The sequence below is a fragment of the Lissotriton vulgaris genome, chromosome 2_1 (genome assembly GCF_964263255.1).
Source record: "Lissotriton vulgaris chromosome 2_1, aLisVul1.2, whole genome shotgun sequence".
Taxonomy (NCBI): Eukaryota; Metazoa; Chordata; class Amphibia; order Caudata; family Salamandridae; genus Lissotriton; species Lissotriton vulgaris.
Window position 1 is genome coordinate 1,636,110,250 of NC_141687.1, and position 72,089 is coordinate 1,636,182,338.

Genomic DNA, 72,089 nt, shown 5'->3' on the forward strand with positions numbered 1-72,089 from the left:
AAAATAAAAGTAATGTAATGTATTTTGTTAATAGTACTTATATTTATTTATTATTTAATGTAATTTTAATTATTTTAAAAAGTCGATATTTTTTACATCTATATTAATTACAACGATATTTTGGAGTCGATATTTATGTACTTACCTGTTTAAGTATAGGGTGGCGATATTTTTGTAAACGATATTTTTGCAACGATATTTATGTCAGCTATATTTTTGTTATCGATATTTTAACACCCTACCGCACTGACACTTCAGGTGGCAGAGATGTGGCTGAAGTGGTAGCAACAGCATGCACCTGTGCCAGGCCTTGTGGCAGCAATGCCATGAGAATGGTCCTGAGGTCATTGAGGAGCACAGCTACCTCTCGCTGGTGTGCAGCCGTGGCAGCCGCTCTTTCCGCCTGCGTCCGCTCCATGGTCTCCATTAACCTCTGCATGTGTCCCAACTCCCGTGTGACATCGCTAGAGCCACTCGCACTGGACAGTTGTTCTAGTCTCTGAGTCAGGGCTCCAGTAATGTCAGCCATGGTCCGTTGGAGAGCATGGAGAAGACTGTGGGTGTCCGTTAAGGACTGTGAGTGGTCCCTTATGGGACTTAGACACCCATGTGTGTCATCTAGTTTGGCTGCCATGCGGTCGAACCCCACCCGCAGCTGTTCAGCTAGCTGCTCCTGGCACCGAACACACGGTGTTGGAAGGCCATGTAGTCTTCGTGGGGGTCCTGGGAGGCAGCCATGGTGATGGGTGCTGCCTGATGTGTGGTCTGTGCAGGGGGTGGGGTCCCCTCGATGTAGCTGGGCTGCCCAGCTCCTGGAAGTGGGCTGCGGAGGCTCTCCACGAGCTGTTGGAGGGCGTCGGAGTCAAAGGTGTGGTGGTCCTCTTCGTCATCAGAGAAGAGAGGTTCGGGCTGCTCTGCAGGAAGTATTGGACTTCCCTCCGCAATGTGAAGGGGAGATGCAGTTTAACATTTGTTCACATGTATGTTGTCGCATTGTACATGTTTACATACAGATTGCATGACTGTGTACATTGTGGCTGTTTTGGGAAGAGCTGGCTATTTGATGCGGAACAGTAGACATTTCGACAACATCACGGATGTGTGTTGGTACTCGTACATCATCAACTCACATTTTCCTGTAATGCCAAATGTGACTGGCCAGTTTCTACACACATGCCCCACCAGTTTTGCCCTGTGTTCTGTTGTGGAGGTGTTGCCGTTTGTACCACATCGTTGTCAATGTTGATGTGCTCTGCATGTTATGTGTGTGTGCTGCTTTTTGGGTGATTCTCCCTTGCAGCTCTGATTTTGCTGCCCCTTCTCCCTTACATGTGGTGTGCCTTCGACTTCTGTGTTTGTACAGTGCTGAGATGTTACATACTTGGGTACATTGGGCTCTTGGTGGGGGTCTGGGGCATCGTTGGTCTGCAGATTTGCTCTACTTAATTGTGTATATATGCCATTGTGCCCATCTCCCCTCGTCCTCCCAGTCCCTGGTTATTACTCATCCTGGTGCTGTTGTGTCCAGTCATGTTGAGCAGTGTCCGGTCCCCCAGCTCCTGCCATCATCTCCCCACTGATGACTGTGGACACCCTTTCCTCCATATCGTCCAGCTCCTCCTGTGGCACAGGACTCCCACCTCTAGTCTGCATTGCTGCTTTCTGGTTGTTGGCGAGTTTCTGCTTGGTTTTGCGCTTGACATCATTCCAGCGCCCCTTGACCTCTTCCATTGTCCGCTTCAGCACTTCGACTGCATTCACCTTGTCCACGATGGACTGCCTTATTCCATTTTTTATTGCCAATGACACAGTGGAGGTGATGAACAGTAGTTGATGGTGTTTTATCACCTCCGTTATCAGGATCCTGTTTTCCTGCGGACTGAACTGCTTCTTCCTATTCTTCTCCTTGTCCTTCCCTGACCCCTAGGTCCCAGGCTGGTCCTCCGGGGGGCATGTAGGGTTCTGGTTGTCCTCTGTACTTTCTACGGCAACATCCATTGTGCTTCGTTGTTGTTTGGCTTTTGTTTGTATGTTTTTTTCTACATTTATGGTGCATTTTCCCGCATGACGTGTGTGCATTGCAGGCCTGTTGCTGGTTTTCACTGATTTTTGTATCGCGATTGGCCTCATCGCAGCTTTTTTTGAGTTTGTGTTTCGCATTTTTCAGGCGTCTTTATTGCGGACATTTGTCGCATTATCGTGGGCCTATCGCATGGTACCGCCATGTTGTGAATACAACGTTAACTTGGCATTATTTTTCCATGATAGACTGCGATCAGGAGAGTTGCATTAAGCTACTTTTGCAGTAATTATCACACGTTCCCGAAAATGTCATAATCAAATGAGGCTCTTTTCACTGAAGTTCTCTGTTACCATTTCTATCGACCAGTCACTGTGTTTTTGTATTTCAGTAAATTCATTTCCTAAATCTAGGCCTCATGCAGTAAACCGCAAAGCACTGAACAGCAATGGGATACTTTTTACCATTCTTTCTAAGTGCCCTGATGTGTTCAGTAATTCTATCTTTCAGTACTCTTGCTGTATTGCCGATGTAGATTTTACTACAGTTGCAAATTAAAGCATAGACAACGTTTTGTGGTACATTTGATGTTTATGCTAATCCAATATTTTACTTATTGGTGTAGAACTGGAAAGATATTATTTTATCTTGGGCACATTTGCACAAACTGCGGCTCCCACATTTATAAAACACCTTTTCTCATTGTATTAGCCAATGTTCTAAAGTTTTACACATTGGATAGCACTGGTTAACAATGTTTCTAATGGTTCTCCCTCTTTGAAATGTTATACTATGACGGATTGTAACTCATTTTACTTTAGCTTCAAGGTTTGTGAATATATTCTAAAGCTTTTTCTGCTAAATGTTCCTATTTCCTCAACATACCATATTATTAATTTGGTAAAATGTTCTGTCCCTCTGGTGTGCATTATTTTTTCTTCTTCAGGTTAAGAGCCTTGAGTTTGAACCCTGGTTTTGGCAGTTGTCTATGATAGTCCATGATAGTGAATCTGGGTCCATAATACAGAACATGCCCCTGGGGGCGCAACAAGCACTTACGCCTGCTTTGTGCACATCCGGGGCATGTTGCTATTACGGACGAGGCCACAGACACCTGCGCAGCCCGTTCTGTAATACTGAAAGCATTGTCGCACATATAGCATCAAAAGGGAATTCCGTCATTTGCATAGAGGCGTGCCCCATGCAGATGAGGGAATCCCTTTGTCTCTGCGCCTGTGTCATATTAGACACGTGGATACAGAGGCATAGAAGCTGACCTGAGGCACACTGACAGTGCACCACCTAAAAGGTGGTGCGCTTTCAGTGCCCTTCCTGATGGCAGCCTTCATGAGGAGGGATCCTATCAACAACCAGACATCCCCTTGAATGCGGGTGCAGTCATCACTGCACCCGCCTGCAAGGGGATCTCAAATCCCTCTTTAAAGTGCAGGTGGGTTGGCACCTGCACAGAGAAAGACAGAGCAGCTTTTAAACAGCTGCCAGTATTTGTCTTGAATATGCTGCCCCTGGGCAGCGCAGGTTTCTGGCTACCCTGACGGCAGCACATTCTACACGATAGGGTGCAGTGTTCCTATTTGCACCTGGTACATACAGGAAATAGTACAAAAAGGAAAAGCACAAACAGGAAAAGTACACCCTATCTATAATAGGTCCCCCGGTGTGCATATCTTGAAGGTTGTTCTGAAATTCTTTATCTGCACTACAGTACCACCTGGTGCTTACTATTTTTTGGGCAAGCGTAGACTGCACTTGCAAAACATGTTGTATATACTTTGTGGGTTTACAATATGTCCATTGCTTTTCATTTGTTTCTTTCAGTTTCTTTTAAAAATCCGTGCTTCCAAGTGGTTAAATTCTCCTATTTGTCCCTCTATTTCATCTTTTTATTCACTCCCATGGCGCAGCGCCTCATCACTTATAGCCTTCCAGTTGTCTTATTTTAGTTACTGACTCAGGAACTTTATTTTGAATTCAGAAAGAGCACTTCACACAAGCATTTGTGTTTTGAAAACTACAAGCTTTTCTGTTAACAGGGCTGTTAATCTTGATCTTATCTTGTCACATTTGCTGTTCATTTAAAAATCGAGGTCAAATATTAGAGGCTATTTCCTGGAGTGCTCCTGTTTCCTTTTGACTATCTTTCACCATCCACCTTGGTGTAATTACAGCATGTGATGCCAGGGATTTTCATTGCTCCAAACATTTTAAATATAAGGTAAGTTGTTAAAAAAGGTTTTGCATCATCTCTCATATGTGAGTTAACATTGCTAATGTTTCCCTTGTACCTGTTCCGTAAAAAAAAAGTGAATGCAAATAAACAAGACTCATTGTACTGAGTCGCCAGAAATGATAATTCTTACTCACCTAAATAGAGGAACAAGTGACATACACTTGTATACAGTGGAAAAATAGTAGCTAAAACATCTTCCACCCTGATCCCTCACAGAATTATCACATTTCAAGAGAATCATTGTCTGGTTCAAAAGAAGACATAAAAGTGTCAGAGGCACACAATATTTTAAAAAAATAAAGGTATTTCAAAAAAAAAAAAACTGGAATAATTTACCTCTTAATCTCCGTCTGGACCCCTCCGAATCTAGTTTCCGGAGGAAATTAAAAACGTACCTCTTTTCTAAATAAGTGGGCTCCTCCCCTACTTCTCTCTCAGAGTGCTTCAGTTCAGCGCGGGGACACGCATTCTGCGTAACCAGGCGCTCTATAAATGCCCCTTAATAATAATAATAATAATCATCATATGGAGACCTCCCACCCTTTGTACTTGCTTGATATGGGTGGTGAACGGGCACCAAGTAGAATTCAATTTGCCACCTTATTTGGATGATAGCAGTCAGTTTTTCCATGGCACAGATGGACCAGACCTTACGACACCACGTATTTATAGAAGGAGGGAGTGGCTGTTTCCATAATTGTGCCACCCAAAGTCGTGCTGGTAGGTGTAGATGGCATAGGAGGCGGCCTTTAGGGGTTGTTGTGGAAAAATTCTATTGCCCCCGGATCACACAGAAGAATTTTTTGGTGTTTGATTGGGAGGTGGATGTTGGTGATGGTCTGCACTACATTCTGGATTGCCACTCAAAAGGTTGAATCTCTGGGCATGACTACCATGTGTGTAGAAAGGTACTCCTCTCGCTGAACCCCTTCCAGCATGAGTCAGAGCCTGCAAACATCTTGGCCAAGCAAACAGGTGTTAGATAGAAATGGGTCAGTATTTTATAGGCATTCTCTTTAATACGGACACAGATTGGCGATTGAGCTGCTCTTTGCGAGATGGGTATCCAACTGCTGTCAGATATTTCTATGGTCAATTCTCTTTCTCACACATAGGAATGTTTTTTAGGAGGAGTCAGTAGTAGGAGACATCAATAGAGCCACCAGATGCCTTTAAGGTGCATATTATTTAAATAGAGGGACTCTATAGGTGTGGTGTTGTGTTGGCATGCCAGATGTGCATGGGGTATGCTTGCCCAATGAAGTGCCTGATTCAGTTTGGAGCTATGTCATCGGGTTAGGACAAATTTGGCAATCAAGTCATCCCTCGACCACAAATCACAGTTCTAAAAAAAAATGCCCAGAGCAGAGGAGAGCCCCAGAACCCAGCTAAAGGAATTAGGATGTGCCACACCTGGAATGAAGTCTGGATTCTGCGCTAAAAGGGTCAGTCTGAAGGGGTAAGTCAGCCTGTACATGTTTTGAAAGTGTAGCAAATGGTCATGCGCGCTCTTGCCTTAATGCGCGCTTGTGCATACTGTTATCAGGATATACGTTGTGTATGTCGCTTCTGAAAATGATTTTAACAACCAAGTAGTGTCTTGCTGCTCCATCTCCTATTTTTTTAAGTGAAAATATGGTATCCTTGAGTTTTTAGGTCTCGCCTACGCAGCGCGCATGCGCTTCATAGGAAAAAGACCTTTAGCTATTGATTCCCTTTTACAGGCAAAAACGTGCACTCATTGCATTGCTTTGCATGGCAACGCGTGCACGTTTGGCGATTCCCGTGTGGGAGAGAGCTTTCAAACCATCTGTTAATTACAAACAGATAGTTCCTGCTCGCTCCCGCAAGGGAAGCGCAGGCCCTCTCCTCTCTCCCCTCCCCCTGCTGCTTTCTCCTCTCCTCGTCAGCGGGAGGCTTGCGCTTGTTTTTATTTTGAGAGGAAGAGTAGCTGCACTTCTCTAGAGTGATGTAATAAGTTTAATTGGAGAGTACTGGCCCTTCTCAGAAAATAAGCACTTCTATTTTTCCATTTCAAGATGGAATCAATCACGAGTTTTCAAAGGGAGTAGTTTAAGGGAGCTGACGTATCTTCAAATAAAGAGATGACTACTTTGTGTCTGCGTTTACTAAAACTTAAGAGATAAACATACCATAGCAAGCCGACAGTAACATAACTGTAAGTTGTATTTCAGTTCCCGAGGTCTTGTCCATTTTCTATGTTACTAGCCATAGCTTGGCTTCTGATAGATTGGCAAGGGAGACATTCCCTGCCCATGCTTATGGTAGTTGATCGGGCGCGGGCCTGTCAGAGGAATCCACGGGTCGGCTGTTAGCACGCGCAGGCCTTGGGAAAGTTGCTTGCAGGCGGTGGGAAGGGGGTGGTGGCCAGCAGCGCTTGGATGAATGGAGCAGTTGCCTTCTGATGCCGGGTGGCCTGTGGCTCTACCGCGTGAACCTGTAATACCAGCGCAGGCAGCGGCCCCAGGGAGTCTGATGTGCACACAACCCTCATACAGGAGCTGACTGGCTTGGGCATGGCTAGTTTAGAAAATAACAGGCGTGTAGCAGTATGGGAGACCGTGCCTCTCACCAGCGCAATAGAACACACGTGGCATCTGAGCACCCCCTACCATAGAGACATGCTACTACTTCATAACTATTCTAAAATACTGTGATGCCTGACATGCAGTGCTTTATTAAAAGGATTTCTGGCACTCTGAAGCTTTGTGCTGTAAACCGGGAAGCATAACTTTGTATTCCTTGTTTAACCATGCTCGCACCCAGTCATAAATTCGACTCACTTCATAAGATTCCACCATGGACTAATGCATCTATTATAGACACCTGTGTGTCAAATCCTGTCAGGCTGGCTCAGCCTTTCATCCTTCTCAGTTGGTTAAATCAGTACTATTCGGTTTGATACTAATTAATGCATTTTATCAGCAGCTAGTGACGGACAAATCATAGACTGTGCTGCATGTATCAACCTATTGTGTTCTGTTTACTGTTGGCATACACGTGAGAGCTAGAAAAGGGGAGGAAAGGTGAAGCCCAAGGAAAGTATTGATGTCACAAGAAGCAATATTCAGCACAGCAACGCTCATCTAAAGCTGTCAGGCCCAGGGTTGTACTGGCACACCAGGAAGCAGGCTGACAGGACAGGCATCACTAACATCTTACCCATGAGGAGCACAGACTGAAAAGTACAAAAACTACCTCGGCGACAGCTGTCAGTCAATCAGGAATGTAGTGTAACAATAACAAGAAAAACAAGCATTGGCATAGCCAATAGGTCTCGCCTTTGGGACCTTATAAGTGTTAGCCATGCAACAGTTGATGTTGTTGCACCAAGGATATTGTGCTGCATAACTAAATACTTATACGGTCCCAGAAGCAAGACCTATTGGCTATGCCAATGTTTGTTTTGTTTGAAGTAGTATTTATGATCATTTATTTCAAGCCCTCGCTTTATGAAGACTCTCATCCAAATCAACATCACCAAGCACCAGTCAAAGGAACGGGAAAACACTGGCACACACCTGAAAGCAGACACACAAGCAAACTCACTCAAAAGCAGCCATCATGTGTGTGCTTGCGCACATACACACACTGCTTCCTGTTTTCAGAGAAGGCGAGAGCAAGAGTCAAATGATGCTAATGCATGCATGCAGGGTTTGCTTACATGACTTTTATTAGATGTATGCTCTCCTTAACCTATGAATAACTTTTTTTTCAGACAGTTCAACACAGTTTCATGTGAGCAGTTGGCATGAGTGCTCTGATTTCATTCCCTATATGAGCTTTTCTGTAAACAAGGCTGTAATTGTTGTTATTAGCTCGTCGCCTTTGCTGTTCAAGCAAAGATCGAGTTCAAATGTGAGATGCTGCTTACTTGAGGGCGCCTATTTCCTTTCAACTATATTTTGACCATCTGCCCCAGTGTTATTACAGCATGTGAAGCAGGGGTTTTCATTGCACTAAACTTTTTAAATATATCATAAGTTGTTAAAAAAGGTTTCGCATCATTTCTCATATGGTGTTGTACTGCATTAGCATTGGCAATTTTTCTCTCGTTCCAATTCCTTTTGTTAGTGTTAAAAATGTTACATATTTTGAAAGTGTACCAACTGGTCACGTGTGCGCTTACCTAAATGCACACCTCGGCATACTGCTAGCAGGCTTTAGGTTGTATGCGCTGCGTCTGAAAATGATTTTAAAATCCTAGCACTGGAATGAAAATATATTGTTTTGGGGATGTTCCATTAAGCGCATGCACACTTATCATTATATTAATGTATTCGCCCTCCCATTCACCACCCCCACCTGCCCTCCCGTTCACCACCCTCACCCGATTGCCAAAGACAATAGGTAAAAAACTATTGACTTTACTAATGTTTGTTCCATAATGTATTGATTTAGTCTGTGACCTAGGATGATGTCCTATTGTTTGTTCCTTTTCCATGATCTGGTTTGCATCCCATTGATGTCAATTCACCAAAATGCCATGGGTAGCGGAAGTAAACTCACCCGTTCGTTCAGCACTGATGACCTCACAGGAAATTATATCAAATTACGTTTTGACCCTGATGATGTTTGAGAAGGTCTTGTCACATGATCTTTGAAATATTGGCATTGTGGTAGTGGCACCGCTGAACTAAACAATCAAAAATAAATGAAAGATTAAACAATAAGTGCAACATACATTAAATTGTTCAACTGGTTTCCAAAGCAGATAAAATATGAAATATATAATAAATATATTTAAGATTTGTCCTCTTGCCATGGAGTAATTTTGTAATGAATTACATTCCAACTGAGAGAGCAGCTTGGTGTGCTGCGTTCATTATTTCACATTGCGAAATAAATGATATATATAGTACAAAAATATATATGTACCTTGTAATTAGGCATTTTTCTGCAGAAACCATTACTGTCATTTCTCTTGTAGAACAATCTAAGCTTAAGTATTACCTGTATAATTCACCTTCCGGGAGTTTGGCGAAGAGCTAGTCAATGTTGGATTTAATGTGTTCCAGAGCAATGGGCATGCATATTGGAAGATCTAAAAAAAAAACACCTCATTGTGAGTGCAGGTAATGGCAACTCCTTCATGGTGAGCAGTGGTACCCATATGCACCAGTGAGGTCACTTTTATCATTGGCTCATTATTGAAGTGTCAACTGCAGACTGTGAATACACCACCGCACGTGTAAAAAATATTAGTTAAAGTTATGAAAAATGACAAATGTTACATTATAGTAAATAAAATGACTGAATGATTCAGGATTTTTGTTGAAGGCCACTCAATGTCCAAAAACATGTTCAGTCCAAAAATAGATGTAATCTGGAACTTCTACGTATGTTCCTAATGAAGAGGAAAAAGAAAAAAATATCACATGCTATAATATTTTCCAAACAAAGCTAAGAATGTTATAGAAGGAAAAAAAGATTGATGACACTGAGGCATCCAAGCTCCACCGTCTAACTGCACAATCTGTTTCCATGCAATGTCACTTAGCACTCAAGTGATGTATAGCATGCTCAGGAGCTTTAAGAGCATGAATGTCAATATCATCTTTAACAGGCAGGCTGCCACACAGAATACAGCATGTATTTAGATCTTGCTATCGGTTTTGCGCCATTACCCCTGCACAGTGTCCCATCATGTCTTTGCTGCAATCTTACTGGATGAAAATCTTCCTATTTTCTGTGCCTGCTAATAACTGCTTCTGATCCATAGATATTCAAGAAATGCACCTTTCAGAGGGAGTCTTAAAACCCAAGCAGTGGTCTCTGTCTTGGCTTCCCCTCTCCTCATAACAATGAAGCACTGACCCGTTGTATCCGTACAAAAGAATCTGCATTATAAAATGACCCCAATAAGGCGTCAGTGTTAATTAATCAATAGAGAGTAACAGACGTTAGAATATTAACACAATGACAGAGTTAAAGTCACATAGCTACGCCACTTCCCCTAATACAGCTAAATTGAACTCAAATAGCTAAACTTGCAAATATAAAATTGCTCTAATAAATCAACAAGACAGCTAAACATCAGAGTAAGTTACACAAATATATTTGCAAACTATAAAGTTGATGCTAAGCAGAAAAAGTACAGCTACACCGATTAATACAAAACTGCACAAACACGAATTAAACAAAGATAAACGGATTTTGAAAAGGCTACAGAAATACAGCTTATGTGAAGACTAGACAGATAAAAATAAATCAAACAAAATTGAACATATATAGTGATGGCTTCATAAATGATGAAGAAGCCTCAAAGGCATATAAAGGTAAATAACTCCATTTAAGCTGCTGGGGCAAAGGCTAAAGAGATATTCTTCAGAAAGGCGGAAGTAAAAGATGTTAAACATGTACTGAAAGCAACAGACATAAAATTAAACAAATATAGTGAAACAGGTGTAGTGAAATCTACAGAAACGAAGTTCGACGATTTAATCTGCAGCATTAGGCGATAAAATCTGCAGGGATAAATATATACACAGTAAGATTCATAGATAAAGCCACAAAGATGTGTCTCACAGAAGTTTCTATTGCTGCACGAATAAAAGAGAATGCTGCACAGATTCATGTAAAAGTGTGTGTTTGTGCTATACAGATGAGGTACAAAATGATATACAGAATGCTACAGGAATAAATTGTAAGCTACACGGAGACTGACAGATGTATACTATTAACCTAACAGCCTTAGGGTGGTCCTCCTCCAACTTTTTGCCTGCTTTCCATTTTTCTGGACTCATTTTTGCTGGTTTTAGGACTCTACACACTTTACCAATACTAGCCAGTTCTAAAGTGCTTATGCTCTCTCATCTAAACATCAGGGGTGGAATACAGGTCCCTGCAGCCCCCGCGGTGCGGGGGGGCCCTCACACTCCAGGGGGCCCTGTCAGCACCGCACTTCTGCTCGGGAGCTCTAGATGGAGTCCGGAGGGGGCCCCTTCACTTACCCTGCAGGGGGGGCCCCTCAAGGTTCGTCACACCACTGCTAAACATTGTAATATTGACTTAACTAATTGACACATTTAATGTACTTATATGTCCCTGGTAAAGCGCACTCAATGTGCCCAGGGCCTCTAAATTGAATGCTACTAGTTGGACTGCAGCACTCATTGTGCCACCCATGTAAGTAGCCCTCCAACAATGGCTCAGAACAGTCATTGCAGAGCCTGTATGTGCAGTTTTAAGATGCCACTTTGACCCAGCACGGTAACCCTCTTGCCAGGCCTAAACCTTCCCCTTTTATATATGTAAGTCACACACCAAGTAGGCCCTGTCTAACCCATAGGGTAGGGTGCCATGTATTTAAAAGGCAGGGCATGTACTTTTAAGCTGTACATGTCCTGATGGTGAAAAACTCCCAATTTCGTTTTTACTACTGGAAGGCCTATCTCTCACATAGAATAAGAGTGGGTTTACCTCATTACATATTTTAAGTGTAATTCCCAATTGTGAAGAGATAGACTTTTCAAGTTTGGTATCACTGGACTCCCAATTTAAAATCACAATTTATGATGAAGTTGGATTATAAACTCCAGTTTAGCAAATGCCACTTTTAGAAAGTTATCAATTACTTACTGTGGTGAATTGATGCCTTCAGCCTGTCTCTGGAATACACATCTGGGGTGGGCGACAGCTAGCTTCCTGTATTCCAGCTTGACAGCCACACACAAAGGAAGGATAGGTGTGACTGAGTGGCCATCTGCATGCTTATTGGCCATCCTGAGTAGGATGGAGGGGAGGAGATGACACAACTGAAAGGGCTGTGTCCTGTCCTCACAGAAAGGGTTGCATACTTCCCTGTAGTGAGTCTGGAGCCAATGAAGAAAGGGCATAGACTCGGTGCACTTCAATAGCTTTCTTTCATTGAAGTCTCATCCAATTCAAATGTACCACTGGGTATAAGAACTGGACCCCTAACACCACCAAATCAGTACACTTCTTTACCTGTGATTACTCAGCCAGGAAGAACTGCCGTGCTGCAGAAAGGACTGCCACTTTTCTGGCCTGCTGCTTTGCTGGACTCTGCCTTGCTGTGCTCTTGCCTTGCTGAGCTGCCCTTCTACCTACTGTTGTCCTGCCTTGGTGAGAAAGACTTGACCTTTGTCTATTGAACCCAGAGTGACTACAAGGACTTGTTAGCTTACCTTCTGTTCAAAGTATCAGGGATATTAAAGACTTAAACTACCTGCATCTGCATCCAGTGGCAGCTGGTGAAATTAAAAAATGGTGAGTCATAAGATGACAGTAATATGTAGTGAATGCGAGCAAGCATTGTAATTGCATGAAACAGAAGAATGTGGCTGAGTGAGTAAAGTGCTTTTTGCTGAAACTTGGCTATAATCGACTGGTTGTGAATCTGTACTCAGCATGGTCCAAACAGACATTTATGCTTCCAAGGTGTTTACAGTGATTCAGTGAGTACCCTTAAAAATTGTTAAGGGGATGCAAAACATGTTCCCCAGTCACTGTAGGCACTGCAGAAACAACAGACCATGAATTACCTAACACAAAAATGAACAATGACTACCACGAACATCGAACGCTGAGTATGAATGTGTTGACTGAGTCTGACTTTCTAATTGGGGCATGCTCAAAAAGAGATCTCAGCGTCCCCTATGCTTTAAAATACTGTGAAACATAACGTGTAGTTGTAAAGCACATGTTCACACATACGCATCTTGGCACTGAGTAACAGATGTTTCTTGTTACCCAACTCAATGGCATTAATTTTATCAACCACAGAGGTAAAAAAGGCTGAGTTAACCCTCAGGCAATTTCAACCTGTGACCACGAGTTTAAACACAGGCCCCTGCAGTGGACGCATACGTCCACTGAGCCACCACACCCATGCATGAAAGTATAACACATATGTGTATGTTGTTCTTAAAGTTCTCAAAGGTGTTCCTGCCGAGATTTTTGCTCCTTATTGCTGGGCTGGCAGCTACCTTACTTGAAGGCACACGGGGAGGAGGACAAAGTGCAGAAGAGCCTTTATTGATGTTCCGTATCCAGTGCAAAGTGCTGATATTTACAAGAGGCGCTCCGCACGGTTTCTGTTTGTAGCCAGGACAAAAGGCCCAGTGGGAGCAACGGCAGGATGTTGCAGATGCAGTTCTTGTGAATGACTTAGGTGCAGCCTCGGAACAGGCCGAGCTTTAAGCTACAGTGACGTCACAGGCTCCACTCCATGCCTGAACTCTATCCTGTAAGTGAGGCACCCAGCACCAGGGCTGCTCATGGCAAAGCCCAGCGTGAAATGCGTGAAGATTCGCACCGCTCCCACATGTGCCTGGTTGCCTGATCTGCGAAGAGAGGGTCAGATTTTCCAAAAATTAAATTTATAGCATCCAGTGTCCATGCGGTCTGCCATTTATTGGCAAATTTGTAAAATAATTCTACAACATTAATAAAGAAGGGGGGACCATTAATAGAATATTCCACTAAATGTAATCATACTGCCAGTGACATAAAATGGCAAAAATACAGTGTTAACTATTGTCTCACACTACATAAGAACGTATGGATGTGTAAATGTTGAGGCCATTATTGATTGTGCTCAACCACTCGATAACCCTAGAAACGTTTTTTCCGTTTGTTCCCCAGTATGTCTATGTAGTTGCCATGCTTTAACACTTATGTCTGCATCGTGTCTCACGGTACCTTGCAGAATCAATGTCATTTTCAGCATTTCTAATTTCATATACGTACATTTATGAATGTAAGATCCAGCTAACTTGACTCATCCATATATCTGAGTTCATATTAAACTGTTATGAATTAAAATTCTTACTGACTCACTATTTAGGGGGTTTTATGTTTACATCATGCTCAAGGAATATTTTCATTATTTCATGTGTCTTGTTTGCCCCTCATCTTTGCATGCACATTGAAACTGATTTGAGATTAGTTATCCCCAGGATTTTATATTCTTCATATAATTACCCCCCCTTTTTTATCCCAGCTTTGTGTCCTCTCTGTTATTACTGCTATCATAGCCTAATACAATTGATATATGTACAACTGCACTGTTACATCATATATGGTTTACATTTTTTTCGCGACTTTGCTGAGTATTCGTTAACCTTCCTGTTTTCAACATTTCTTTCCAGTCAGTTTACATACCAGTTCTTTTTATGGAGCTCGATTCTTTTTGAACCGCAACTCCTTTTCTCCATCATACCCCTCTAACTCCTTTCAAACTGTCCGACGTTTTGCACCAATTATGTTCCGTAGGTCTTAGGCCCTCCGCTGGACTTTAAGTGTTTCCCAGTCGTTATGGGCAACTAGCTTTTACTATATCTTAAAATACTTTTTTGTTATCCTATGTATATTTTTAGTCATGAATTTTCTTTTTTTCTAAAGTACCCGTACAATTCAACATGGCCACTACTTTACACCCTCGTGCACGGTACGTTCCAGTAATTGCGTCCCCCACACGTGCTTTTAAGCATCTCTAACATTGTTCATTATTCCCACATTCATTGCCTGAAACTGTGTGTTGGCTGCCGTGGCCTCCATTCCATCCCTCAAACTCTGGTGAGTTTTCTTTCCTTTTTTATCTGAACAGGTCCAATTGATTCTATCTATTAAGCAATTGAGAAGATTGCATTTTTTTCTTCAATTATTTTACTCAAACATTGCCTGAGGGGTATTATTAGATGTCTGGAGACATCATCGACTTTTTTACTTTGCTCCTTAGGTTGATATTATCTCTGGGCGAGTTTTGCTTCTAATTCCGCGTATTCACAATTTTTCATGCGAATCATGCCTTTAACCTGAGGTATTATTTCTAGGATTCCTTTGTAATGTAGATGCCGCAGAAAAACTCGACTGTAGCTTGGTTATTGCAGATCCTTTGTGGACCTTTCTTGCAAGCTTGCATAATAAAATACTTTGAGCCAGATGTAGGTGGCCGTTTCAGGCCATTTACCGATCGGTAACGACCGATTTTGGCCGTTACCGATCGGTAAATGGGTGACAGGTATGTAGGGGGCATTTTTTTACCGATTCGGTAATATTACCGAATCGGTAATTTTACCGAATCAGTAAAATAAAAATTCGGTAAATTTACCGAGTATGAGGCTCCCAGATGTAGGTGGGACTCTCCTGAGTTTCAGAGGCCTTACAGAATCGGTATTTTACCATCAAATCCAATTTGATGGTAAAATACTGATTCCGGTGTGCATGCACATGTGTGCATGCACACCTATGCCATGTGACAGGCAGACCTGCCCTTAGGGCATGTATGCCTGTCACATGGCACCCAAGCCTGTTTTGGGGGTGCCAGAGGGTGTCAAAGTGACACCGCCTGCACCCTTGTGAAAATCGGTATTTACCGACTCAGTAAATACTGATTCGGTAATGCCCATTCATTCCTATGGGCTTCAAAGCCCATAGGAATGAATGGGCATTACCGATTCGGTATTTACCGAATCGGTAAATACCGAATACTTCCGATTCGGTATTCCAGCACATCTGGAATACCTACATGTCCACAGCTTAGATTTACCGATTTTTAATTACCGAATCGTAATTAAAAATCATTAAATCTATTTTACCTACATCTAGCCCTCAATCTGGATTACTTAAAAACGAGAGGAACATATGTATATAGTTCTGAAGACGGTCTCCTCTATTTATTAGCCTAGAGACCGAAATGTTGATGTGTAATTTCCATTTCTTGTTTTCTCGCAATCAGCAAAAATAAGCAAGCACAAGGAAGGATAATTATTATGGACATTATAACATACAAAAAAGGATCAGCAGATATGTGCTTCATGGCACTGTGTATCAAAAGAATATTATATTGGAGTCATATATGTGGAGTTTGCTGAAATCAACCCCCTTACTCAAACAATATTTTTCCTTGAACGAAATGCTCTTCACATGTATGCCAGTATCGATGGTGCTCGCTCGACAGATTAACTTCTGCATTAATTGTAACATGGCTGTGTGCTTTTCACATTTCTATATTCATTTAAATAACTCATACTATCTTGATGTTAGTTTATCCACTTGGTACTATTTAGCATTTTGCCTGCCATATGTACATACCCAAGCTCTCAGGGGGTTATTGGGCCACCCTTTCCTCTAAACATAGAGGAGGAAAGCCGTCATAAAAAGTGAATTAAGAGTCAAAGATAGTGAAATAGCAGAAGCAATCTGAAAAGGATATTGTATATTTACTTGAATTGGTAAAGGAAAAAAAAGAGCCTACAATTAGAACCTATTTCTTATTAATGGATTTGTTGTATTTTCTTCCTGATACAGTCTAATGCAAAGCTGCCCCGTCACTGGGGAAGACTCCTCCAAGCACAGCAAGAAAGACTGAAAAAGTCTTGTTCACTAGATTGTATTTAATCACTATTATACATCGATAATAGGTTCCACGTATTTTCAATCCATTAGTTTCATGGTTGTATCAGTTTTTAAACATATGATCAATTGCTTGAAACATCCAATGCATATACCAACAAGTTCTATATGTCCCAATGCATTTCGGGCTCTCTCGTCAGTCCTTCATCAGGGGTTACTCTACAAATAGAAAAAAGGCATGGCTGTCAGCCTGAAAGGAAAATTCCTATGTAAAACATATCCAAAAAACGTAAGTAAAAGCGTGCATGGCAGTCAAAGACCTCTAAAGACCGGGGTGTGCGTGTTTAAAATCTTCAAGTGTCTGTTGTAACGTGATTCATGCTGTGAAAATTATTAAAAACAAGACGTGCTGTGTTCGGATGTGCTTGTGAAAGTCGCTCCGTCTTAATCACCAGAGTTAAGAACCGCCGCTGTGCGTTATATAAACCCAAGTGCTAATGTAACACAAGTATAGGTGTATCCTTATCACCCGATTTAAAAAACAATGCTCATGCTGTGAATTCGAGTGCTATCAAGACACGGGTGAAACAGATGCCCTGCTTTACAGTAAACAAAAACAAACTCACTCTCGCGTTTCCAAATGCAGTGCTTCGACCTGTAATGTATAAAGAGCGAGTTGCACTATAGGGTCCTCGTCGTCAAATGGTAGCGCTCACTCCGGTCGGTTTCAGTTCCAAATCGCTTTATTCCCTAAAGTACAAGAGCTAAGGAAACACGATCTATACAGTTCAGTGCCAACAATAAACTGCCCACTCAAGAATCTCCCCTACATTTTAAGACTATAGAACACATACAAATAATAACAATAGATGAGCCCATAGCATCCCATACACAAGCCCACAACAGAATGCTCTTACTTGTGTCACCTGTGTTCCTGGTCTTTTAGGAGGTTGGGAGCTCGTCATTTTCCCATTGCTGACAGACTTCTAGCGGCCACATGGAGCTACCCTGGCCTCCTATGAGCAGGAGTGTGCCAGGGCCTGTGAATCAAATGCTACTAGAGGGCCTGAAGTACTGAATGTGCCACCCACGTGAGTAGCCCTGAAAAGGCAGCTGCTGTGTCGTCTTGGCCAGTGCACACACTTGCCAGTCCCTCACCTTCCCCTTTCTTACATGTCAGACACCCTTACGGCAGGCCCAAGGTACCCCTGTGGGCCAGGTGCAGTGTATGTGAAAGGTAGGACATGCCCTGGTGTTTGTAGCATGTTCTGATAGTTAATACCAGCCAATTTCGTTTTTCGCTATTGCAAGGCTACCTGTTCCCCATAGGACAGAATTGGGAGTTTGTTTATAACATCTAATATACATAACTGGCCCGGGTAATTAGGTAGGAAAATAAAGTTTAGTATGCCTGAAATCAGAATCTAAAGATGCATCTTTTAGCGTAGGTGATTTTTACATTCGGTGTTTGAAAATACCACTTTTAGAAAGTAGATATTTTCTTGCTCAGTCATCCTGTGTGCCTCTGCTGGAATGTGGATTGCCAGAAGGCTGGGGAGCAGGAGTGGCTCAAGATAGTTTAGGTGGGTCAGGAAAGGGCTGAGTAGACCTGTGCTGCAATTGGGGATGGGGAGGAGATTTCCTTGCACCTCAAAGGCCTGGTCTGCCTCTTACCATGCCGTCTCCACCTCTTGCCAGGATGTCACACCAGAGAAGAGAGAACTGGTTCTGGCTGGGCACAGACACAGTCTGCCTAAGAGATCAAAGGATTTTGGAATATAAATACTGGGGCCCAGACCCCTGAACTTAAAAACTCTTTTGGACCAAGAAGATTGCCAAGAAGAAGAGCTGGAGAAGCTGTGAGGGGGGAACGACCACATTGCTGTGTGCTTTGCTGTGTTGGCCTGAAGTGGATGCTTTGGTCTTGGGCAGTGAAAGGACTGGACTGACCTTTCTGCAATCTACCTTTGTGAGATCCTCCAAGGGCTTTTGGTAGAGCTGGCCGCCTGTTCAAGAAGTCTCAGGAACATCAAAGACTTCAAGCTCTTCTGCCCTTAGCACTGGGGACTGTGTGTTTTGTGCTGCAACAGAAGAAGCAGCAACCTTGACGATGTCGAAGCCGCTGCTGAATCAGTGCCCTGAAGACACCGTAGAGGGCACCACAGCAACCCTGGTATCACCGAGTGGACGGGTATGCTCAGATGTGGGTCCCGTGCTCTCCATGCCACTGGAACCAAGCTATCAGGGCTGATGAGGACTGAAAGCCCGAAACCAGTCCCAGGATGCTTGTTTCCAGTCCAGGGAGGACCTGGCCTGGCAGTTCGGGCAGGTCGAAGCACTGCATTTGAAAACGCGAGAGTGAGTTTGTTTTCGTTTACTGTAAAGCAGGGCATCTGTTTCACCCGTGTGTTGATAGCACTCGAATTCACAGCATGAGCATTGTTTTTTAAATCGGGTGATCAGGATACACCTATACTTGTGTTACATTAGCACTTGGGTTTATATAACGCACATCGGCGGTTCTTAACTCTGGTGATTAAGACGGAGCGACTTTCACAAGCACATCCGAACACGGCACGCCTTGTTTTTAATAATTTTCACAGCATGAATCACGTTACAACAGACACTGGAAGACTTTAAACACGCACACCCCGGTCTTTAGAAGTCTTTGACTGCCATGCACGTTTTTACTTACGTTTTTTGGATATGTTTTACATAGGAATTTTCCTTTCAGGCTGACAGCCATGCCTTTTTTCTATTTGTAGAATAACCCCCTGATGAAGGGCTGATGAGAGAGCCCGAAATGCATTGGGACATATAGAACTTGTTGGTATATGCATTGGATGTTTCAAGCAATTGATCATATGTTTAAAAACTGATACAACCATGAAACTAATGGACTGAAAATACGTGGAACCTATTATCGATGTATAATAGTGATTAAATACAATCTAGTGAACAAGACTTTTTCAGTCTTTCTTGCTGTGCTTGGAGGAGTCTTCCCCAGTGACGGGGCAGCTTTGCATTAGACTGTATTTGGAATTACGCTGCATGGACTAGACAGCGATACCTCTTGGAGCACACTACAGACCATAATTGTGAACACTATTGTTTAATCGGGCAGTGCTAGCCCCTACTACTTCCTTTGTATTTTCTTCCTGCTCATAGGCCATTTCTAAACTTGTGGCTGTATGTGAAAAGAAAAAGACACACAATTGATGGGCGGAATGCAGAACAAATCAAAACATTCACCTCCAGTCAAGAGATCTGGGTTAAATCTATCATTCTTTTTCTCACAATGCCACCCCAGTTTTGACATGGCCATATGCAAATCAATCTTGACCCTGTGCCTCATGGGAACAGTCCAGCCTGAACTACAAAGCCAGGTCATCCATGGACCAGAAATACGCATCCTAGGACCGGTTTCACCCCTCTTCAGCCAGGATAGCTTGATTCCAGTGGCACAGTGAGCCCATGACCCACGTCTGGGCATACCTGGCGCACTTAGGGTGAGAAAACAAAAGACACACAATTGATGGACGGAATGCAGTACAAATCAAAACATTCACCCCCAGTCAAGAGTTCTGGGTTAAATCCATCATTCTTTTGCTCCCCATGCCACCCCAGTTTAGACCTGGCCATATGCAAATCAGTCTTGACCCTGTGCCTCGTGGGAACAGTTCATCTCGAACTGCCAATACAGGTCATCCCAGGACCAGAAACAAGCATCCTAGGACCGGTTTCAGGGTTTCGCCCCTCTTCAGCCAGGATAGCTTGATTCCAATGGACTGTGAGCCCAGGACCCACGTCTGGCCATATCTGGCGCACTTAGGGTGAGAAAGCAAAATACACACAATTGATGGACGGTATTCAGAACAAATCAAAACATTCACCCCCACTCAAGAGATCTGGCTGGGTTCAAACTGGAATGGCGTGGTGAGCAAAAAAAACTATGGATTTAGGCCCAGATCTCTGTACTGGGGTGAATGTATGACATTGTTCTGCATTCTGTCCATCAACTATTGTTTATGCATTTGTCACCCCGAGTGGGACGGGTATGCTCAGACGTGAGTCCCGTGCTCTTCCAGCCACTGGAATCAAGCTATCCTGGCTGAAGTGGGGTGAAACCCCGAAACCGGTCCTAGGATTCTTGTTTCCAGTCCAGGGAGCACCTGGCTTGGCTCCTGGGCTGGACTGTTCCCATGTGGCACAGGGTCAAGACTGATTTGCATATGGCTGGGTTCAAATTGGAATGGCATGGTGAGCAAAAAAACGATGGATTTAGGCCCACATCTCTGTACTGAGGTGAATGTGTGACATTGTTCTGCATTATGTCCATCAACTGTTGTTTTTGTATGTGAAAAGAAACAAAAGAAAATGTGAACAATCCAAATGTTACATTCTGACATTGGGTTAAATGATTGACATTTAATGGCTCCCGCCATTAAGTACACAGGACATTCAAGTCAAGTAAAACTTTATTCGGATACAATTTTGTGTCCATAAAAGTATACAGATAATTACAAACATTAATTAAAATCATTAAAATATGTGGTACAAGATATAACACGGGTAAGATACATTTGTAGTAAAAAGAACCATAACCAATCATTAGCAGCAAGAATTCATGTTTAAAAAGACACATAAACAGAGACATCAGCACACAGTCTATCGTTTTACATTTTATACAGAGTCATAGTTTGCGCGATATCTAACACACACTTTTAAAAATCGGGCTATTGGGACGATGTTATACTCAATGTCCAAACATTGTAGGGCAAGAAGGGCCGGACGGCAATGTCGTAAGCCCATGAATTTCACCAAAGGGATGATCCACCGCTTACGTGGAAATTCATAATAGCTGCAAAAAAAGACTATGTGCAGTAACGATTGTTCTGACTGCCCATCACATGGGCAACAGGACAGGGTGCTAGACCAGTCTTTTATCTTTGTAAAAGTTAACAGCCGTTGGAAGGTATTAAAACGGAATTGCGTCAAAAGATATTTGTCATAGGCATTGACACTGGTTAGTAGATATGGCTGAATCCCATGTGAGACTTGCACAGAGACTAGATGGAGATTTGTAGGTTTTAAGATCTCAGATGCCGAGCGAAGCTAACGGAGATGAGAAAGACACACACTTTTCAGTTTTTTACGTGAAACTTCAATTATGGTCTCGGGGGTTAGAAAGGCTGTTTCCATGTTTACATCTCTGAGAAAATTATAAACATATAGTAACCATGGGATATTTCTCCACTTTTCCAGTGTGAGGCAGTCAGAAATAAGTAAGCGTGTCAGTTTACATTCTAAGGTTTGCCAAAGACAGTGCCATAAAAGAATTGGTTCGACAGCAATAAGATCGGTAATATAGTCCTGACCCAACTCCATATGACAACCGAAGGTTGGGGAGCTTTTTGGGGCTGCCAGCAGATACCGCAGGAAGCTGTTTTCTACTTTTTGGATACAATCCGAATTTACATGCCCCCATACCCCTGCCCCATACGTTGCCACTGGGCAGCACTTAGCCCTGTAAATCTGGATGAGTTCCCGCGAGGGGCGCTGACCTAGTTTTTGGGCAAATGTAACCAAGGCTGTTGTAGCTCTAAGGAACCCCATCTTTCTGGCTAAGAGTGCTGGACGCCAGCTAGAGGTGTTATCTATCTGGATACCTAAGTAAGGGTATGAGTTTACGCTTTCCAGGGTAATGTTATTGATCTGAGCGCCACCAAGATGTTTAATGCGTTTCCCCAAATGCATAACAAATGTTTTCTTAGTGTTTACATGTAAATCTAAACTTGCCATGAAATGCTGTATCTGTCAAGAAGGAGTTGGAGTTGGCGAGGGGTCCTGGCCATGATGATCGGGTCGTCCGCGTAGAGCAATGCGGGTATTGGACGGCGGCCTATCATGGGCAGATCCTTGCTACCTTCAAGCATCGCAACCTCCAATCCATTCGTGTAGAGATTAAAAAGGAAGGGTGCCAGAACGCACCCTTGTCTGACACCCTTGGCTACTGGGAAGGATGTTGTAAGTTCCCCCCAGTACCATACCGTACTTTAGCTGTGGCCCCCATATAAAGCTCTTGGATAAAATATACCAAGGGAGGATCTACCCCCATGGACAAGAGGAGTTTCCAGAGTTTGCTGTGGGAGACGCAATCAAAGGCCGCCGAAAGATCGACGTATGCTAGATGCAGCCTCCCCTTTTTTGCCCCAACATATTTACCTATCAACAGAGATAGGTTTAGAGCCTGCTCCACTGTCCCTAGACCCTCTCGGAAGCCGAATTGCAGGTCAGAAATCACTTGATTACATTCTGCCCAGTCTTGGAGTCTTTTAAGGAGAAGGCGACCCATAACCTTGCCTGTGGAGTCCAGGAGGGAGATAGCACGATAACAGGCAGGGTTATTGACATTTAATGGCTCCCTCCATTAAGTACACAGGACATTCATATAAATGTAGACGGGTTTAAAGGGGAGTGCAGTGCCTTCTGCAGTAAATCAGTCAATCATCAATCTTTATTCCGTGTCTTGCTTAAGAGCCATAAAATAATAAATTAAAATGCCAGTGAAAACTTTTACAGATAAAATGCAAGTTAAAACTATGTAGGCAGCTGCTTGAAAAAGAATTGGCTTCACATCAAGATTCCAATTACGCTTTTCTCACAGCACCAGAAAATGTCATCTGTGTGTAATCTGCAGGACAATGGTTTGAAACTCTACAGGTACAACTCAGCATTTCACCTTTCTGGGATTTTTAACATGATGTTAGTGTTGACTAATGTAAATGTAAATGTAAATGCACATGTATTTGTATAGCGCAAATCACTGACCGAGGTCGGTATCTAAGCGCTTGCTTAGGGAACCCGTCCTGGTATTCCCCTGTGAGATAGCCCTGGCAGGGTATTCACAAGGTGAAAGCCAGGCATCCTGCTGCGAGGGGCCGTTGTGGAGATTAAGCAAGCTATAATGGGGATTATTAGCATGGTATTAGTGTTGACTAATAGGAGTACTTATTCACAGTGCTACAAAACAGCAAAATAAGTTGCTACATAAAACTCAAGTTATGGCGTTTTTATCATTTTAAATAAAGTTTCAATGGAAGTTACAGTTGCAATGGGTGCAATTCTGCAAAACATAAAAAGTAGAAATCCCAAAAGAAGTTAATGAATTTATCAAAAAAAAGCATCATAGTGCTATACAATACTCTAAATATTGTGGAATTATGCATAGTCATGTATTGAATACTTGTGACCATTCCGAATAAGTTTAGTATTTTGCATACCACGGTCATGTATTTTTGTCAAAACCGGTCTAATGGATGGATTTCAGTAACTGAGAGACACTTAAGGGCTTATCTCGATGTCGGTCGTGGGCCTCCACCCTGAGGTCGGAGGTCTGTCGCCCGACATTGTTGGTTTCAATTCTGCCCAGCTGAAACAGCCAATCCTTGAATGCATAGAGCATGTTTTCAGCATCAAGCCTATGAGGGAATTTGTTTATGTCCTACTAGGAGTACTAGACCCGAAAATGACATATGCTACTGACTGCCAGCTCCTTGATTTATTAATCACTCTAGCATGCAAAGTTGTGTTATGTAAGTGGAAGAACGCCTCTGAAGTGTTGTTCAAAATGTGGCAAGAATGGTTGTGCTTTTTAAGAGGGGCTGATAACCAGGCCCTACATTCCTCTCCAGGGCACGCTTCTCATGAAAAACTATGGAAATCGCGTGATGCTTCCTCATTTTCATTTGACCAGCCGTAGGTACTGTAGGTAAATCTATACGCCTCCCTCCAAAGTGTGATTAAGCAAAATTCATATCACACATCATGACTGCCGTAAACAAACACCAATCTCAAGTCATTATCCCCAAAGATAATCTGAATTGTGAGACGTCTATAGATGCTATTGATACGAGACCCTAGACATATACATACATTGTATATGCAACTGTATATGTATTAGCTGAAAAGGGGGGCCGCTCGGCCCTCCCGCCCACATGGCGGTGCGGCGCCCCCTCTCCTCCGGCCTCTCGGTGGTGGGGGTGTGTCGCGGGTTAATGACACGCACGGCACGCCCCCACCACCGATTGGTTGATGCCTCCCCCGTGACCCGGAAGCAGTTGGACAGCTTCCGGGGCTGGGGGGCGGGTTTGCCGGGGGGGCGGGCTGGCGGGGCCGGCGACCCCCTGGTATGGTAGCCCCTTAAGAGGCCCGGGGAGCGAGCTGGGCACCCTCTTTGTCCCTGGCTCGCTCCCCACATACCTCGTGTGCCCCACGCTCGGGGCAGTTAATTTTCTCTTTTTTCTAATCTAGGTCCCGGTGTCTCGCGGCTTCGAAGCGGCAGTTGGCGGATCCTGGGGGACGGCAAGAGAATCGGACCTTGGCTCCACCGCAGTGCACCCAGGCAGTGCCTCTAAGTGGCTATCGGGCGTTATAATACGGGGGTCGGCAGGCACAAGAACGAGGTATTTTGCGGGGCGGGGCTCGGGCGGCAGTCGGAGCAGGAGGAGCACACTGCACCGTAAAGGGATCGCAAGGTCCGTTTTCATTGAGGGACCGGCTGTGTATGCGATCGTGAATCTTCCTGGTAACGCGGTCGTGAGGATTCAGGCTAGCGCGCGCTCGAGCTTCTGCTAACACGCCTTATTGAGTTGGAATTGGGGAAAGCAAAGGGGGCGAAGCAGGATACAGCAGGGCAGACATTGGATGGGAGACAAGAAAGGAAGTGCATGTTCTGTACCGTTTTTTAAAGCGATTTTTACACGAAATAGCTCAGTTGGGAGAGCGTTGGACTGAAGATCTAATGAAAAGTGATTTGTAAGGTTTAAATATTGTAAAGCCTTTGTTGTAGGTTCTGACATACTTTTATTGTGCCTGGATAACTCTTTAAGACCCTGTTGTTTCGAGTTTCTAGGGGCCGGAGCCCCGCTAGCGTGTTCTTAGTGCCCTTGGAACATCTGTGATACAAAGCTTGTGCATTATATTAACATTTGTTTCCCCCTAGGAAGCTTGGTTCTGGTGCTTCTGGATTCGGGTGCTTCTTCCTGTGCAGTCAACAGATCGCGGGCGCTGAGGACGGCATCGGACAGGGGACACACAGGAGACCGGTGGTAAGGGGAGTGAGGCGGGCCTGCACTTCATTGCTTCTGGAGGGCCGCCGGGCTTGAGCCCTTCCTACAAGGGGTTGGCGCTCGCCCACATGCTAAGACTAGCTAGTGTGTTTGCGGTCACAGTTGCATGGTGCTTACGGCCATCTTCACATCCCCCATCTAAAAAGAAGGTACAAGTGCATACATGCACTAAAAGACTTGTTGAGGCTAGGACTAGAGTGCACTGGGTATTGTGTTAGAATGTCATGCCCACGAGTCAATAAGAGTGCAGTCAATAAGAGTGCCCACATGGAGCTAATGATGCAGACTATGATGCGCAAGATGACTGCGATGGATAGGCACCTCGGTAAAATGGACGAGTTAGGTAGGAGTGTGGCAGAAATTAATCAGAGGTTGGATGGCCCTACGGGACCACAAGTCAGGCTGAGAAGGATTATTAATCCGACATTGCCCAGAGGTGATTTTGTCGCCCCTCCTAAGAAGGGCAAGTCCAAGAAAAGTGTAGGCACAGTGCCCAGGAACACCGCTGAGGGGGAGGTAATACCAGTAGTAGTGCCTATGGATACTCCCTTAATGCCCCCAATTGCACCGGCAGTCCCTGCTCCTGTTATTCCAGCAGTGCCGGTGGCCCCACTCGGGGTCATTACCCCTGTCTCCCCCGTGACCATTACCCCCATCCCCGCCGGGGTCCCAACACCACCGACCAGCGATGTCCCGGCGGAACTGGCATCCCAGATAGCCACCGTTTTACCCTGGTTACAGTTGGGGGGGGGTGTTGCCATCTTCCTAAGATCACTCGGCGGAATCCTTGAAACTGGTTGAGATAATTAAGTTGGCCAGGGCGAGTGAAGGGGCACCATTGGAACCAATTCCTTCCCACATAGGTTCCTCCAGCGAGCAGAAGGCTAAGAAGGATGGTGCTACATCGCAAGTCAGTGATAGTCGTAAGGAGGTGGCCTTGCCATTACTAGAGGATGGTGCTATGCCCTCAAGGAGGGAGAATTTGGCGCAACATGTGTCTCAGGCTGTGAAAGAGATGCTCTGGGCAGGCAAATATATCAACATTTTCTCTTTGCTAATTGATAATAGGGAACTTGAATATGCCAAGTCACAAAAGGAATGGATGTTGCCCAGTGAATGGAGAACAGAATTGGTTAGGTTCAGAGTAGAGGAGACATTTATTAACTGGATGAGGGCCTTTTCCGTGTTCAGTGCCATTACTGCTGAAAAGTCACCCAATGTACATGCAGAAATGGCCTGCTACCAGAGCAGGATTGCCATGTGGAGCGAGAAACACGTGGGGGACGGGTGGAAGGAATATGAGATTTCATTCAGGAAAGCTAAAGAATTCAATCCCTCTTTAACATGGGATATGGTAGATTCCCTGTCATGGTGCAGCTAGATAACTGGGGGGTCAGCAGCGATGGGGGCCACTGGGGCACAGAAAATATACCCATCGAAGCCCCAACAGCCCTTTCGGCATGCGCAAGGAAGTGAGGTACCAGGAAAGGGTAAGAATTGGGGGGATAAAAAGGGCGTATGTTGGGATTTCAACAAACGGTCCTGCACTAGGGCAGCAGGCACATGAAAGTTTAAACACGCCTGTGCCTTGTGTGGGCATCCCTCACACCCCGAGACTTCCTGCATATTTAAGGGTGGCAACCAGGGGACCAGGGGGAGAAGGAAAGCTGAATAGACAAGAGAGGGGTTTAGTATCACACACTCCCATTGATGTCATGGCAATGATTCCTTGGCTGAACAGATACCCAGATTACGCAGCGGCTAAACTACTTCAGGAGGGATTTTCTCAGGGTTTCAGGATACCTGCAGGAGGGTACAGAGGTAAGAGTGATTGTAGGAACCAACTGTCGGTGAAGCATAACCCAGGTGTAGTGGCTGCAAAAATTGAGAAAGAATTACGCCTGGGTAGGATAGCAGGACCCTATGATGAGGTGCCAGTGCTCAACTTTGTTTGTTCCCCACTTGGTGTTGTCCCCAAAAAAGAGAAAGGCGAGTTTAGACTCATTCATAATCTCTCAGCCCCAAGGGGGGCATCCTTGAATGATGCTATAGATGAGAATGTCTGCAGTGTAAAATATGCCTCTTTTGACCAAGCGGTGGAGTTGCTTAGGGGCCTGGGTCCAGGGGCATTGATGGCCAAGTCTGACATAGAGTCGGCATTTCGTCTTCTCCCGGTGCATCAGGGCGATCACCACCTTCTGGGTTTCAAGTTTGAGGGGAAGTATTACATGGACAAATGCATGTCTATGGGTTCTTCTATCTCTTGTGCCTATTTTGAGATGTTCAGTTCCTTCTTGGAATGGGTAATGAGGCAGGCAACCGGGCATCAACAGGTCATGCTCTACCTGGATGACTTTCTCTTCCTTGGCAAGGCTGGGTCTCAGGAGTGTGCGCGGGCACTGCAGGAATTTTGCGTGCTCATGCGGGCTCTTGGGGTCCCGCTAGCGCCAGGAAAGACAGTGGGGCCAGCCACTTGCTTAGAATTTCTGGGCATTGAAATAGACTCTGTGGAGGGTTGTTTCAGGCTCCCAAAGGAGAAGGTGACAAAATTCAAGGAGGCACTACGCGCAGGCCTGGCCAGAGAGAAGGTCTCTTTACAACAGCTCCAGGAAACGGTAGGCCAATTGAATTTCGCGTTGAGAGTGATACCAATGGCTCGCCCCTTTTCTTGCTCAATTGCGCAGGCGATGAAAGGTCTGCGAGAAAAACACCACCGCACTAGACTGTCACTTGAGGTTCCCCAGGACATGCAAATATGGTTGGCATTTCTGGAGGGCTTCAATGGCAGGGTTGTGTGGTCCAGCCCCCTCACTACTTCAGCAGAGTTAGGTTTATGGACTGATGCTGCTGAAAGTTTCGGGTTTGGTGCCATCTTTGGAAACAAGTGGGTCACCCACAGGTGGCCAGACGACTGGGTGTACAGTGAGTTGACAACAAACATTGGCTTTCTGGAGCTGTTCCCCATATGGGTTGCATTGATGGTCTAGCCAGAACATCTGCGCAACAAATCAGTGATATTCTGGTCAGACAACATGGCGGGGGTGGAGTGTATTAATCAGCAAGCGGCACGCTGTAGGTTTATACTCCGCCTCTTGAAGGAGATTGTGTTGAGATGCTTGAAATTGAATGTTATATTCAGGGCAAAACATGTGCCAGGTGTCCTTAATAATGCAGCTGATGCACTCTCTCGCCAAAAATTGCAGGCATTCAGGGAACATCTTCCAACAGCAGAACCTACACTAACATACTTCCCGTCAACACTCTGGCAGATTGGTGCCCCAAATTACAGGACCTCGTGGCTGCTAGCTTAGCCCACAAGACAAGAACAGCGTATGAAGGGGCGTTTCGTTCATATTGTACTTTCTTAGGGCTAGACTGGGAATCCAAATGGGCTCTGGAGAATAGCTTTGCAGATTATCTGGGTAGATTGCACCAGGAGGGTTGCTCAGTGGCAACAGCTAACAGGCATAGGGCAGCTGTCTCCTCCTACGCACAGGCAAAGGGAGTAAAAGACCCAACTAATAGCTTTGTGGTGCGTAAGGGCCTGAGGGGTTGGCGCCGCCTACAGGGCAGAACAGCTGACACTAGGAAACCAATAGGCTTGGGGAGGTTGACGGCATTATTGCCTGCATTGCATGACGTCTGTAGTTCAGACTGGGAGATACAATTGTTCAAAGCAGCCTTCACATTGGCCTTCTATGGAGCTCTGAGACTGAGCGAGTTGGTTGCAGCCTCCAAGGCAGATAGGCAAGGGGGTATTCAGTTCCTGAACACAACAATACAGGGAGGCACATTGTGGGTGACAATTTTGAGATCAAAAACTGATCCGGAGGCGCGGGGGGAGACTGTGGTTCTGTACAGGGCAAGAGCCAATCCTTGCTGCCCGGTACACCATGTGGAGACTTTCCTCAAGCAGCGAGGTGGATTGTTGGGTGGGCAGCTCTTATTGCATGCCGACGGCACCCCTTTAACTAAATACCAGTTCAGAAGAGTCATGGAGTTGGCTATTACCAGGGTGGGCCTTGACCCGAAGTAATTTGGCACACACTCCTTTAGGATAGGCGCAGCCACTGAGGTAACCACAAGGAGTCTGCAGGTGAACAGTGTCAAGAGAATTGGGAGATGGTCATCCAATTGCTACAAACATTATGTACGTTCCAAAGCGCCGGGACACTCTCTGAGTAGCCGTGCGCTATACAAAAACCAGTATAACATAACATAACATAACATAACAACATAACATGTTGTAAAGTACCTAGAGCTTTGCTGAAATTAGGTTATTTTTCTGGTTTTTTGCAGTTTCTTCGCTCTGTGACGCAGGCGGAGGACTCGCTTCGGGTCATCATCAAGGTTCATCGGCAACTCATCGCGGTGTGGACAATCAGGAACACAGGACGCAGTCAGGCAAGGTTTGGATTGTTGGTCATTCATATGTGAATCGTGCTAAACATGTCTTTTTTACAGGCAAGGGTAGAAGGGAGCTAGAGCACAAAGGATTGTCCATCTCCTTCTTTGGGAGGGGGGGGGGGGCTCTGCCTCAGCCAATTTCGGGGATTCTTTGCAGAATTGGTTGCCCAACATGCAACACCACCGGCGGTGGTAATTCTTCACCTGGGAGGGAATGACCTTGCTAGACTGGGTAGAAGGGTCCTCCTAGAAGAGATCATCTCAGCAGCGGGTTGGGTAAGGAGGGTTTGCCCTGACTGCACTGTAGTTTGGTCTCAGCTGCAGTGGCGTTGGGGGTGATTCTGTCAGGGCATTGAATCACTCGGTAAAGAGGATCAATACCAAGTTAGAAAATCTTTTCCGAACCACACACTTACAGACCATCCAACACGGGACCATTTGGGGGGATGATTTGTACTTACAAGATGGGGCCCATTTGACTGAGGCAGGGAATGCAATATGGTGCGACAATATCCTAGCTTGGTTGAAGGGCTTTATGAGGTAGGGATGACCTTCAGGCAGGAGTTGTGGGGGGGCCAGATCGTCGGGAAACATGCTGGTCTGTGGCGGTAAGGTCATGATCGGTGAGCAGCAATTTAAGGTCCTAGGGGGGGCGTCACCATCCACGGAGGGGGCGGCCCAGGGGGAGGGGCCACTGGTCCCTCCTAGAACTTCAGGGGCAGGAATATCCGCTAGCTGCTAAAAAATGCAGGGGAGGGAGTCACGCTTTCCTTAGACCAGTAGCCACCCCGCACATACATCATGACGTCAGCAAATGACGCAGAGTGTAAGGGCCCTCCTTGTTGGTTAAATGGAGTTCACGATGCCGATGGGGTAGACGGTCCCCTGTCGCGCATGCGCACCTGTAGGTAGGGGCATGGTTAGTAGGACTTGACACCGGTTAGCGACCTTGCCGTCGGGCCAGAAATGTTGAAATGCAAAATTCAGACAGGATGTTTGATTTGGAAAGGAAACACGCTGTATTAGACTTTTGTTAAGGTTAGCCTTTGACATTTGTCTTCAATACTGTAATCTAATGTCGAATTCTGTTTTCTAACATATTGATGTAATGTTGTTATTCATACTTTTATTGTTTTTCAAAATAAATACGGCCGGGGGGTCCCTGACCCCCCCGCCTTCCAAAGACAACTTGCTTATGTCAATCCTTCAAGGTGCGGTGTGGGAAGCTGGGAGAGGCGGGTAGCCAGTCACGGACCATGTGAAAAGGGGGGCCGCTTGGCCCTCCCGCCCACATGGCGGTGTGGCGCCCCCCCCTCCTCTGGCCTCTCGGTGGTGGGGGTGTGTCGCGGGTTGATGACACGCACAGCGCGCCCCACCACCGATTGGTTGATGCCTCCCCCGTGACCAGGAAGCAGTTGGACAGCTTTCGGGGCAGGGGGGCGGGTTGGCCGGGGGGCGGGCCGTCAGGGCCTGCGACCCCCTGGTGTGGTAGCCCCTTAAGAGGCCCGGGGAGCGAGCTGGGTGCCCTCTTTGTCCCTGGCTCGCTCCCCGCATACCTCGTGTGCCCTACACTCGGGGCGTGTAATTTTCCCCACCCACCAGCCCTAGAAAACAAGCTACTAAACAATGCTAGTCCTAGGTACTATGTAAGTATGAACTTAGTCCATTTTCCCGTTAATGTGTAGAAGGTTTGACATGATTGTATGTACTTAGGCCTTTTTCCCGTTTATAGCATGTGATTTGTTGTGATAAATCTAGTTGTGTATGCTTAGGCCTTTTTTCCTGTTCTAGCTGTGATTATGTTGTCATTAACCGGTTCCATGCTCATGACGGAGCGCGGTTGCGCTGTGCTCATGACGGAGCGGTTCTGTCATGGCCCTGCCGCCGCGCATGAAATATGGAGATGTTCAGTCTGCAATGCCAGTCAGTCATAAACTTTATCTGGCAAAAAAAGCTATAAAAGATGAACATAAATACAATTTGCAAACACATTTCATTTCATATAAAAGCTGTAAAAATGTGTTAGGAACAAAAGTCTGGCAAAGGCACTTTTACTGAAGTTCAAAGTGAGCGGGGACTAACAAGGTTGGTTTTTCCTTATGGTTTTTCTATTAATACCAATATGTTTCTATACTTATCACATACATTACTAAAAATTTAAATGTTCCCTGTGGTCAGATGTGAAAAATGGGTGCCATCAACATCTTCTGCTGCAGACATCACAGGAGCAGTGGGAGGAGGGGCAGAGTTTAATTTAGTGACCAATCCCTGGTGGGTCTCATTGTGCAGTACAATATGGTTTGCTAGCAATCCCCTTTATTTAAGTGGCTGTAAATCTATGACCATTAGCATTTAGATGCTGATATGTGCTTGAAAGCCCATCTCCGCTATTCTCCTAAATTTCCTTTGATTTCTTACACACAAATAAACTGTGACTGCTTCTGTTTTTTACTTGCAAAATGATTGTAAGGTGCCAGAAAGCACAATGCTTTGCGTGACACCTTAAGCCAAGTTTTTTTTTTGGTAGCAGCACTTTGCATTCCGGAAATTGCAGTTTTCGTGTTTTACTTATACTATTGGTCAGCAGTCGCGGCTCGCATGACTCCCGGGTGAGGAGGCGGGCAGGGGGGACACACGGGGGATTGCAAGTAGGGGATTAAAAAAAAGTACCTTACCGGGTCCCACGTCGCCTCCGCTTCTGGCCGGGTCATGCGCCTGCATCTTCCTGCTGCTTTCCTGCTCTCCTACCTCCGGCAGGAACAGGAAGCAGGCATACTCCCTCAACTCCCAAAAAGCCAATCAAAACGCTGCAATGAAAGTGTTGTTTTTGGTGCAGACGGCACCCAGCTGGGCGCCTGTAGGGAGGGCATTTTCTCTATGTATTCTGCAGCCTACATAGAGAAAATCCAGAGTGCACATGACTGGTTTGGTCGGCCCCAGAGGGCCGACCAAACAGTCAGGGCCCATAACATTTGGCAAGCCACTCCCCCCTGACCCACCCACCCCCAACGAGGCACACCATTCTGCTTTCTCACAGCGCGAGAAGCAGAAACATAAAATGGTATTTAAAATACCATTTTATGTTTTTGCTTCTCACACTGCGAGGAAGCAGTGGGGCGACGCTCCTCTGCCCAAATGGAGGAGCCGCCCCTGTAATAGGTAGGCTCATGGCTTCTTCTACTTATAGCGCTCACGTTGACCCTGATCTCATTGTCATCACTCTTCCCTACCCGCATAACTTTGCATCCTAAGCCACTGTTTCATGTTTTTTTGTGCTCAGAGTGGACCACCAATTTATTTTTCTATGTTTGTTTAGCACGGGTTAGATACATGTAATATTGTTCACTTGCCCTGTAAATGTGCTGTTGTGTGCTTGTGTGTATTAGTATTTTTTTAATGGACATTAATTGTGCTCGCCCTCCATCCATTGATGTAATTCAAAGATTTATAAGTACTTCGATAATTTAAATACATTTGTGTGAATGAATGTACACTTTGACTCTATTCACATTCCCTAGAGTGATTGCGCTTTCCAATAGGCTCAGACCTATGTGTACAAGATAGTTCATATAGTGGACGTTGTTCCTGCTTCTTTAAGGAATTCCCCTTTATTTTGACTAGATGGTAATCTCACCTACAGAACTTGTATTGGCAATGATGCTGTGGATTACAGCCAACAATGTTTTTGCAGATACTTCCTGAAAACCAATGTGTTCTTTCTGTGCACGTTTAAAATATGTTTCACTCATTTGATGGAGCCTGGTTAACAATTTATTAGTGCAGATTTCGAGCAAGATTATGTGAATATTATGTCGGATGAAATTTGAAGCATATTATATTTTTGAGAAATGTGTGCATTATGTAAAACTTTGGAAAAGAAATGTGGAATGGTGCTAAACATTATTAAAAACCTGATTTACACTATGAAGTCCAATGTTCACCAAACGTCCTATAAGTAATAACATGTGCATTCTAGAAGGGAATTACATTTTTTATAAACTTTAGTTGAATTTGTAGAAAGTAGCCACAAAAGAGTTGTGAATTCCCTATTGAAAGTCTAACTTCTCCTTAGCTATTAGTGGCATTGGTAACATTCAGCAACCGTTTTGGGTTTGGCTTCAAATGCCAATTAACATTGATATCATATTCTAATATAAAGTGTGATTTTCTTGTTAAGTTGACAATAGTTGGTGATTCTCATGTCAAAGTTACCCATAGTTAAAGTGTGTTCGGGTTAAGTTAGCCATAGGTACTGTAGGCCTCTAAATGAATCATGTCACTGTAACACTGCTTTTGGTAGCTGTGTCTTATCTCACTTTTTCTCTTGTTTCAAGTGCTGAACTGCAGTGGCTTAAACTAATTACACTATTTTAAATGTTTTAGTTCTGTGAGAAATGTGTAAGTTTATTGTACCTACTCTGAGGACGGACTGACCTAGATGAATCGTCCTGTACGAGATACTTACTGAAGAACGTACATCTGTGAGCTGCATTTGTGCAAGGCCTGAGAAGAATGCAAAAGCCATATCATCAGGAAATGCTGGAATTTGATTGGTCCCCCACCTCTTGGGAACAGTAGGTATTTGTTCTTCACAGACTTGCTTTAATTGTGCATTGCAAAGTTAGTTAGGTTCAGATATGATTTCCCACTTGCATGAAAGCAGGTCTCAAGAGCGGGAAAAGAGGCATCTGTTGCTTGCCTTTGCCCCTGTTCAAAAAGTGAACTTCTTGAGCAAATCCTTTCTTATTTTCCCGATTGTTGTTATGTTATGTGAATTTGTAGGGCACGGCCAATCACTCGTGAAGGTCTCCAGGCCATTGAACCTTCAAGTGGCGCTGCCTAATGCTTAGCATCAAGTCGTTTGCTTCAGGGGAAACGGATTCTTACTCGATTTGCTATCGACAATCTTTAAATAACATGCATTTGTATTTGCTATTATGACTCGTTTTGGGATTATGCCGAGCCACACTTTTATAAGGTAATTGATTCATAACTAACTTGAAGGATGTAGTTTTGTAGCCTTGTTAATCTGCGAATAAACCTTCATGGTTTGCAAGTCTACTTCTTTCTGTTGTACTTGAGGGGCCAAATGTGCTTTACTGTCATCTATGCATTACTGATTTGTTGAAGTTAAGCCTCAATTTAAGACAAAGATTCATCCACTCAAGTGCAGCTTGTACTTAAATTTGCACCAAAGATTTGCCCAGTGCAAGGCCCATTCTGCACTGCTTCAGCACTATTGCACCACAATCAAATCTCGCTGGTCGTGCTTAAAGCCCCCCCACCCTACCCCCCTGAGAGGAGAGGTGACACAGAGCTGTGCTCGGCCACTGGAGGTTGGTGGCAAAACAATGGCACCATGTCTGGTGCTGCGAATGAAGGCTGGAGCTGACTGCACAACAGGCAGTGGTTTAACACAGGCCCCCGCGACCCCCGCGGTGTGGCGGGTCCCACGAGCTGCAGGGGACCCCTCAGCACAGTACTCTGGACGGAGAGCTACTGATTAAATACAGAGTGGGCCCCTCCATGGACCTTGCAGGGGGGCCCTTCAAGTTTCGTTATGCCACTGACAACAGGTATGAAGGCGGTGCTGCTGCCAATGCCAGCATATGCCTTAACCTTCTCGTGGCACGTCTTCCAAAACGCTGCAGGTGAAGGAGGGGGTGAATAGTGCTGCCACCTGGCTGGTTTTCTACGACACTGCGAGTATTTTGATGACTCGCCGGTACAAAAGTGAGCTAAGTAACACCTTATAGCCGGTGTAATTACCTCTTACCTGTACACACTTCAAACAGTAGATATAAATAAAAAGCACTTTTAAATGTGTTCGGGTGCTGTGTTAATCATCCCTTACTAATAATTAAAGGAAACAAAAGCAGAAAATTAATATTACACCTAAATATATTTTATATAAAGTCTTATTTATTATTATGCCAGCACCTCAGGCACGGGCTCACAGCTGTTATTATTCAAACAGCTCTAATGATGCACCTCAGGCACGGGGCTGACGCAGTTTGTATTCACACAGCTCTGATGATGCACCTCAGGCATGGGGCTGCCTGCAGTTATTATTCACAAAGCTCTGATGATGCACCTCAGGCACGGGCTCACATCTGTTATTATTCACACAGCTCTGATGATGCACCTCAGGCACGGGGCTGATGCAGTTATTATTCACACAGCTCTGATGATGCACCTCAGGCATGGGCTCACAGCTGTTATTATTCACAAAGCTCTGATGGTGCACCTCAGGCACAGGGCTGCCTGCAGTTATTAATCACACAGCTCTGATGATGCACCTCAGGCACAGGGCTCACAGCTGTTATTATTCACACAGCTCTGATGATGCACCTCAGGCACGGGGCTGACGCAGTTATTATTCACACAACCTGTGATGATGCACCTCAGGCACGTGGCTGATGCAGTTATTATTCACACAGCTCTGATGATGCACCTCAGGCGCGGGGCTGACGCAGTTATTATTCACACAGCTCTGATGATGCACCTCAGGCACAGGGCTGCCTTCAGTTATTATTCACACAGTTCTGATGATGTACCTCAGGCACAGGCTCACAGCTGTTATTCACACAGCTCTGATGATGCACCTCACGCACGGGCTCACAGCTGTTATTATTCACACAGCTCTGATGATGCGCCTCAGGCACGGGCTCACAGCTGTTATTATTCACACAGCTCTGATGATGCACCTCAGGCACGAGGCTGGCACAGCTCTGATGATGCACCTCAGGCACGGGGCTGACGCAGTTAATATTCACGCAGCTCTAATGATGCACCTCAGACACGGGCTCACAGCTGTTATATTTCACACAGCTCTGATGATGCACCTCAGGCACAGGGCTGCCTGCAGTTATTATTCACACAGCTCTGATGATGCACCTCAGGCACAGGGCTGCCTGCAGTTATTATTCACACAGCTCTGATGATGCACCTCAGGCATGGGGCTCACAGCTGTTATTATTCACACAGCTCTGATGATGCACCTCAGGCAAGGGCTGCCTGCAGTTATTATTCACACAGCTCTGATGATGCACCTCAGGCACGGGGCTGACGCAGTTATTATTCACACAGCTCTGATGATGCACCTCAGGCACGGGGCTGACACAGTTATTACTCACACAGCTCTGATGATGCACCTCAGGCACGGGGCTCACAGCTGCTATTATTCACACAGCTCTGATGATGTGGTGTGGGCAGAGTGTTGAGGGTAGAGTGTTGAGGGTAGAGTGTTGAGGGCAGAGTGTTGAGGGCAGAGTGTTGAGGGCAGAGTGTTGAGTGCAGAGTGTTGAGGGCAGAGTGTTGATGGCAGAGTGTTCAGGGCAGAGTGTTCAGGGCAGAGGGCAGATTTTTGAGGGTAGAGGGCAGAGTGTTGAGGGCAGAGTGTTGAGGGCAGAGTGTTGAAGGCAGAGTGTTGAGGGCAGAGTGTTGAGGGCAGAGTGTTGAGGGCAGAGTGTTGAGGGCAGAGTGTTGAGGGCAGAGGGCAGAGTGTTGAGGGCATAGGGCAGAGTGTTGAGGGCATAGGGCAGAGTGTTGAGGGCAGAGTGTTGAGGGCAAAGTGTTGAGGGCAAAGTGTTGAGGGCAAAGTGTTGAGGGTAGAGTGTTGAGGGCAGACGGCAGAGTGTTGAGGGCAGAGTGTTGAGGGCAGAGTGTTGAGGGCAGAGTGTTGAGGGCAGAGTGTTGAGGGCAGAGGGCAGAGTGTTGAGGGCAGAGTGTTGAGGGCAGAGGGCAGAGGTCAGAGTGTTGAGGGCAGAGGGCAGAGTGTTGAGGGCTGAGGGCAGAGTGTTGTGTTAACAAGTCCCTGTGGTGTAGAGAAAGTTATTTTGATTCTGCTCCCAAGTGAGCGCTTTTGTCCTGGGAGTATTACATGTCAAATGCTTATTCTGCCTGCTAATATTTGCCAAATTTCACTTTTGGTGAACCCTTATATCTTAATGGTATTTAACTACTGCATGGAAGGGCAGGCGAACAGCAATGCACAGAAAGAGTTTGTCACTTAACACTAAGGTTCCCTCTTTCATGAATAAAAGCATCAAGTGTGTTAGCCTGCTTAAGTACACAAAAAGCATTGTCCATAGCTGCCTGGATGCTCTTTGATAATTGATTACCTACATATTTCTTTAGTGTACTGATGTAGTAAACCTGTTTGATGATTGTACCTGGCATCTGCGTTTGTTACTAATGGTAATTATAGAGCTTTTGTGTGTGTTTGGAGCGTTAAATATAATTCTATAAGATTGCCCCCTCATGTTATTTGAATGCCCTCCCCTCGATCTTCTGCATGCACCCTTTCTCCGAGTGCATCCTACTCTAAGTCATGTGCATGTTTTCATATACCTCAAATATTGTATTGCAGGAAATTCCCCATACCTGATCTCAATGATACGAACAATGGACCTTTGAAGACCTAGCCCACTGCCCTGGGTGGTTGGCAGGTGTAAAGTATTGCACAGGTAAGTGGGCCTGCGTTAACGATGAAGCGAATGGAATGAGACAAGTTGAGCGATAATGGTGTTAGCAGACTTGAGGGAGCATCGGCTTTGAGATGTTAGAGGATGATTCCACAGAAGCTTTTGGGAAAGAGGTCTTTTTCTGATCTGCTCCAGATGTTGCTTCTTGCCAAGACACCAACCTTTAGTCTAGTATTTGCTACAACACAAAGCCAACAGCATAGGTTCCGTATAACACTTAGTGTCAGAACATGTGGTCATGCTGAAAGACTTTGGAGTGAAAGGCATGGGACTGGTCAAAGTAAGTGACTGTCTCTTTACCAGCCTTCTTACATGTTAAATAACAGTAGTGGGCCCCTTGTCATAATGTGAAGACCCTCACAGCTTGCCAAACAAGTCATGCTGGAATTGTTTTAACCCTAGCATGGTTTCTTTGAACGTGTGTTGTTTTGAGGTGTACATCCTGTGAGAACGATTAATTATACTGTTTAAGAAGCCATATTACTTAATGGGTTTCAACAAACCATCTCTGAGACTTTAAGATGGGCTATAGTCTGCTTTTGTAATGATATTCATTAATGCAGGGTTCAGATTTGAGATAATTGAAGTGCAGTTAGAATGTCATAGAGGGAACTGATCTTAAAAATCAGTAGTTATTAATAACATTTGGACATGATTGCTGAAGTGCATAGGTGCCCATTTAAATGTGTTCCCATCATACACATATTGAATAGAAATTAGAATTACGCTTCGAATGTTTCCTGAAGGAGGTTTTTGCATACTTTGAGGATTGCAACTTTAGGCTGGTGTTTGGGCTTATACTGGTCTTCGTTGGGCTGAATTTGGGCTTGAACTTGGACAGGTTTGGGCTTCAGACGGGTCTCAAAATCTGACAACACTGGTCCAACGTCGGGAGCTTGCAGTCCAGAAACTTTCAGCACCAGCAGCATTAGGTGGCAGAGGAGGTTCGCGAGAGCCGAGAAATGGTAAAGAACATTGTGCCTCCTCCTGTAGCGAATTGCATTTGCAGTTTAACTAGGTTGTAGCGACATAAAGAGTCAGTCCTCAGTGCAAGAGCAAGGAAAACATTTCTGGCAAGAAAACTGGGCGTGGCTCTCACCGTTATGTGTTCTGTGTTTATCACGCTCGACATGTGAAATCCTCCTGGAGTAAACAGGGACTTCCTTTGAGAGACTCCTAAGATTTTAACGTTCTAACAAGTTTTTGAATGAAAATAACTCTGTGTGAACCAATAAACTTATATCAGAAACCTTACAGATTAAAGGTACAAGAACTACTTATTTGTGTCGAAATACACAGATTGTACTCAGCTGAGGATGATGTAATCCTAGCTCGGGAATATTGAATATTAATTAACATTTAACTGACTTTATCTGCAGTAATACAAACTGTGTCTGGAGAATACCACAATATTAAACTATGCAGTCCATTGATCAAGTAATCAGCAGGTGTCCTAAATACTGAATATGCTTTATTTTTCTTACAGGTGAGACATTGTATAAAATATCATTGTTGATTGTAGATTGAATATGAAACAAACATAAATAAGGTGTATGCTGCAACAGAAAAATCCCAACTAATCATGGACTACATCTGTTTCCAGGTCTCGTTCCTATCAGTACCCTTCCTAAGACCCTTCCGCTCATCTAGACACACTGGTCCTCTGGCTATATTACACAGAGTCGGTGCAGCTGGAAGGAGGGCTTTGGGGATACTGCTCCTGACGGAACCACGAGCCTGTTAAATGTACCTGAAGAATGCTACCTGTTTGTGTTCTTATCCTGCTGTAACTGCTAATGTCTATAGTTGATAAAACCCAATACCAAAAACATTTCCCTGAATCTGGATGCTCACTGGACAAACAACTGTAGGGAATGGGATGCTGATAATGCAAAAGTATGCCGGAGAAATGTAGAATTCACGCAGCCCTTGTTTGTAACACCTGTGTGGTGTTTTCATCACATGATAGTCAACCGTAAGGCAGAGGGGTTTCTGAAGGTCCCCAAAACTCCAGAATATTATATTATGTATTTTTTTATGTTCTTTCTTTTAAAATAGGGAAATATTTATTGAAAACTGTGCTACTGTATGCAGGAGTTTATGCCACTACGTTTTGGCCTTATTATTGGTAGAATGGCGATGCATTTTCCATTGATTATTAAAAGTGAATAATTTAAATATTCGCCATCATTCCTATGAAATATGTGTGGTGAATGTACTACTACAAAGAATATATTATTAGGATACAAAAACTGAAAAACATTCATTTTTTCAATTTATGGCTAGCTATGATATGATATCCCAGGGACGGCTCCTCTGTTTGAGCGGAGGAGCTTCGACCACTTAAATGCGCCCCAGAGATTAAAAATAAAATGTTATTTAATTACCATTTTATTTTTCATCATCCCACCCTGAACCGAGTTTCAGGATGGGGCAGCGCCAGCTGAGTGGCAGCAGGCAGGAGTGGTGGGCAGAGGGCTGGCTAAAAGTGCGCATGTCTCTTTGGCTGGCCGTCTTAAGATGGCCAGCCAGGCATGCCACTTTGAACCTCTTAACCCAGCTGTTTTAAGACTACTGGATTGAGAGCAAGTGCAAGCCTCCAGTGTGCTGGAGAGAGCCCAGAGAGGCCTTTCCCACCAATCACGGCGCTGCTCTCATGGTGGTTAACAGCATGTGAGCAGCACCAGAATTAATTGGTCGAGGGAGTTTGCTTGGGCCTGCACTGCAGTTCCAGCAGAAGAGGTCCAGAGCATGTCATCTGGATCCGGTAAGTGTTTTTGTTTTCATTTTTATTGTATTTGGTCACGCTCACCCACCCATTTTCCCCGAACCCCCTCAGCAGATGCGAGCCGCCACTGGATATCGCTTCCAAATTAATTTCTCAGACTCAATAACCAAAATACCACTGACTGTGGAAATCTCTGAGTGTGACTATGCCAAACAATGGTACGATACCCCCTACCCATTGGGCTTAGAGCATGGTCTGCACCTATGCACAGTGCTCCTGCTCTTAGCAAAAATGGGGCACAGCATACAACCATTAGTGAAATACAGCATCATTTAAGAAAGGTAACTCATGCTTATTAGATATATAAACATTGTCAGGGTCCCAACCAACTGATCTCCCGAAACCTTTGCTCGCTGCCCCACCAAACGTCATGGCCCTCCCAGATTCAGACCCCTGGAACTGCTTAGCAAGGGCAGTGCCAGGATTACAAGCCAGCCAAGGGTAGCAGCTGTCCCTGAGCAATGCTCACATTGTCTGCACCCGCCTAACAATTATATTTTGGCAAAACCAGGAAAATCCCCTCACAACTTTGGAATCTCACAATGGTGTTTAGGAGTCCAAAGAGCCTGTAAGAACTCCGATGTGGCTTTTTATCACTTCAAAACACGTCCATTTGTGATTTACTGCAAACACGACGCACGCATCAGTGCTCTAAATCATAGGACCGCGTCAGAGCTGTGCGTGGGGGGTGCGCGCGCGGTAGGCCACACGGTCACCCACCAGTGAAGCAATCACATTTCCCGCGCCCCCCGGAGCTCGGCTCTGCTGAGAGGGCTTGTTTAATACACGAATTCCCAGGTGGGCTTCGTCGGTTGATTGAGCGCTGGCAGTAGAGAAATATGAGCTCAGTTCGCGCTGTATTTTTGACAAGTTAGGGCTTAATTACTCTGCGTGTTTGACGGATGAGTTTGTAACCGTCTGGTGACTTGTGGAAGGGAGATTGTTTACGTAACACTTACTCCCCCGGCTTCAGGCCCAAGGCCTGTTGCTGTGTCACACTACACCTTGGTAGGTGCTGAATAGAGGGGGAACACCATTTTGGACGACTGAATGAGGAGTTTCCAAAATAATAAGCTAGTGTCCCAAGAAAACAGTCCATTTTCAAAGTCCGAACACAAAGAGACAGTCCTTTAATGTGAAATCTGGTGATGGTCCATGAATACAGGTGTTATTCTGTCAGTACTCAACCATCGGGAAGGCAACCTCACAAATACACTGATGGCAAACGTTTAACTATTATTATACACTAAATTAAATAGAAAAGAAACGAGAAAAGCCTGAAGAGATTACAGGGAGTGAAACAAAACAAGAGGATGTGAAACTGTCGAGAATGACTAACAAAATCTCATTAGGCTAACAAGGAGAAAGAACAAGGTGAACAGTTAGACGTGTAGATATTTTTGATTAGTTCACAAGGAGAATTTCCGGTTTTTCAGCATTGAAGAAACTTTTCCTGAGACCAGGCAGACTTCCGCAGAATCGGGACACTTTTTAAAAAGAATATGCCATAGCATGGTGAAAACAGAATCTCCTTGTTTCCATTCTTGGATTATGTTTTTAGTTGCTTCTTTCGATCACAGATGGGAGTTAAGTTGAATATGTTAGGCAGTGGTGCTGGAACAATTTTCGCTTTGGCGGGGCTGCTTTTATCAGTGTTCCATCACTGAAGTCATAGGGCTTGTGCAAAATGCAGGCATTTCACACACAACACGTATAGCAAATGAGCCGTGGCTAGTCAGCTAGAGAGTGGTAAAGGTGTGGTATGTAGCCGGTGGGTGCATTTTGGAGTACACTTTTGCAAATATATTACTAAAACATGGTGTGGTAGCACATTGTTATGCATACACCATATTTGATTTCACACTGGCGTTCACTTTTACTGATTAAACTATATAGTGCACAAACGATAATGTGCGGAAACCGGGGTTCTACAAATATTAATCATTATTACATCACCAAGTGAAATGTCTGGATTTGGTTTGATCCTATTAAAATCTTTGTTTCAATCACACTTCAGAATTACCAAAAAATTGCTTTATTTGTGCTTTGCTAAATGCTGATATATTTTGAAATATTTGTACAGGTCATGTATAGGTATTTAAATTTTGTTGTGTGACATCCGGCAGCCTTTGCTCTCACATTCCCTGTACCCCTACAAAGTTGTCAGATAGTTCACTTTACAAAGTCGTCTAACTTTACAGTCTGGAAAGAAAAGTAAACAACAATCTCCATGTTAAAAGAATAAGCAGCAATTTGTCGAAGACAGAGTCTGAAATGTGAACTCTCCTTGAACACACAAGTAATGTGGCATGATAAATAAATAAATAAAGGTCTCTTAATTGCTCAAACACCTTCTGAACTTCAGCATAGTTATTTTGGGGCTCCCCCCCATCACCCCTACCTATATCTCTATGGTATAAACTAAACTGTCTAGAAGATGATGCATGACAGTTTAAATTAAATGTGTTTTCTTCCATCTTCCCACATATTAATCTTGCAGCAGAATCTAGCACAGCACTAAAAGGTGACACTATTATTTTGGGGAGACCTATCAGTGCTGCATTTCACAATCCAAGTTAATTAATTAACAACATTCGGCTATCCAGAAGTGCAACAGAAAGTAATGACAATGTGCCCAAAACTCCATCTGATTATGGCTGAGACAATACCCGTTCATATTCTTATTGTTGAGTACAGAAAATAAGACCTCTGTGTGTAAGTCTATGGTAAGTTATGCCTGACAAACACCAAACAATATCATAACTAATCATGTCACACAATAGGCATGTCAATGGGGGTCCCACATGAGGAAGACATGGGACAGGTAGAGGTTACTGGCTCAACACCACAAGAATTGATGGATTTAGTTCCTGCTGTCCCAGGACCTAACTTTGCATGGATGCGCAAAGTGGGGCTATCACAACCCTTTTGTAATTTGACTCTCAGTGCTAGCAAGAACCAGTAGTCACAGACCATTCATGCACCTTAATGTGGGCTTAATGTGTATTATAAATCAATACACATTGCAAATGTTCATACATGTAACACCGCACAACAGTACAAAAACATATGTAATATATTTACTCACCCCAATTACTTTAATATTCAAGAAGCTTTATACAGAAGCCATAAAACACTAGTACTGGTTCCACAGGTGTAGACCGATAGATATTTATTTATTGCATGGTTAATAAAAATCTTTACAAGACAAACGAACATATGATAAAAACGACACAGGTTCACTGTGCAACCAGACACAAGAAGCCTAAAACAGAAAACTTCATTTAAGAATCCAATTTGATGTCAAACACTAATTGCCAAGGTGACTCTGCAAAGAGACAAAAGTCTTTGAGGACTGTTTTCATTCTAAACAAATCAAATTATTGTGGACATTTTATAACTGGTAAAAACTAAATATAGTATAGAGCTGGCGTGGGAGAGTGAACACACATGATATAAATAGTTAAAATTACAAAATAAAAATATTGGGATGTATGACGTTAGCACGCATACTATTACCACGCAAACCTTTACAACGCGGTATTTACAACGAATACCATTACAACGCATAGCGCTTTGAGGAGCTGGATAGTGGTAAGTATAATTTTATATTCCAACTCCAGTCCCCGTGGACACTAGGGAAGGTGTTGGATATAAAATTAAACTTATTCCCTATCCTAGAGCGCCCCCCCAGCGCAATGCGTTGTAATGGTATGCGTGGTAAGGCCTGCGTTGTAATGGTAGTGCGTGGTAAAAAATGCGTGCTAAACGTTGTATACCAAAATATTGCCATAGTAAAAGATCACCCTGGGCAACATTAAAAAGGGAAAGTACATCTGGTGGAAGACCGGGATTGCATCGCTTTCAACCTACATTCTCAAGGGGCCTAAGCATACGCAAGATTATGGACATGAAATTAACTAATTAACATTTTACGGTTTCACATGTGTGATGCTTTGTGCTTACGTTGGCTTTTGCCAAATAATTCAGTTCAACATCAACTGCTCATGCTCACTCATATTCCCCACCCTTTCCTATGCACCCCTTGCTAATATTTAGTGGCAATGTATATCTGTGCAGATCATAATCACCCCTGTTTGTTCTCAGAAGTCTATCTATTTTGGACCTTGCTGCTTTGCCATCTCTCACATATTTGAGAGGGCAGTCGGGGTCCAAGTTATGACCTCACCTGATTGGGGTATCTCATCGGAAACAAAATGCTCCCACGTGGCACATCACAATCTTACATGGGGCTGTGTGGCAGTAGGACGTCCAGCATTTAGCTCAAATATTGCGACTGCAGTGGAGGATTTATGTCGCAGGCCCTCTTCTGGTCTGCTGGGAGACTATTGTTGCTAACTCCTGCATTCCAGTGGTTACTTGAGTCACAACAGAGGTAACTCATAATTTGGAGTGACTATTTGGTCCTTCTTCTTGCTCATGATTCACACAAGCCTGCAGGTGATTATAATTTGCTGTTGTGTATGCTTGGCAAGCTCTTTTGCTAGCAGTGTTTTAAGACAACAACCTCTAGTCTTCATGTAGCACCCCTTGGCTAATTAAATGTGTTTCATGTCTTCTCACAACACAAGTAAATATCAAAAGACCAAGAAAAATACATTGCACTTGTCAGTAAAATGTTAATTCAAAGTGCAGTGATCAAAACAATTAATCAGTTGATCATCAAATCTTTCCATTATGATGATTCACACATGGTCAGCGACTGGCTGCCGCCCCCCCCATCTGAGCACACCAACACCTGACACATGAACATGATACCTGGTTATCTTTGGAAGGCGGGAGGCCGCGGGACCTCCCGGCCGTATTTATTAAGATATGAAATTAAAAGGTTTTAATTGCATGATCAACAATTTATACAAAAATCAGCAGGACATTAGATACAATATTGTCAACAAGTTTGAGAGGCTAACCTTAACAGAAACTCTAATACAGATTGTTTCCTAACCGAAGCTAACATCCTCATCTTGATTTTTGTATACTACATTTCTGGCCATATGGCAAGGTCGCTAACCGGTGTCAGGTCCTACTAGCTGCGCCTTACCTAGTGATGTGCGCATGCGCAGCCGGTCCTGGTAATTACCCGGTCTACGCCGTGAACTCCATTTACCCACTAAAGGAGGGCCCTTACTCTGCGCCATCCAGTGACGTCATAAGTATGCGCGCGCGGGGTGGCTACCAGCCTAAGGAAAGCGTGACTACTCCAACCAGCGCCCCTTTGAAGCACCAGTTACCTTGCCCCTGGAGTTCTTGGAGTGGCCAATGGCCCCTCCCCCTGGACGGGAACCTCCCATGGATGATGCCCGCCCCCTCAGACCTTGAAATAGCTGCTCACCGGTCATGACCTTACCGCATGCCCTAAACCTAATAAATACGACGACCTAGGAGAAAAATTCTAATAACAACTACTCTAGCTAACACATCAAAACATCAATTTAAAGCTACAAAGGGAAAAAAGTCCTAAGCACAATTGCAGTATCATAACATGTTTCATCACAATTCACTAAAAAGGGGAAAAAAAATTCCTAAAGAAAGCATCATCAGCATAATATACAAACCAGACACGGATAACTTATGCATATCAAGGTACTCAACAAGCACCTACAGATTACACTTAAACTAGACTAGGACAACCTCAATCATTTAGTTCCAGGGATGGTGGGTGGGAAAAACAAGAAGCCCCGAGCGCGGGGCACGACACGTTGTGGGGGGGGCGTCCAGGGAGAAGAGGGTCTCCTGGGCGCTCCCCGCTTCTTTATCCCCAAGGGGCTGGGTGGGGGTGGCTACGCCCCCACCCAGCCCCTCCCGGCACGCCCGCCCCTGACCCGGACATCCTACCATGGTATCCGGGTCAGGGAGGGCACCAGCCAATCGGTGGTGGGGCGCGCCCAGGAGGGCACGCCCCACCACCGAGGGGCACAAAGGGAGGGGGCGATCGCCGTGCTGCCATGCGGGCGGGGGGGCCAAGATCCCCCCCTTTTCACATGGTCAGCGACTGGCTGCCGCCCCCCCCATCTGAGCACACCAACACCTGACACATGAACATGATACCTGGTTATCTTTGGAAGGCGGGAGGCCGCGGGACCTCCCCGCCGTATTTATTAAGATATGAAATTAAAAGGTTTTAATTGCATGATCAACAATTTATACAAAAATCAGCAGGACATTAGATACAATATTGTCAACAAGTTTGAGAGGCTAACCTTAACAGAAACTCTAATACAGATTGTTTCCTAACCGAAGCTAACATCCTCATCTTGATTTTTGTATACTACATTTCTGGCCATATGGCAAGGTCGCTAACCGGTGTCAGGTCCTACTAGCTGCGCCTTACCTAGTGATGTGCGCATGCGCAGCCGGTCCTGGTAATTACCCGGTCTACGCCGTGAACTCCATTTACCCACTAAAGGAGGGCCCTTACTCTGCGCCATCCAGTGACGTCATAAGTATGCGCGCGCGGGGTGGCTACCAGCCTAAGGAAAGCGTGACTACTCCAACCCGCGCCCCTTTGAAGCACCAGTTACCTTGCCCCTGGAGTTCTTGGAGTGGCCAATGGCCCCTCCCCCTGGACGGGAACCTCCCATGGATGATGCCCGCCCCCTCAGACCTTGAAATAGCTGCTCACCGGTCATGACCTTACCGCCACAGGCCAGCATTGTTAACCGACGATCTGGCCTCCCCCTACCTAGACCCAAATCAGCAATCTTGTTTAGCAAAACCCTCTAACCAGGCCCAGATATTGTTAGACCACAAGACATTCCCAGCCTCAGTCAAGTGTACTCCATCCCCTAGGTAATATTGTTCGCCCCAGATACACCCATGTGGAATCGTCTGCAACCGGGGGGCCCGAAAAAGTTTGTCCAATTGCGTGTTGATCCTCTTTACCGAGTGATTCAACGCCCTAACCGAGACCCCCCCTCGCCACTGCCACCTAGGGATAAGTTGCGACCATACTACCGTGCAACCCGGGCAAGTCCTGGCCACCCACCCCGCAGTGGAGATGATCTCCTCAATAAGGATGCGTCTCCCCAATTTGGCCAAATCATTCTCCCCCAGGTGAAGTATCACCACTGACGGGGGGGCGGGCTGTTGAGCTAAGAGTCCCTGGAAGAAGTCCTTGAACTGGGTGAGACATAGACCCCCTCTCCCGAAGAATGAAATGTCAAACCCCTTTTGCGCAGCCCTTTTTGTACGGTCTCCTGAAAGAAAAACACATTTAGCACGCCTCACATACGAGTGACCCACGATCCAAACCATTTTCTTATGTTGATCCCGATGCTTGTTCCGTGATGGCGTGGATCGTTGATGCCCGGTGGAGAGTTCCTCCCCTGCGTCACAGGTTTGAGAAACTGCAAAAAACCAAAACAAACCGGGTGTGAGCACCATCCTGTCACAACATGTCAATTCGCACATATCGTTTATAACATTCAGAGGACCATCTCCCAATTTCCTTCACATTTTTAACCGGGAGGCCTCTTGCCACTGCCTCAGTTGCTGCCCCAATCCTAAATGAGTGAGTGCCAAATTCCTTGGGGTCCAGACCTGCCTGACTGATCGTCAGCTCCAAGACCCTTCTAAACTGGTACCTGGTCAAGGGCGTACCGTCGGCGTGACACAACAGTGCACCTCCCGCCGTGCCCCCTCGCTGTTTATGGAAAATTTCCACATGAGAAACCGGGCAGCAAGGATTGGCACGGGCTCGGTGAAGCACTATGGTGTGACCCCGTGACTCCTGGTCGGTTTTGGATTTCTGAATTGTCACCCACATGGTATCATCCCTGATTTTTACGCAGGCCCCTTGTAGGCCGCCCTGCTGATCCTGTTTGGACGCTGCTACCAACTCACCAATTCTCAAAGCCCCATAGAAAGCCAGGGAAAATGCAGCTTTGAACAGAAGTACCTCCCACTCTGAGCTACAGACATTGTGCAGTGCCACCAATAAAGATGTCAGCCGTGCTAGCCCAATGGGCCTTCTTTTATCAGCAGGGTGACCCTGTAAACGGCGCCAACCCCTCAAGGCCTTGCGCACCATAAAGGTGTTAGTGGGGTCTCGTATGCCCTTAGCCTGCGCAAAGAAGGAGACCGCCGCCCTATGCTTGCTCGCAGCCGCCACGGAGCGACCCTCCCTGTGCATCCCTTCTAAGTAGGCTGCAAAGCTGTCCTCCTGTGCCCACCTACCCTCCCATTCCTGCCCCAAGAAAGTACGGTAAGACAAAAACGCCCCTTCGTAAGCTGTCTTGGTCCTGGGGGCTAAGCTAGCAACCACGAGGTCCTGTAATCTGGGGCACCAATCTGCCAAAGTACTGCCGGGAAGTGAGCCGGAGAGGAGTCTGCTGCAGGAAGATATTCCCTGAAAACCTGCATTTTAAAGCGAGAGAGGGAGTCAGCTGCATTATTGAGAATGCCAGGGACATGCTTGGCTTTGAAGACCACATTCATTTTCAAGCATTGCAACACAATCTCCTTTATCAGGCGCAGTATGAAAGGACAGCGCGCCCCCTGATGATTTATGCATTCCACCACGGTCATGTTATCTGACCAGAACACCACTGATTGATTACATAGGTGTTCGGGCCAGACCTTCAATGCCACCCAGATTGGGAAGAGTTCAAGGAAGCCAATATTGGTGGTCAAACCCCATGCTCTCCATTCTTCCGGCCATCGCTGGGCGACCCACTTGTTCCCCAGGATGGCGCCAAATCCCACACTGCCAGCCGCGTCTGTCCATAAACCCAACTCCGCTGATGTGGTGGGGGGACCGGGCCACACTACCCTGCCATTGAAACCCTCCAGGAACGCCATCCATATGAGCATATCCTGGCGAACCTCAGATGACAACCTCGTGCGGTGATGTTTCTCCCGTAATCCCCTCATTGCCTGGGCAATGGAGCGTGAGAAAGGGCGTGCCATAGGGATAACCCGCAGAGCGAAGTTCAGTTGCCCCACCACCTCCTGTAATTGCTGCAAGGAAACCTTGTGTTTACGTAGGCATTGTCGCAGCGCTGCTCTAAACCTAGACACTTTGTCCTGGGGCAACCTGAAGCATCCCTCCACTGAGTCAATTTCGATACCGAGAAATTCCAAGCAGGTGGATGGCCCAAACGTCTTCCCCGGCGCTAGCGGGACCCCAAAAGCCCGCATGAGCACGCAAAATTCCTGCAGTGCCCAGGCACACTCCTGAGAGCCCGCCGCACCTAAGAAGAGGAAATCATCCAGGTAATGCATGACCTGCTGATGGCCCGTCGCCTGTCTCATGACCCATTCTAGAAAAGAGCTAAACGTCTCGAAATATGCACATGATATGGAACAGCCCATGGGCATGCATTTATCCATGTAAAACTTGTCTTCAAAAGTGAAACCTAGGAGATGATGATCAGCTGGGTGGACTGGGAGGAGACGGAAAGCAGATTCTATGTCTGACTTTGCCATCAGGGCCCCTGGCCCCAGGGCACGCAACAGGTCGACCGCCTGGTCAAATGAGGCATATTTTACACTACAAATTGTTTCATCAATCGCATCATTCAAAGACGCTCCTCTGGGCGCCGACAGGTTGTGGATCAGCCTAAACTGGCCCTTCTCTTTTTTGGGAACTACTCCTAGCGGTGAGCACACAAAATTGGGGACGGGTACCCTCACAAATGGGCCAGATATCCTGTCCAGAGACAGTTCTTTGCTAATTTTTGCCGCCACCACTGTAGGGTTGAGTTTCACTGACAATTGATTTTTGCAATGGGCGCTACCTGTGTACCCCCCTGCCGGGATCCTAAAGCCTTGGGAGAAACCTTCCTGAAGTAGTGTGGCTGCTGTGTGGTCCGGATATCTATTTAACCATGGGATCATTGCCAGAACGTCTACAGGCGTGGGGGGACCCAACCTGTTTGTACTACACTGGTTTTCCTCTTCCCCTCTGACCCTGATTGCCCTGCTTGGACCTGCAAGATGCTTCGGGGTGAGAGGGGTGACCACAGGCCCCACATGCATGTTTAAATCTACAGGTGCCCGGGGCCCTTGTGCAGGTGCGCCTATTAAAATCCCAGCACACCCCTTTCTTCTCTGACCCGCCGCCCCTATTACTGCCCGGGACCTCACCCGCTTGGGGTGGCCGAAAGGGCTGTTGAGGTCTGGCGGAAAAAATTTTGACTGCACTGGTGGACTGATGGGGGGGCGAGCTCTCTGAGAATTGCTGATGCCATGACATAGAGTCAACCTTGTCCCATGTCAGTGATGGATTAAATTCCAAGGCTTTCCTGAAGTTGACATCATACCCTTTCCACGCATCCCCAGAGTACTGTTCACTCCACCCCACAATCCTGCTCTGATAGCACGCTAATGGCGCCTGCACATTGGGGGGTCGTTCAGCCTTGATAGCTGTGAACACTGCGAAAGCCCTGATCCAGTTAAGCAGAGTTTCTTCCACCCTAAATCTAGAACACTGTGCCCTCCATTCACTTGGATGCATCCACTCCTTTAGCGTCTTTGCGTGCTCCATTTCCCTATTATCAAGCAGTAATGAATAAATGTGCACATATTTATCAGCCCAAATCATCTCTTTCACAGTCTGTGACACATGTTGTGCTAAATTCTCACTCCTGGAGGGTATAGAACCATCTCCCAAGAGAGGAAGCGCCACCTCCTTACCATTTCCAGGCACCTGGGCCGGCTGCCCACCACCTCCGTTCGGTTGGGCGAGACTGGAACCTGCGAGGGAAGAAGATGAGGGCACTGCAATACTGTCAGCCACCGCTGCAGATTTAATCTTTTCCATCAATTTTTCCGCTTCTGCGGCATGATCTGACGAAGCCGGTAACACCCCCCCCCTTCTGCAACCACAGCATTAAGGCCGTTATCTGAGATACCAGTTCCGGGGGGATTGAGTCTAAATTACCTGCTGGGACTGCCGGCGCCACCGGGGGCATAACCGGCGGCAGAGGTGTGGGAGGCAAGGGCGCTGCCGGTGGCGGTAAACCCGTAAGTGGGATGGGCGCCACGGGTGAAGGGGCAGGCCCGGCAGGGGGGAGCGCCGGCGGATTGACAGGGGCTGGCGCTGCAGGAATAGGGACAATTGGCGTAGGTGCCAGAGGCGCTGGAGCCGCAGGAACAGGTATAATAGGTACCGGAACTAACGGCTCTGGGGGGGGGGCGCAGTGTACCTGGGCTTCTTGGCCCTAGACTTCTTAGGCGGGGTAACAAAATCCCCCCTTGGCAAGGGGGCCGTCCTCTGGCGAACAGGCCTACCCGATGGGCCAGGAGCCTCATCAAACCTCTCATTAAAGCGAGCCTCCAATTCATCAATTTTCCCCAATCGCTTGTTAATGTTGCTCATTTCAAGCATCATGGTCTGCATCATAACCTCCATCCTGGACCCTCCTTTACCACCCCTTGGCCCTGGCATGTTCAAAACCACCAAGGACTGCCTACACTCCTAATGATACAATTGTGCGTACTCGCGCTTTGTACCTTCACCAGATGGAGGATGTCCAGGGGGCTGTAAGCACCATGCAACGGCGGCCGCAACACCACCGGCTTATCCGGCTATGTCAGGGGTGAGTAAACCTAGAGTAGACCCACCCGGCGGCAACCAGGAGCGATGAAATGCTAGCCCCCCGTTCTCCTCTTACCGACCAGTCCTGCGTCCGCACCCGCGTCCACTGCTTAGAGCTGATCACTGAATTGCAGCTATGTTCTCCTTAAGCGCCTGTAATAGAGAATATGTCAATACCTGGGAAAATGAGGTAGAAGTAATCTTTATGTCTTACAATTTGAAAGTACACCCCAGATTCACTTTCACCAAGGCGGGGGCCCAATTTGTTGCAATAAATTAGAAGGAGGCCCAATTAAACACTCTCTCTGGTGCAAAGTTGGAATAAATTAGAGGCAAACACTCACTCTGACTGCAAGAACCCTTGTTTACTCTTTACAAATTCGACCCCCAAAGTTGTAATAATTAAATTCGAATCATATACATGTATTCCAAATTAAACAATTAAAATTAAATCAAATTAACAATCTATCTTTAACTGCCGAATGATTTACACGAAATTCCAATTTAAACTAAAGGTCTCCCATCCAGGTCCTGCCCTGGTCGACCCTACTTCGCTTCCCTCCGTGTAAGCTGCACCACCCAGCCCGAGCGCGGTGAAAGAAACAGAGTGCAAATTAATATACAAAGCAGACGGTAACCATTCAACCACAAGGTTAACGCCACTGACCAAATTGCATTAACTCCCCTAGGGTCTCCCCTCCAGGCCCTGCCCTGGTCGACCCTGTTTCGCTTCTTCTCTCCGTTAGAATAGGAAAGAGATAATGAGGCGCTATGAACACTGATTCAAGCCACCTTCCCGCGCTAACACTATGTCCCCCGATCAGAAAGACACAAAAAGGCTACTGTACTGGTGGCGCGAAAACACTTCCTGTATGCCGGCTAATCAATATGCACCGGCCAGTTGATCCCCGATGTGGCGCCCACCCTCATAAAATACCTCAGGCTCCGGAGACTGCCGGAACACGGCTACAATGCTTCCGGCCCCTCCCCCGACCCGACAAATACCTCTACTCCGGGAGAACCGCGGTAATCGTTGTGGACCGATTCTCGCTACTGCTACTTGCGGCGCCGGACGACCTCTGCTCCCCCCGATGTGTTCCTCGATCCGCAGCCTGTTGAACCAAAAGGGAAAGCACGCCGACCCTGCTCTTCGATCCGTGGGACGACCTCCGCTGCGTTCCTTCCACTATCCGACGGCCTGGAGAGGAAAGAAAAAACACAAGGTGACAAAAACAAGAAGCCCCGAGCGCGGGGCACGACACGTTGTGGGGGGGCGTCCAGGGAGAAGAGGGTCTCCTGGGCGCTCCCCGCTTCTTTATCCCCAAGGGGCTGGGTGGGGGTGGCTACGCCCCCACCCAGCACCTCCCGGCACGCCCGCCCCTGACCCGGACATCCTACCATGGTATCCGGGTCAGGGAGGGCACCAGCCAATCGGTGGTGGGGCGCGCCCAGGAGGGCACGCCCCACCACCGAGGGGCACAAAGGGAGGGGGCGATCGCCGCGCCGCCATGCGGGCGGGGGGGCCAAGAGCCCCCCCTTTTCAAAAGCAGTTTTTCAAAATGTAACAAAACACGTTCTTAAAATGGAGATCATACACTTAATTACATAAAGAAATTAACAATTAGCAAATATAGTATTACAACGAAGACCGTAAAGTATATGGTACTTTGTTCCATCACCAAACAATGAAAGAAACAATGGGCAATGAGAAGAATTTTAGAAACAAATTGACCGTACCTCCATCTGGTAATTTCCAGAACTGGAAATTAATTAAATGTGCTTGTGTGGTTTGGCCACAGAAAATTTTACGGGGATATACATATATATATGTGTGTGTGTGTGTGTGTGTGTGTGTGTGTGTATATATATATATTTTTATTCCAAAGAATGCGGCACACAGGCAGGAATATTCTATAAGAGTTCTTTATTCACTCGTACTTTGACCAACGCGTTTCAGCCTCAGCAGGCTTTGTTCACGGTAAGTGAATAATTTTCTATGTCTACTATTTATCTAAGTTGGCAATTACGGTGCTTTCTGGGACTAGTAGTCTTTCACATTAAAAGTGCACAAATGTATATATTTTTATGCATCAGGGACGCTGTTTTTTGCATGTGTCATTATGTGTCATTATGGTAAAATCATTTACTTCACTTAGTGTGCGCTGCTAAATCGATGTAAATCACATTCTTTCATCATTATTTACATAATTATTTATAGCCTTTAGTTTAAACGAAATGAATGGTTATAGTACCCCTATTCATCATTATCTAACCCTTATCTCGACATGGTAATGCATTTGCAAATTAATCATTGCATTTCGAATAGAACTTTCCCAATTATCAAAAACTTGAAAGGCATTCACCACTCGATACACAATTTCAAATTCACATTTTCCAATTCTGAAAATCAAAGTTCTCTTTAGACAATTAGACGTTGTTTACATATTCGTAACCACGATCCGGCCCCTATGCAGAGCACCCACAGTTGCGCGCATTGCGGTGGAGGATCACGTTTGTGAGATATATATATATATATCAGCACAACATCCCTCCAAACAAGAAGAATCGGAGGCCAGAGGGGATTACAGAGCAAACCAGGCATTTATTAGCAGCAGTTGCACGGGTGGCGAATGCATTTCGGCGTAGGCCTTCTTCAGCGCCTTGCCGTGCGAGGTAAGCCTTCACAAATGAATCCCAGTCCTGCTTCCCTTAATGTTCGGGTCTGGCCACTCCTCCCCAGTCAATTAGGCTCACCTGTTGCTGTCCAGAGATAGTGCACAGACTTCAACTCCCAGAATGCACTGAGTATGTGCATCTGGGTCGGCGGTATGGGGGGAGCTTTAGAATCAAAGATCGTCAGTCCAGATAATGCAGGTAGGGACGGAGGCTACCCACAAGATGTTGCCAACAGTTTCCGGGTCTCCCCTGGGTTCCCTCGTTCCGCAGCTGCCTCAGAGTCCAGGTAGGAAATTCAGCAGGGACAGCCATTGAGCATAGCATCCTAGCGGAGGTAAAATACCCCCTACCGCCTGAGACCTTCTGGAGAATGAGGCGGACACCGGATCTCTCGGTCCCCCGAGCAGAAAAGTCGCTGCATAACAACGATGATTGTCAGTTGGATTCCGGGTCTCTTGTTGCTACAGGGCCATCCGCACTGCCCCTCTGACTGGAGCAGAAAATATCAGCACAACATCCCTCCAAACAAGAAGAATCGGAGGCCAGAGGGGATTACAGAGTAAACCAGGCATTTATTAGCAGCAGTTGCACGGGTGGCGAATGCATTTCGGCGTAGGCCTTCTTCAGCGCCTTGCCGTGCGAGGTAAGCCTTCACAAATGAATCCCAGTCCTGCTTCCCTTAATGTTCGGGTCTGGCCACTCCTCCCCAGTCAATTAGGCTCACCTGTTGCTGTCCAGAGATAGTGCACGGACTTCAACTCCCAGAATGCACTGAGTATGTGCATCTGGGTCGGCGGTATGGGGGGATATATATATATATATATATATATTGATCAGTCAGTTTCCGTAGTTCTGACCAAGTGCTGCCACTCGACGCATCAGGGACCGCAGCTTCACTCTCCTGGGTCAATATGCAAACAAATACTATTCATTATGACATACACGATTCCAAAAACTGACAGACTTGTTTCGGGCCCCTGGCCTTTGTCAGTGTCAGTGTTTTCATGAAATCACCAACTTTAAATACAAAATGTAGTATGATTGGGCAGCAGTGACACAACATGAAAACCAATGATGGAGCCAAAAATACATCAGTGTAACACTTGCAACTGGGGCGCCCATATTAAGCTAGAATAATAATGCAACACAATGGATAATTTCATCGCTTATATAAATACAAGTTCAAAAGACTATGCATTACTATTAAACATACATAAAAACATCTATACATATTCAATAAAAAAATACATAAATGAGCAGTCTAAGAATATTGGTTATTGGTTCATGATTAGAATGGCCATGCGGTGGGGATGCTGACTTGTAATACGCATGTTCGTAATAACAGCCAGCCGCCCTATATTTTGTAGCATACTTTCCCCCAGGGAACCTATTTGATGATTGACAGATTTGCCAGTGTACCAATGTATGCCTAAAAGGTCCTGTATGGGATAATTATCTGGTCTGAAAAGGATGTTCAGAAGTATGCAATCAAGCCCTGAAAGGGCCTAGGCTCCCTGGTAAAAATTCCTACCAAGGTATCCACACCTGCCCATAAAGTGCCTAAGTGCAATACAAATACAATTAATGATTAAAAGTGCTGAAAAAGTGACTATGCTTTAAAAAGTGTGCAACTGCCCAATGTGTGTCCACAACCCCTCATCGCTGTTGAGTCCACATGGAGCTCTATTTCTCATCTCTATGATGTAACTGGACTTTAGTTGTCTCAGTGCCCTGACTCGATCCCCTCTCTCATGTCGAGGAACTTGATCTATGCAAAAAAAGTGCAGAAGCTGCTGTCACTATTGTGCTCAATAGAAAAGTGTTTGGCCACTGGGTACATTCTGCCTTTGTTTGTTATGGCCTGCATATCCTCCAGCACTCTTCTCCTTGTATCTCCTGTTGCAGGGGTACACCAGACAGTAGATTACAAAGCTTGAATTTAAATTGAGGAGCTTTGTGACCCCTTATATATGATTCCTAACAGGGACCTTATATTCCTTTATCTTTCTACTACCTCTGCATGCCTTACATCTAGTACATAGGAAAAACCTGGTAATCTTTGGTTTCTCTATTACCTTTTCAGTAAAATGACTGTGTACTAGTAGATTTTTCAGAGATGAACTCTTTCTAGTGTGATATTTGGTGCTGGAGAAAGTGTAGGACCAATCATGGGATCTGTTGCAAAATATTCCAGTGTTGTTTGACCACTTGGCAGACTTCCTTAGACTCTGCCTAAAAATCCAAAATTAATCTGGTCACAGAATTATCTTCTTCTTTTTTGTATTTGGAGATGAATAATTACTCTCTATCCATTGTCTGTACCTTCTTATCCACTTCTTTCAAGACATTCTTGGAAGTTGGAATACCCTCTATTCTCAAACCTGACCAGGGCCTCCCTATCCGCTTGTCTGTAAGTTTGCATTGTGGAACAATTCTGCTTAAGTCATAATAGTTCCCCATATGGGATATTATTAATGAAGCTCCGTAGGTGCTGACTTCAGGCATGCATTATCAAATTTCCGGCAGTTGGTTTTCTATACAGCCTTATTTGAAACCAATTGTCTTTTATATACACTAATAGGTCTAGAGAGGATACTTGTGTGTCACTGATGTGGCTAGTACAACAAAAAGAGATCCCCTACTTAGAACCACATATATTGGATCTGATCAACACCATTAGTCAACTAATTTACCCCCTAATGTACTCACTTATTTTAATTGTTGTTTTACTGTTTTTAATTAAAACCTTTGTACATGTATCAGGAATTAATACAATAACATCTTGGGTATTTTTACATATATATGAGTTCAGTGTCTTAGAATAAGTGAGTAAATTAGGGGGTACATTAGTTGACTAATGGTATTGATCATATCTAATATAAATGGTTCTAAGTAGGGGATCTCTGTTTGTTGTAATAGTGACTTACCCTAGCCCCTGAGTGCAATAGGGTACATCTCGATTTGTGTGATTCTTACTGATTGGGCTAGTAAACAGAAGATTTAAAGTGGTGTAATTTAAGGTTTCAGCATATCTCTCAGCTTCTTCTCGAGACTCTCTTCAGACAATGAACTGATCATCTATGTATCTAGGCCACAGAGCCACTTTGTCCACCCAGCAGTCATTGGGATGCACCCAGGCCACATGCTTCTCACACAAGACCACAAATAATATGCATAGCTGGGGCCAAAGCACATGTCCATCAAGGTCCCTTGCCTCTGTCGGTACAACTGCCCAGAGAACAGAAAGATATTATTATCCAGGCAGAAGGAGATCATTAGTAGAATCATCATATTATGCTCCTGGAATTTAAATGATTTCCCTTTAAGGAAAAATTCTACTGCCTTAAGGCCCTGTTGTTGTGATATACACGCATAAAGACTTGTGATGTTGAGGATAACAAGTAGGAAACTATCTTCTGACACTATGCCTTGGATAATTCTCATAAAATCAGTGGTATCTTTCACATAAGAACTTAGATCATTAACAAAAGGAACAAGCATTGGAAACGCAATAGGTCTCACATTTTTTTTGTGTTAGTGCCATTGGCATTCTAAATGGTAATGCATTTTTACCAAGGAAGGGAGCTGTAGAGAGACACTTAGGTAAAGGGCGTATGCCTGGAATGCAAAAGGGAGGAGTTGGGAGAAAGACAGAAATAGGGAGAAACTGCAAGATAGGGAGAAAGAGATGAGAATGTATTTTCTAAAAAGAACTGTTGGCCATGGAACATGAGACATGCAGTGAGTGAGAGCTTGAGGGTAAGCTCATTCGAGAACCGGGCCTATGTTTTCAGTGGCAACGCCTGATGATGTATATCTGTGCAGATACACAGAAACACCACTGCCTAGTGATTCTATCCCAGTAAATTTACATGGAGTATGATGTACTTGATGTGGTTTGTCAAGCTTGGGGCTGCGGGGTTGGTGTGCGACTCCACAGTTTATGGCTGGTCAGCATGCTCAACATTTAGTGCACATAATATTTAACTGGTAGCTTTGCTAGTCCTGAAAGTTAGAGAACCTGATTAGAAGTTGTCTCGTCAGCACTGTAGTGTAGTTCCTAGTTTCCCACTAGGCCCTGCGCATTGGAATAACATAAACAGTAGTATCGACGTGGAACTGCGGATATTCCAGGCCTCCACTGACTATGCTAAACTTAATTGGGTTGTGTTACCAACTAGCTCAGAGGTCACTGGAAACTTTCTTCTCTGCATAGGAAGTGATCAGCTTCCTTGGCACAGACAAGAAGGGATTCAGCTTTCCAACAACCGTGCAACATGACAACTTTGCTCCTCAGATCAAGAGTCAATCTCTAGGGTCGTGTGAAACAATAGACATGTATTTCACTCAGTCAGTCTAGTGCAGTTTACTTTCACGAGATGTAGAGAATAGAGAGACGGGCGTTAGTCAATAAAGGGTTAACATTTATTGAACAGTCTTTCTTCTCGTACAAGAGAAATGTATTGCCACAATTGCAATAATTGTTATTATAAAAAGTACGTACAGTAAGATAAGTATTGCGAAATAGAACTGTAAAAGCATTGATTTGGTTTCTTAGCCATACAATGGTTTAAAAGTAATAAAACATATATACAGTCATATATACATTAGGCTAACATACTCAACTGGTGCTTCTAACTAAGCCTACCCCAGTGTGCCTGACCTAAGCCTAACACGTGAAAGGGGAGTAAGTAAGTAGCTTTAAGTTAGTTGGTTTTGCCAAGGTTTGTTTCAAGAATTCTCGTCTAAGGGTTTAGTCAACACCATACCTCTGAATAGAATGATGGAGGATTGGTATCTCCTTCAGGGGTCACTCGATATCCCAGTCACCCGCGAGGGTAAACCGGAAACGCCGTGGCTGGATTTCTCTGCACGAGAAAGGCAGCGGCTTCTCTTCAGCGCGTCGAGGAAGGAGGGGGGACAGCGTCCGCGGGCAGCTGGAATCTGCTGGATGTCTTCGCAGAGGGACGGCTGTTCAGCTCCTTAAGCGTACTGCACCATAGTTCACGCTTTAGCGGCGATAATGGTATCAGCAGCTTCACCACCACAGGATAGCAGGCTGCAGCGACAGAGTGCTAGATTTACCAACTCGGGGTCTTGCAGGCAGCCAGCATCAGCAACAGTAGCTTGTAGCTCACATTGCTTAAGGCAACGTTGGTAATATTTATACCTGACAGGTGCCGGGTTTGACGCAAGTTTGCTGGACATAAGACGTCAATTAAAGATGTCACTAGGAAGTGATAGTTATCAGTTGCTCATTAGAGTTCCATTACTAATCAAAACATAGCAAGCGGGGATTTCCAGGTTTGCTGAGTTTTTATCTTGTTGAAGAACTCGGAGTGTTATCTAGGAATATCAGATAGTGACTACTGCTCTGTCATTGCACTAATTGGTCGCAAAGGAAGTGGCAGAGAGAACTATGCTGGAATGTGGCTCTGTTCGTGTGAGGCCAGAGATGACTTTTCAGAAAATCGCACTTGAACGGTTATGCCAATATAGGGAATAAATGGATTTATAGCCGAATAGGGGCATAAGGTCACAGTATCGATCAGGAACCTAGATAAACACGCAACACCCACTCCACGGGTTAATGTCCATCAAAATTACTAAAACTAAAGCAATTAGATGCATGTGTAACATTGCCCACCCCAAAATACATAAATGCATTCGAAATAGGCGTACTTGTAATACATGAATTTAGGTACTGTACGTTTTTTTTAAAGCATAGTAATCATTCAAAAAATTATTGCATATGAAATCAATGAACGATTATGCAAAAGGAATTACACATGAAGTATCTCTGACAGAAGAAAGGCGAGATAAATCATCACATAAAAATGCATTGTAATAACATGTGTGCTAGAGGCTGGTGTAATGTTGTTATGTCTCTAGATGTGTTTAGAAATAGAAGTGTGAAGCTTCTGTTCTCTAAGAATAGTTTTTACGTTAAGAAAAGAATTGTTCATGCCAAAAAAGGTCAATATTAGAAAAATTGTCCAATTCAAAGAAAATAGATTTCCAAAGCTCTTGGCAGTTTTTGTTGATCAAAACTGAAGGCTGAATTCAGAGTTCATGGGAACGCTGTGTGTCGGAAAGCTTCTCAAAAGTTATTGTTTCTGTACGGGTGAGAACATCGTATCAGACAGGCTCTCAAAGAATTGGTCTACAAATTCAGGTGATAGTTCAACCAAATTAGATAGCGCTGTAACTTGGCAGGTGTGAGAATGATTGCTGTCATCATAGTCGGGACCAGCAATGCTCACAGAACGTTGTACCTGGATGATGTTGCTTTTGTCACTCGCTCCACTGTTACCACTTGGCTGTAGTACAGGAGTCTCCACGAATGCCGTCATCAGGATTGGTAGCCGCTGGGGACAACACAATGCGTGAGCCGTTATTGGACTGAGCAAAGTATCGACGTCCATTGGTACTGCTGATGGAAGTGAAAGACAGATGTCCAACACGCATTCATCGCCGCAAAGCATACACCGTAGCACAGGTAAAATGCAATTTTGCCATATCGGTCTGAATGAAAGGAACCAGGTCATGTTTAGATCTCTCAGCCTGGCCAATCCAAGGACGTTAGTTATCCTGTCCCGGTAGCGCATTGCTAGGATTGTCTCTTCCATTCCCATGGGAGCTATGTCTGGGCCGAGGCTTGCCATACCGAAGCAGGAGGGTCAAAAATAGAATCCCTGCGACGAGTCCCAAAAATAATGGTATGCCGCCAAAAATGGAGTGCACAAAATTAGGAAAGATTCCCAAAATTGCCTGGAAGGGTGTTAGCAGTCCCGTAAAGACTGTCTTAAATATGCCTGGGATGCTTGTTGCACTAGACATGTTAAGGAGTTGGCTGAACATTTCTACGAAATGCACGGGGCAATTTGTTGATAAAAGGTCATGAACTTCAGTAGCTGTCCTTGCAACTAGAAGATCATACGTCTCTTTAGATGACGTTATAGGCACTGTTGTCTGTAAAAGTACAGATTTCATTTTGCTTAATGTATCAATTCGTATAGAATAGAGATTCAGACGAGGCCAGATGGGAGTCACTATGTCTGGAGGCCCACTCGGAAACAATGCTTGCATACAGCATTTGACCATGGATGTTACTTCTACTAGATAACTTTTCCCTGGCACGAGGCCACAACATCTGTGATCCGTTCTAAGAATGTAACTCCCGTTTGCGAGTTGCATAAAGAAGGGCTCTATCTGAGTTGCAGGTGTGACTAGCTGGTGGCATGAAAGGTTGTTTGAATTTCCATCACATGCTCCGTGTAAATTAATACCCTGACACAAAAGTATACCTCTTAGTGAATGTTTACAATTTTCACCACTAAGAAATACATTTTTGTCACTGTCACTATAGCAAGAATGAGTGTATGGTAATTTCCATTCGGATTTTACATATCCTTTACCCAATTGTTCATACTGGCCAGCAGGTATGTACTCAAGGCACTTTTTAAATCGGAAAGTTGTTATCGGAATTGTGATAATTCCGTGTATTATCCATTCAATGACAGGACTCTCTGACATTGTCAATGGTAATCTCTCAAGTTTTTCGATGCTCAGGATTGTATAGTCTGCTCCTTTCTGTGCCAAACTGATCTGTTTATCAGTAAGGTTAAAACTGGAAAATAATGACGTTGTGTTGATTAAACGCCAAGGCACATAGCCTGAACGAAGATTTTGCAGCGTCCAGCCTAATTCTATAATAGAGCGTAATTGAGACTGGCCATGTTGTAACATTAGCAAATCTCTGTCTATCACATCAAAGGCAGAGGATACAATATTGTCCAACGAATATATTCTGGAAGACAGAGTCATTAACCCATTGTCTACCACAGAAAGTGATTTCTCTAAATTAATACGATCAATTTCTCGTATTTTTTCAGCAGTTTCAATTTGCTTTACTTTCCAAGCCTCGTTGTAAGCAGCATAGATACTGGTCGCTATGAAACGCTTTTGACGCTGTTTGCGTGGTCCAAGAATGAAATCGCGCAAATCAGCACCATCTTTTAATAAAGACAAGTGTTGCTTAATTTCAGCCAGTGTGGACGTAGTTAGCCATTCAAGGCAGAGTTTCCCTACACTGTATGTTGTTATAATCCCTGGATGTTGTCTCTGGGAATATCTAGGGTCTAATCTGGTCAATTTTAACCCCTGTGTTTTATTCAGGAATCTATCTTGACAGCTATTTGTGTCTGTAGGCCAGATTAACCACTTTTTCCAATCAGGATGTGTTCTGTTGAAATGTAAAATTTGTGACACGTCTAACTCAATATCAGCTGTTGCATTTTCAGGTATTGGCTTCGGTATAGACGGTGTTCTAAGGTCTTTGATCTTAGCTAGGCCAAGACAAGATGTTTGGTGTATTGTGTCATTTAAAAACAACATTTGTTCAGGTATCATGCAGGTTCTAAATAGTGCTTCTATGCCTTGCACCTGCCAATCTTTTGTACCCCAAATTGTTTTCGTTTCAATATTATTTTTCCAATAATCAAAACCAAATGTCATCATTTTGTCATAAAATGCTTCTGAATATATCAATTTAGAATTTGTCAGCATTGTTTTCATTCCTGTTTTATCTAATAGTTTGTAATAAAACATTTCTGCATCACTGGTGTTAAACCCTGAGAAGTATTTGAATTTCTCAAAAAATGCTTTAGAACTGCTTTTAGGTGGTGTAGCACAATGTTCCCATTGATTATACATAAAAACATTTCTAGGCTGTGCAGATTTATGCAAGTAATGATCCCCATAGTGGGTGTAACAGAATAACTGCTCATAACTAGATGAACCTTGTAAATAATCATGATCTGTGAATCTAGCTGACATTACTAAATCAGACATCATGTCATTAATACTGTTAAAGTCCCAATCATCAGAGAATGTACTTGGTGTCACAAAGTCACTTAAGGAAACCTTTAGTTGATGAGGATACTTCAGGATTTCGACCGGACCATAGATCTCATAGTCTGTTTTCTCCCATACTACCCCACCAGGTATTGGAATTGCTGTGACATTTACTGTTGACAGTTCTCTTTTCTTCACGTGGGATGATCTGTGTGGTTTCAGGACTAGGTTGATGTTCTGACTTGCTGTGTCCATTGTAATATATTTTCCTTCAATGAATTTTCCCAAACATAGTACCATGATGAGCCAAAGCAGGAGGAAAAATACACCTAGACCGAACCAGAACTCTAGCCAAGGGGAAATTAGGTAGATTTCCTTCAGTTGATGAAAGAGTTCCGTTGCTTTTTCTTTAAAAGTCTTTTTAGTTTCTGGCATCACTTCGGGGTCGTTTTGATCTTCAGAGAAGTTGTTGAAGTTGATGAAATAACCAGAGGCAGTTCTGTCAATTGATGGGATTGTTCTTTCAATCTGTCTCTCGGTAGCACTTTCTGATGCCACATCATTGTAGACTGGTGTTGTTTCTTGACGAACTGTTTCAATCTGTGTTTCAAGAGGCACGAGTTCCATGGCATTATTGCATAGTCCTTCATTGTGCACTGCAGGCTGATCGAATGTGATGAGTCTTTCAGTTTGAACCTCTTGGATTGTTGCAAGTTTGGGTATTCTGTTGTTTCTTGGGAGTCCACTGGGCCTACTGTTGATTATAGGCCACATGCTTGTGGTTTTACCAGATCGATAGACACGACTCTGTTCTCCTTTTTACCAGCAAGGGGCGGTAGCACAACTGATCTTGTTCCGGTGACTGCCAAGACAGGTACTGCTTTTCTGTAAGAAGGCCCATATTCCTTCTTAACCGCGATCTTTTCTCTGACTAGATCCCCAATCTTTGGAATCCATACAGGCCTTGCTGGGGCTGTTGCGGGTGGTGCCTCGTCAGTGGTACTTGGCTGTTGCTTTAACTTTATGTTGCTTAATGATTTTCTTGTTTCATTCAGTTCCTGTAAAACAGCCAAACGATCTTTTACATCAAAGTGCGTTGTTTCTTCTTGTACCACTGACATCTGACTATCGAGGTCCTGAACTCGCATTCTAATTCCGAACAATAGTTCGTATGGGCTGAAACCTTTTAGAGAATTTCTTGGCATGTTGTTAAGACTAGTCTGGACACTTATTAATTGTTTGACCCACCCAGCGCCTGAACCTAATACCTTCGCTGTTATAGATTGCTTTATGTCACGGTTTTTTCTTTCTACCACACTGCTCCCTTCCGGGGTATGACGGACAAGAATACCGCAACCCAATTCCCATGCTAGCCATGGCCTCCTTATAGGCTCGAGAGCTGAAAGCAGGACCCTGGTCAGAATGGAACGTGGTAATTGCGTATGTGCCGATATTGACTCGCAAATTTTTTATAACCGTTCTAGCGTCAGCCGAGCGCTGGGGGCCTCATTTTTTTTTTAAGTGCTTTTCGTCTTAACTGTGTACACTGGGACGCGCTTCTCTTCTTTGATTGCGCAGATAGACCGCGTTATGCAGTCTATCAGGATTTCTGAAACTATACTTGCCGGTTCATCACTGCGATCTCTGTTGCAGTTTTCACAATTTTGAGCAAAACATTGAATATCTATACTCATTCCTGGCCACCAGTACTCTGATTGTAATTCTTTCAGAGAGGCTTTGATTGTTTCGTGTCTCAGACCCAACCCCATGTGTGCTTCCAGTAAGAGGAAGCCCCTCCTGCTCCTGTTTGGAATTACTCTGTCCCCCACTCCAGGGATTCGAGCAAAAGGAACGAAGTTTGCATCGATTATGTATGCATATTTGAGTGGATAGTTTACGGGTAGTGCTGCACAGTCGCCTTTTACAGTTGTTTTTACTGCCAGCATGGTTTCCCCGTCTATGTATTTATCTGTACGCTTTTTTGTGGCTACGGAAGCCGGTTTAGTTGCTTCCGCTTTGGCTGTATTAGCCAATGAATTCCCTGCAACGTGAACGCCATCACGCTGAAGACTCTGTGCGTGAATCACGTGAGTCTTTTGTAGTTCTTTGTGTAAAAGAGCTACCTCGTTCCAGAGCAATTTATGCTTTATTGTGGCACCTGTGTCATCTTTGTAGTCGTTTTTGATCCAACTCTGCAGTTTATTGTTGTAAGAGTTGACGCAAAAATGAGAATCGCACACTATAAGTGTCGGGAATTCACGTTCTGCATTTTCGAGCGCCATCTTTAAAGATCTGATTTCAGTTCTTTGAACCGAACAGTTTCTTACAGATTCAGTTTTTGTTACTTTCGGTCTGAATTTACCGCACATCCAACGACCTTTAATGATCGCACACGCTGCATTGTAGGATTTGCTCTCTACGTTGAAATGCTGTACAAAGCTATCTGTATAGATTATACAGGCGTATTGTGGGAGAGGCAGAATTTCGATTGGCAGAGGATATTCTTCTTCATACTCTAAATCATTCAGTTCTTCAAATTGCGGGGCGAAATAGTATTTCACGTCTTCCGCTCCTAGAGAATCTATGCACTGTATCCATTTCGGATCCAGTGACACTGTAGGCAGGTTTACTGGGCTGAATAGCGCCTCGTAGGCGGATTCCGCTGTAAGGATATTAATCCGTTTGCCGTGTGCTAGTTCTCTTTCATTTGCTAATGCGATTTGCACTGCTTTCACAGTTCTTTCTGTGGGACTGAATGCTTTTTCTGCTTGTGTGTACAAGTGAGATTTAATTGAAATTGGTACCTTTTCTCCCTCATTAGAGGTCAGGTATGTGAATCCGCATCTTCCTGGGATGACTCGGATTACAAGATCACGTGTGTTGTCACGTGTATCTAATTTTGTTTTTGCTAACATGTCTGTTTGCAGTGATCTCAACATTTCTGTGTGTTTTTGAGTCCAATTGATTTGTTTAAAATCAGGTTTAATTAGTTCGTAGAGAGGTTTAACCCTCTCTGCGTAATTTAGTATGTAAGTTCTTCCGAAATTCAGAAAACCTAGTATGGATTGTAAATTCTTCAGCGTTTTTGGAGCTTGGAGTACAGCGCACTTCTCTAAGAAGTTGTCCGCTAGGCTTTTCCCTTCACTTGATAATTCGTACCCTAAAAATAGTACTGTCAGATGGGCACTTCGAGACTTTTTAAAGTTGAATTTGTAACCCTCTGCTGCGAACCCAAGTATAATGGTGTTCACTCTTTTCAAGTGAGTATCCAAGTCGTCGTCTGTGAGATAAATATCATCTACGTAAGACAATGCTTCATCATCATAGATTTGTAGTAACTCTGTTACCCTAGCTGAGAATAGTCCTGGGCTGTTCTTGAACCCCTGTGGGAGTCGACAGAATTTTCTGCGACCCAAATGCAGAGAAAGCGGTCAAATATCTGCTTTCTGGTGCAATGTTTTGACAAAAGAAACCATTAGAAATGTCTAATGTCGTTTTATATTTTTTCCTAACTATGTTATTCATTAGGGCTGCACTATGCGAGTTTTGTACTGCAAAAGTTTTGCAACATGTATTAAGGTGTCTGTAGTCCAAAACTAGACGATATGAATTGTCTGGCTTGGAGACAGGAAACAAAGGATTGTTCATTTGAGAGGTGCATGTTTCAATCACCCCCTGGTATTCAAGTTGATCTAAGATCTCCCTGACCTGTTTCTTAGCTTCTTGCTTTATGGGATACTGCCGTTGGGCAGTTGGTTCACTTTTTAATTGGATTTTGTGAGGCGGTGAATCCTCATCCCATCCTACATGATTTTTATATAATGCAGGTGCCTGGGCTACTGCCCATTTCCTTGCATATGTATATTTTTTGTGAATCGGAATGTGATTCGAGAAGGCAGGCATAATCACTTCTTCGCCACGAGGGCACTCCCTGACAAACTCTGGGGGCCAATCTTTTTCAGCTAACAGAATATCATAGCCTTTTGAGAGCTTATCCCAAAATAGACCCTTAATTTTCCTAGTCTTATCACCCTCTATACGCAATGGTATTTCGTATATTTTATGGGTCTGGCGTCGGCAGTTTCAATTTGAATGTATTCATTCGTGTCCACTGTCTCCAGATGACTCATCAAGATCTTGCGCGCTATACTGATTTCTGCTGCACTGTCCAACATTGTCAATGCCCACTCCCCGTTTTTCAACTGTGTCCTCAGTATTCTCGGCATGGTTGATTACTCTAATACTGGCTACCTTCTTTTTCTGAAATTGAGATTTTTTACTCTGAGCAGGTTCCTTGTCTTTGGACTTGGCGTGCTCTCCTGGGTCTGACCGTCCTCTTCTTTCCGAATTCTGTGGAAGAGATCGAGAGGGACGTGTATCAATACTTTGATATCTATCAGGTTTTTTCAGATTATCCCTATTTCTAAGGTTATATCTTTTCTCAGAGGGCTCCCTCTGGGGGGACTGGCGTTCTCGAGTCGGAGTTCTTTCCCTCCGTCGAGGAGACCTTCCTCTGGACTGGAAAACTTTTTCCTTGGGAGTGGATTGTTTATTTCCATCCCAGCTCTTTTTAGGAGTGTTTGAATTATTTTTAATAAATAATTTTTCAGGATTTTCGAGCAGTTGGGGCTTTACCGGTTTTCCACCCAAGCTGTCTCTACCTAATTCTTCATAGCATTTTTCTATGATTTTGGCAAGCTCAACAGGATCTTTTATATCTGTTTCCTTCAACTTCTGGCGGATCGCCACAGATGCTGCTTCTCCCTTTATGTTGGCTAATAATATAGCCGTGACCTGCTTGAAGTCTTTCAGTAATTTCATACCTAGATTTAAAGCGGGCTCTGGACCGAATTCATTTTGAATCTGTTTTAGCACTTCTGGTATTACCGCCATAGACGGAACACCGTGTGTTTTTGTGTAAATGGAAGCAAAGACTGTACCCCAAGTGTCGCAGTCCTCCACGTGTGGTGCGATTCCCATAGGAAGGCAGATGGTCAAGATTCTGTGTTTCTCAATAGGGGTAGTATCAGGAAATACTGCCTCTATTTGAGTGATTTTCTGTGCTAACCAGAAAGGAATTTGTTCCCGTTTTACGGGTGTTTTACCAAGACATGACTGTATGTTCTGTGGTGTAATTGTATTTGTGTTCCCCTGATGAGGGGTCAGCTGTGGTATATTAACAGCTGGTTGGACTGTTGCAGTCCGCATTACATATTGGACTAATTGCCTATGTATTTTTATTAATGTGTTTAGCTGTCCTAACAGCTCTTCTCTAGACATTTTTACAATGTCAGGATGTGGTGTGTAGCTGGCTAGAACCGGCCACGTGGCTCCTGTTCTACCTAGTGGACCGAGCCTGGTAATGTGATCATTGTGTTTTAGGGCGCCATTAAACCAGAGCAGGTGCTCTTGAAATTTAAGTGGAATTTCAATCTCCTCGAAAGGAGCGTACTCTTCCGGAGGTTTCTCTATTTTGTAATAGTGAAACTCTTTTGTTATAGCGTTTACCGCTGGAAAGTTTATCCATGAATAGAATACCTCTGTCTGCCGATACTCGTGAGCCTCTATCACGAAAATTACTGTACCACCTTGTGGTGTCAGTCCGTTTTCTATAAGTTTTAACGTTATAGATCTTCTTAAGTGGACCGGGATGATAATAGCATCCGGGTCTGTGTGTTCAGGACTTGCTGAGTCGCATCTGCTGCGGCCCCAGAGGTTCCGTTTTCTGGCATTGTAAAAATGCAAGGTTTGCAGAGTAGGTCTCCAAGGAGACAAAGATTAGGTGCACAATATTTTGGAACACTGTATCCTTCAACGTTGAATAAACCAGAGCTTTACATAGGAATCTCTTCCTACTAAGGTCGGGCGGATTTTAACCTTTCACCCACTCCAGACGTCTATTGGAGTATTTACGGGAGAAAGGGGTGTGAAATATGCACGACTGAATTACTCTAAAAGTCTTGTGTTAGTTTATCGCCTTACCAAACGTTAGGGCGCCATGTAGTGTAGTTCCTAGTTTCCCACTAGGCCCTGCGCATTGGAATAACATAAACAGTAGTATCGACGTGGAACTGCGGATATTCCAGGCCTCCACTGACTATGCTAAACTTAATTGGGTTGTGTTACCAACTAGCTCAGAGGTCACTGGAAACTTTCTTCTCTGCATAGGAAGTGATCAGCTTCCTTGGCACAGACAAGAAGGGACTCAGCTTTCCAACAACCGTGCAACATGACAACTTTGCTCCTCAGATCAAGAGTCAATCTCTAGGGTCGTGTGAAACAATAGACATGTATTTCACTCAGTCAGTCTAGTGCAGTTTACTTTCACGAGATGTAGAGAATAGAGAGACGGGCGTTAGTCAATAAAGGGTTAACATTTATTGAACAGTCTTTCTTCTCGTACAAGAGAAATGTATTGCCACAATTGCAATAATTGTTATTATAAAAAGTACGTACAGTAAGATAAGTATTGCGAAATAGAACTGTAAAAGCATTGATATGGTTTCTTAGCCATACAATGGTTTAAAAGTAATAAAACATATATACAGTCATATATACATTAGGCTAACATACTCAACTGGTGCTTCTAACTAAGCCTACCCCAGTGTGCCTGACCTAAGCCTAACACGTGAAAGGGGAGTAAGTAAGTAGCTTTAAGTTAGTTGGTTTTGCCAAGGTTTGTTTCAAGAATTCTCGTCTAAGGGTTTAGTCAACACCATACCTCTGAATAGAATGATGGAGGATTGGTATCTCCTTCAGGGGTCACTCGATATCCCAGTCACCCGCGAGGGTAAACCGGAAACGCCGTGGCTGGATTTCTCTGCACGAGAAAGGCAGCGGCTTCTCTTCAGCGCGTCGAGGAAGGAGGGGGGACAGCGTCCGCGGGCAGCTGGAATCTGCTGGATGTCTTCGCAGAGGGACGGCTGTTCAGCTCCTTAAGCGTACTGCACCATAGTTCGCGCTTTAGCGGCGATAATGGTATCGGCAGCTTCACCACCACAGGATAGCAGGCTGCAGCGACAGAGTGCTAGATTTACCAACACGGGGTCTTGCAGGCAGCCAGCATCAGCAACAGTAGCTTGTAGCTCACATTGCTTAAGGCAACGTTGGTAATATTTATACCTGACAGGTGCCGGGTTTGACGCAAGTTTGCTGGACATAAGACGTCAATTAAAGATGTCACTAGGAAGTGATAGTTATCAGTTGCTCATTAGAGTTCCATTACTAATCAAAACATAGCAAGCGGGGATTTCCAGGTTTGCTGAGTTTTTATCTTGTTGAAGAACTCGGAGTGTTATCTAGGAATATCAGATAGTGACTACTGCTCTGTCATTGCACTAATTGGTCGCAAAGGAAGTGGCAGAGAGAACTATGCTGGAATGTGGCTCTGTTCGTGTGAGGCCAGAGATGACTTTTCAGAAAATCGCACTTGAACGGTTATGCCAATATAGGGAATAAATGGATTTATAGCCGAATAGGGGCATAAGGTCACAGTATCGATCAGGAACTTAGATAAACACGCAACAGCACCAGAACTGGACTCTGATGGATCATCTATCTTCGACTCGGAAC

At 44.8% G+C, this 72,089-nt stretch overlaps 1 protein-coding gene across 1 annotated transcript; it reads right to left on the reverse strand.

Annotated features, from left to right (window-relative positions):
- Positions 1-10,534: 10,534 nt before the first annotated feature.
- Positions 10,535-54,244, reverse strand: LOC147732971 (uncharacterized). The gene is made up of 2 exons (XM_086955548.1): positions 49,748-54,244; positions 10,535-10,654 (listed from the first exon to the last, which is right to left on the reverse strand). The coding sequence occupies exons 1-2, from the start codon at positions 51,422-51,424 to the stop codon at positions 10,535-10,537; spliced, it is 1,797 nt and encodes a 598-aa protein (XP_086811674.1). The 5' UTR covers positions 51,425-54,244.
- Positions 54,245-72,089: the final 17,845 nt, after the last annotated feature.

Excerpts from the sequence above, each read along its gene's own strand:
- LOC147732971 (XM_086955548.1), bottom strand. The coding sequence starts at position 51,424 with ATGCATGTGGGGCCTGTGGTCACCCCTCTCACCCCGAAGCATCTTGCA. Across the intron at positions 10,655-49,747 it reads CTCCGGCTCACTTCCCGGCA|TACATGTTTAACATCTTTTA; the intron begins GTACTTTGGCAG and ends TGTTGCTTTCAG.